Below are 72,089 nucleotides of genomic sequence, written 5' to 3' on the forward strand. Positions count from 1 at the left end.
GAAGGCTTTGATGGATAAAATATATGAAGTACTATGTAAATGTGTCAGCGCTATATAAATAACACATAAGAAATAAATACTATCCCTCAGAGTATCTGCTCCAGAAAACAAAAGTCATGCTGATTTGTAACAACAGGACTGAAACAAACAATCTGTACTATCCCCCCACACCCCTCTATCCCATTTGTTGAAATAAAACTAATTGTAGCCAAGTGATGTGTGAAACATAGGTAGAGATCACAGGTAGGTATCAAGCTGTAGGTGAGTTCTTTGGAACATGAATGGCTTTGGAATGGGTGCAAAAGTAGAAGAAATAGAAATGGGTTTTCACTGAACTCTTAGGTATGGGAGTAATAAAGGAAAGGGAAAGGAACAGGGGGGAAAGGGTAGCATTTTTCTTTGACAAGGCAACCAACAGAATATTCTCTACTGGATAACCGTTAATCATTATATATGAATATACAGTAATTAATCTCTTTATAGGAAGGATCAACGCCTCCTCAAAGCTTCACTTGTCTCTGCCTATAGAATAGAATAGAAAACAGTATAACTGAGGTATTCTTGAAATGAGAAAGGAATGGAATACAGTGTGGATAAAATTATAAAAAAAAAGGATTAGGTAATAAGCTTTTTGCAAAGATAAATTTGTTCTCCAACATTAAAACTTGAATTATTTTTTGTGAGTTTTAGAACATTTTTCTATGATCCTGTCCAGTGTATTCTTATAGTGATACACAAATGGACAGTTGAAATACTGCTATTATTCTGCCCTATCTCCAAAATATATGTGAACTAATGAATATCATTACAAATTTTTATAAATATTCTTATTTGTTCAGTTTAGCAATCAAAAGTAAATATGAATATTATTCCTGCTTTATACACTTTACTAATCAGTGTTTGATGCATAAACACAGTGAGAATTCTTTTATGAAAACTCCAGATCAAATTGATAAATACTTTGCATAAATAACTCCGCATGCACGTCAACATAAGTTTGATTCACTTAAAATGACAATTGTTCCTAGTAAATAGAAATACAGATACTTCAATAGATACATTTTTTTCACAAACAACAAGGAAGTCTATAAAACCTATTTTTCAAAAATGATTGAGAAAATATCCTAATATAAATACTGTGCTACTTTTGTATGGTTTTGCAAGGGAACATTAAAATAATATTAAAATAAACTAAAGGGGAAAAAAAGTTTAAATCATGGCCACAATTTGGGAACATTTTCGTTTTTGCCTTGAAGTATAATATATTACACAAGCTCCATTGTTGTCATTGAAGTCAATTTCTACAGCTATTTAAAGTTTGCTCCTCCCCGCTGCTCTTCTCCAGACAGTGTTAGGTGGCAGGCAGCATGCTGAGCATAGACATGGCTAGCAGCCTGACATACATTAGACAGCACCAGCCAGGAGCAGGTTTACTAATTGTTTTTAATGAAAACAAATGTAGTATCATGCTTTAGGGCAAAAACAAGAATGACACAGCTCATAGATGTTAGTTTCCCACTTTAATCCTCACAATCCTGGGACTTAGTATACAAACATATTAAAAATAAAATAAAATGAAAGTAAAAGTATATTTAGATCTGAATTTAAAAAAAGTGAGATATATTGATAAGTATATTTTTTGCATACCAGTTGTAACCACTGATGCTTTTTGGTAGGATCTAGAATAACTTGGTAGGATAACTTTATCAGCAATATAAGCTTTCTGTGTTTCTTTTAAGATTATAGTATCTGCCTGGCATATGCTAAAAATGATAAGCACCCAGACATTGCAATCAGAGGAAATATCAATGAGGTACTCTACTGGGGAAGAGTTACAGAGGTTTTTCTGCAGATGAGTTTGCCAGTGCAATGTCAATAAACACAGAACTAAGAGGAAATATTAAAGGATTCACCTACCGACACTGTTTTGTTTTACCCAATGCAACAAAACATAACAGTTCTTTAGATGCCCGAATGAAGCTGTATAAATATAGAATTGTATTATTTTTTTTACCGTACTTTAGAAATCAGAGCACATGGAAAATACAGCACAGTTTCTTTGAGATAACTAACTAAAGCTACAAAATGAGCACTGTATTTTCAAGGTACATGGTTCAAAAGTTGTAAGATTACTACTAAGGTTGTTTTATTCTTTACCACATTTGGAACAGGAAGTCTGTGTTGTTCTTGAAGAATTCTGAAAAGCAATGTCACACTCTGATGACCTCTTCTCCTCATTAAAACGTTCCCAAAGACAGCTCTCTGCATGATGTTTTGTATCTTCAGCAGCCATGAACTAATTTGTACCTCTTATTTTGATCATGCACTGGTGAAAGCACCAAACAATATTTCCCTTTAAACAGGGAGAGGTCTTTCAACAGCTCAGCATGTACTTCTACCCTCTTTTTAATCTTGGAGCACCTATTTATTTGCTCTTTTCACCACTAAATCTTCTTTGCTCTTTTTAGCCCCCCTGCAAAGCTGTTAGTTAAAATCCTCAGTGTTTTTTTTCTCCATAGGCTTGTATTCGAAAAGAGGCATTACCATAAAAAGGAAGATAAGAAAATAAAGAGAATGGTTTTAGGTTATATTTGAATTTGTAATTTTTAATCCAGCAGTGTTCAAATATTTGCTGTATTCCATTCAGATGAAATGTTTTTGAACCTTTCCTAGCATGATAGAACATGGACTACATGTGGCACTTAGAGAGTTTGTACACATAATATAATATAATGGGCTGAAGAATGCATTTGAATACCATAGACAGATTTTAGTGAGCTCTCAAAATTAAAAACCTGAAACGACACAAACATTTCTTTCCATCTTTTTGCATCTGAATATGTTTGGTGATATATTCATTAAAAAGAAGTAATTTTCCTGCTATGTCATCAGATCCGCAGCATACAATGTACAGACAGGTAGTGCAATATGGGCACGTGGTTTTACTGCTTAAGGCATTTACCTGTCAAATAGGAAGGGTAGAGCTACATTATTTGACATTTTGAGTCACAGAGGCAATTTTATATGGGATAACATAAGTTGCAGCAGAAATTGTGTTTTGATAGAATTTTAATGAATAGATATTAATATTGCAAAGGACTTTAATTGGCAAAATACTGAATAGCTCTTGCAATTTTGTGTCCTCATATTCTGAGTTATATCACTGTGCTGGATTCTTTTTATGCAAATAAATACAATGGATATACACAATTTAAACTCTTTTTAAAATACATTTTAGTATGCTGGAACACTTTATTAAATAAATCATTACTTATAGGTGTTGAGAAATTATATTTTGAATAAAATGCATCTTTTCAAAATATTATCTGAAAACTCAATTATTTTTTTCTGCCAGTGTGCACAAAATTTAAAATTGATATTTGGACAAAATGTAGCAGGGCTCATTTCTAACATTGGGGAATATGTTCTCAAGCTGCTCAAAATTACAGTTTATACATATACTTGTATCAGTATCTCTAAATGTAACCTTAAAGTTTGTTCACACCTGCTTCATAATTATAGCAGCTATTTTAAATATATATAGAGTGGCTCAGGTTTTGTACATATCAATTACACAGAGTGCCTATATATATATATATATATATATATATATATATATATATATATAGATATATATATATATTATTGTTTGATATATTACTTGGTTAAGTAAGGACCAGCACTCTCTTGCATTAGATTTAAATCAACAAAATATCCTCAGTGTGAGACTGAGGCATTGGGGGCCCACCAGGGTTACAACACCAAGGGCCCTCCTCCTGAGGTTGAAATACCCGCCCTGCTGCCCCCGCACACCGCTGAGCTCCCTCCTTCTCCTAAACAGAGGACAGCCAATTCAGGTAGGGGGCCTGGACCGACGGGGCACATGGGAGCCAGGGCCCACCGGGGTTTTTTTCCAGTGTTCCGCCAGCCAAGTCCAAACCTGGACTTGGCTTTCACATACCATTTGTGTCTAACATTTGGTACACATTATCAAGGATGATGATGTCTATATATATATATATATATATATATATATATATATATATATATATATATATATATATATATATATATATATATATAGTATTTTCTTAACTGCCTTTATTAATTTGAAAATATGATAATTCTCTTAATGATAATCCAATGCATAAAAGACATAGGCATACATTTTTCTCCTCTACGCATTGTATGGATATGTCTTTGAAAGTACTATAGTCACGAATCCTGACTTCCCGCCACAGTTCTAAAATTCTAAATTACACATAGAGCCTTCAGTTGGGTTTAAGAAGAAAGACTGACATATTTCCTGAAATTCTGTCATTCCCACACATTTTAGCAGCAGAATAAATCCTTGCCAGACAGAACGGAAAGTTCCAGAAAACATTTTTAGAGAATGGCTATAAAAGAAGTGCCTGTTTTAATTTTTCAAATATTTAAATGTATTTAAATATGGATCTTGGAAATCTTCCTTTGACTGATTGAAGCTAACTGCAATACAAATACTTATCAAATTTGTGATATCAAAAGAAGAACAATTATTATTGAAGATCTGTCTCAATCTTAAATTAAACTCTTCATCTTTCTTTAAACCGTTTATAAAGATTTTCTGCTTTTTCTACTTTTTATTGCATTTCTGTTATGGGGTAGTAAAGAATAATGTTGCCAAACGGGCCCTTTCTGCACCATTATTTGTAATGTATCTACATACTTAATGCCCAATGCACCCCAAGTGTGTTTGGAGCCCTCTAAAGAAAATCAGAAATTATATATTCCACTAGATCAGCATTTTAATATCTGTGCCACACTTCTGAAGTGGGGAAATCTTCTTCGTACAGAGAGAAAAAATCTAGTGCACCCGTAGCTGCTTAAAACCCATACTGGTTTCAGAGAATCATACTTACTTTCGAGTTTCTTGTAATTGCCATAGATACAGTACCTGTTGCTAATCTGTACTGAAACTTATATTAAGATGCTGCTATAGAATTATTTAAACCTACTCATACCATTTTGTAAGGTTTTCTTATCCCTGCCAAAGGGAGAAAGCTGCGAGGGAGATTTTGGAAACTGCAATGTGGCCACTGTAACAAAAAGATTTATATGATATATAAAATACTATTTCTAAATAACAGTAATTATTGCTGTAGTTATATTCAGTGCTGGAATTGGAGAGGGATGCACAAGGACAAGGGAGTAGTGAGAGAGAATGATATATAATAAATAATGTGGGTAATATAGAATATGCCAGGGTTGTGCTGTGTTGTGACACACAATACACAGGCAGGGTGCTGTGTTTGCGGAAGCTGAATTGGCAGCCATGAAAAGCATATGCACAATTTTCATTTTGGTGTTTCTACAAGCCACATGTAACGGCCCTGTCTGACACAGGTACATTACACCAGAATCTTGAACCAAAAATATTTATTAGTTAAAAGAACAGTAACATCAAAAATTAAAAGTGTTTTAAAGTAATACAAATATAATTCAATGTTGCCCTGCCCTGGTAAAATTGCTGTGTTTGCTTCAGAAACACTACTATAGTTCATATAAACAAGCTGCTGTGAAGCCATGGGGCAGTATACAGTACTCCATATGAACACAACTGGGTCAAATGTTCCCTCTTGCAGATTTTACTGATTTTCCTTTTGTGCCACCTCCTTCAGCCAACTTGACACCTCGCCAGTGCCCCCTCTGACCTTTCCGGTAGGAATTTCTTCACCTTGGCCTTGGTTGTCCACACAGTCCCTCATACTCATCAGTGGTAGAACCATGGTTTCTAAGCCATTATCTCCTTGTTGAGGTACCAGCTACCATTCTATCTGGCCCTTTTCTGGCTAAGGCACCTAGTGCCTGTACTTAGGAGACCTAAAATATATATAGAGCAGGAACCAAAGATCACACCCTGGGCAGAACACATCCTTTTATACCTTCCACCACCTGTCCCTCTATTTCCCTCTAGTGGTGAAGGGTCATAGTACACCTAAACCCTGTTCCTTTGCTGCCACCTAGTGGTGATTTCACCAAATGACATTTAACACATTAATTTACTCACATTTTCAAACTCTTTTCCAAATTTCCATACACACAACCAATTATCATGCAAACATTTTCAATCATTTTTACACACATCACGGTCCACTCCCTTACACACATAGGTAAATATATGCATACTGGTTATCAAACTGTTCTAAATACCAAAATGGAAATAGCAATGCTTTAATGTGGTTGAAACCATTAAGTGGTAGTGAGTGAGGCTTATTATAACAGTGGGTATGGCTTATTATTGTGATGGGGGCTTATTTTTTTTAGCACGCTACACTACAAGCTGCAGACATAACATCCTTCCGCTTTTTTCCCCCCAAAGCAATCACAGGATATATTCATTATTTCTCTCTGTGATTACCATTTATATCATTACGGATATACAATATCAATGAAAAAGTAGAAAAGCTTGTCTTGGAAGTAGGAGATTTCAGAAACGTTTCTTATGTGGGATCAGACACATTTCATTTTACCACTGCATTATGAATTTCCTATAACTTAAAACATTACCACGAATACCCAATGTAGGGCTGTCAGATCCTCTCTTTAAAACCAGATTTATATATAATCTGCATACAGCATGTAAAAGCTGCACTGCCCAAAAAAATGCAATGCAAATAAATATGGATGATGTTCCACTAAAACTCTAAATAAACCAATTGGCTCCAGAGGTTGTTGCACAACTTCAGATACTGTTCATTAAATTAGCTTGTAAATAATATATACATTGTATTTTTCAAATATATCTGTATTTGAATAGTGATCATATAAGCTTAATATACAAAGTACTGTGCTGATTCAGTATGCCTGAAGGGATGTAATAAACCTGCTCCTTTAATCTCAAGAACTGTGAGTGGAGTTTACTAAAAAAAAATGACCTTGCTTCTTAAATTTGTATGACACCTGGTACATTGTGGCTTTCATCTCTTACCTTATATACAATTAAAGTATTTGTATCTTTATTTGTTATTAGGTGTAGCTCATTCTCAGAGTCAGCAGAGACTACCAAGATATACCTTGACTTTGAATTGTAACTTTGCTAGCTCATATGTCTACCTGCTGTTCATCCTGCCCATGGTAGGCATTCTTGACCCTTGCCTGCCTTGAACCATTGTCCGTATTCTGGACTTTGTTTACTACCTGTGCTAAACCTTGGACTCTTCCCTCATTGCCAGTAAGCCCGCTAACCTTTTTATAAACCTGTCTATTACCAGTGCCTACCTTCTGACTTGCTCACCTTGTTTTATTAACCCTGCCTTTGCTTCAATAAAGTGTTCTTGTTTGCCAAGCATCTGTCATGCCTCTTTCTCAGTCAACTCTCTCCTTCTAAACGAGGAAGTGAAAGTGTAGTCCAGGGAAGGAGTGGGCTGGCGGGACACAGACCTGCTCCCCACCCACGGTGCTGCACCCTTACCTCCACCCTGGCTGCAACAAGATGAAATAAGATAACATGTGGGTGGATCATAGGGGGTTACGGCTGGGGCAGAGGGTGGTTTTGGTGGGGCATGGGGAGGTGTGCTGGCCTCTGAAGCAGCAGTCCCTGTGGGCCCCAGACCCCCCCCCCCAGTCCGAGACTTGAGCAGACACTGTTGCAGACACTTTAATTCTGGGACACCTGGGTCATTGCACCTCAATAACTGGTACCCAGTGTGACACACTACATAGTGTTCAAGGTGTCCTTAGCTCTTCCAATAAAGAAGCTCGGTCCTACAACAACCTAACTGCCCGTATTATTAAATATTTATGTTGCTGTTCACAATAGCTTAAAATTTTGACTGGCGTGTGTACTGTGTTGCACTTGACATAGCTAAACCCTTACTAGTTTTTATGTATGTGCTAACACACATATGCTGATAACTATAGCCTAATAGTAAGGTCTTTACTAACAGAATACATTTTTATCACAAAAATTGTATTGTTTTTGTATGGTTTGAACAGGGAAAACAGAAAAATCAAAGCTACTCCATGTTTGGTTTTTGTGAGGCTTATGATTAGATTAGACACTGCACAGATAATTATAAGTACATTATGTAGCATTATCTGTGCTCTGGTAATCTAATCCTCTGCCAAGAATCAAATATGAAGTAGCTTCAATTTCCCTGTTTGCATATTGGTATAATTGCTTCAAGACTGTTCCCCTTTTGTTTAATTTGTTTACAAATGTAATACGAATACTAACTAGAACAACTTTGGCATCAGATGCATGCTAGCACCATTCTATGTTAAGCTAGTTGGAGCTAGTCCTTAGAGTAAAAGTTAACAATAGTTATGTACCATTTCTAATACAGCTAGAGCTGATACCTATGTAACACTTTACAAGACAGCCCTATTCTTACCACCGGCACTACCTAACTCACTTCTGATGTGCCCCCCCCCACCATTCCATCTAAATCCAGTACTGCCATATGCAGAAAACACATGATTATGTGACTGTTTTTAAGTGCAAAGACCTGCTGCAGTTTTCCTTGTGCAGGGTAGGACACAATATGCAAAAATCATAGTGGATTGCTCACATAATAAGACTCGGAGGAAACATTAGCATGCATGTACTTAGCTTTCCTTATAATGTCCACTAGATGTCCCTAACACATCATTTTGAAATTTCAGGTTGCTGCACGTTTTCTGAGAAACATGGATGAATAAAATAATTTGATTCTGTTCTAAAAATATAGGAACGATTATCATTAATACATTTTAAAAAATGAGTATCTACTGTATACCTCTATGAGCCTTCATGGTTCATTTAACAAACACATTATTGATAAACAATAAGACACAACATTTTTAGAAATGATGTGCATATATAATGAATATTACAATCAAATTAATGTATACAAAGATGATGATAGATAGATAGATAGATAGATAGATAGATAGATAGATAGATAGATAGATAGATAGTAATCATGTACCTTCCATTTTTCCTAGAAAGAGCAGAAATCACACATCTGTCAGTCCTGAAGAAGAGAAAAAAACTTACAATATAAACTTACAATATAAAATCAGGCTATAAGGAATCTTAAAGGTGAACTATTGTGAAAATAAAAAATTAATATAAGCTCAGCATACTGAAATAAGAAACTTTCTAAATACAATCAATTAAAAGATCTGCTTTGTTTCTGAAATAATCATGTTAATCTTCGCTATCCCCTCTTTCAGCATTTGTTTCTCTTCATTATCTCTTCATGCATCAGTTGGGGGTCAGATATTCATTGACAGTTAATTCCAATATATCTTATAGGGGGGCCTAATTTGCCTAGAAGATGTATTAGAGCTCACTCTATTAAAATCACCAGATATCATGTCTCTCTACATGCAGAATTTGAGCAAAAGGCAGTTATATTGTTAGATGTTGTTTGTACTGGAATCAGTTATTTGAGTGAGTTCTAATACATCTGCTAGGAAAGGAAGCCCCCCTATAAGATATATTGGATCTAACTGTCAACGAATATCTGACACTGTCAACGAATATCTGACACCCAACTGCTGCATGAAGACAGAATCAAGAGAAACAAATGCTGACAGAGGTGTAGTGAAAATAAACTTGATTATTTCAGAAACAATGCAGAATTTTTTATTGATTGTATTTAGAAAGTTTCTTATTTTAGTATGAGGAAACTTATATCAAATTTTCAATTTCGGAATTGTTCCAGGTTTCAGAATACACACAGTAAGTCACATATGCCAGTCCACACCTTCAGAAAGCCCTGGAGCTATAAGTACAGGGGCTGCATGGCAAGGGATCCGAATGATCAGCAACCAGATTATACTGGTTTATGTTTAGAGAAGCAGAATCAGATGTAGCTGTGATTGAGTGAGAAGCAATGGGGCAAATTCGCTAAGAATCGAAGTTGCGCCAGGCGCAACTTCGCCGCTCTTCGCCGCTCTTCGCCGCACTTCGCCAGGCGAATTTTCGCCAGCGCTCCGCAAATTCACTAAAATGCAAAGTTGCGCACAGGGGTAGCGTAAGTTTGCGAAGTTGCGCTAGCGTTGTTTCGCTATATAAAGCGAAGTTGCGCTAGCGAAGGCTAATTTGCATACGGCGCGAAATTCAAATTTCAATGGAGGAACACGTATCTGCACTACAAATGCCTAGAAAACCTTCAAATCTGCAAATAAAAATTTTATTTTGCCCTACACATGTGCCCACTGTCTAGGTAAGTTGCCATGAGTCAGGAAAAGTAGGGGGGAGGAAGGGGAGCCCCAAAAAAATTTCGATCTTTTTCAGCCTATCAGCCATCATGTAGAAAACACGCCAGCGTTTTTTGGGACTTAGAAAAAATTTTGACTTTTTTTGAAACAATCCCTATCTACTCTATTGCGCTTCGCCAGGTCTGAGGTGGCGAAGGAAGTCTAGTGTAAAAGGTAGCGTTCGCTACACTGCGCAAGTTAGTGAATTTGCGTAGTTTCGTCGCTAGCGAAAATTCGCCTGGCATAAGGTTGCGAAGTAACACTAGCGAAACTACGCCAGCGTTCGTTAGTGAATTTGCGCAGTAGCGAAAATGCCGAACGCTAGCGAAAAAACGCTAGCGTTCGGCGCTTCGCGCTTAATAGTGAATTTGCCCCATAAAGTCTTCCTAGGCAAACTAGAAGTCCCTCCTCCCAAAGCAAAAGATCACTAAGAGAGATTAGAAAACTTCACTCACTTTCTATTCATATCTATAGTATTTTTAGAACCATATTTCTCAAGTGAACTCTTAACTTTCACCCATTAATAAATATGATTCTAAAAATCCCTTAGGAATAAATAAAAAATAAGTGAAGTTTTCTGTAGTAAACCCTGTTCTCACATTTTGCCAAATCTGCCCCTAAATGTCTCAAATCATCAGTTAACACAAATGACTACTACATTTGGCTAACAGTGAAAGGGTTAATTGTGAATTTTCAGCTCCATGTTTTGATGCTGCATGGGAATAATATCCATAAAAGTGCTTGATGTATCTAAATTAAACACTGGTCCCATACAAGAATTGCTACTCCTTCATATGATATTTTAAATCTCATTATTTAGCATCCATCATTCCAATATAAACACACAATACTTCCCAGCTAGCTGGGCCTGAGTTTCTAACCTTCATCTATCTCTTTCAATAGGAATACTGCTCGTTCTAAGCTTGGCATGTACAGATTACAGGCAGTCATAACATAAATATCATGTACACAAATATGAGTTTAGATAGCAAAGGGGAAGATCTGAACAACATCATCAGATAGGGATATTATTTTTGGCCCCAGATTGTTGCACATTTGAGCCAGGGCAAAATGAAACATGAAAACATTTTGGAGTAGTACAGAGTAATACCCACAACTTTTTCCTATGAGAGTTTGCAGTGAATTATAGTGTTTTTCACTATGCATCAGCCCCCCTGCCCCCCTGCCCCCCTTTTCATTGGCATGGCAAGTCCATTATAAAAACAGAACAGCCAGTACAAATACAGGAACAAACGAAGTCCGAATTCAGCATATTTATAATTGTATGTCAAATGTATAATGTATTCCAAGCTCATATATACTTTTATATGTAATTTGCTGCAATTTGAATCCAGTTTGTTGCCAATAGTTCTAGATCAAGTCAACATTTAAAAAGACTAATTTTTCCCGAGCCATTTGCATGTTCCAGAACTTCTAAAAAAATGCCTGTAAAGTGTTGCTGTGCCCTGAGCTGCTAGATAACTTTTAAGCATACCTCCCAACTGTCCATTTTTTTCTCTGGAAAGCCTGATTTTGACAGAGCAAGCCACAGTCCCAGATTGTTACTGAAATGTCCTGACTATCTCTTTGTTCTTGTGCACTGAAAAGCCAAAAAAAGATACAAAGTTTCCTTAAACTTAATTAAGTAAGAGGCTTTTTGCAGAGAGTGCAGAATATGCGTCAGCTGCACTTTGCAAGATAAGCAAAGATACAATGGTAACTATTTAAGATGAGTAGGTCTTTTGGGGAAACTGTGACTTGCAATTCACCTTCATTAGCAAAATTGTATTAACACTTAAAAACCTGACCCTAAAACCCCCAGAAATGTGTTCAAACTTTCCATAGCCTGCCAAATTGTGTAAAATGGATGTGATATTTAGCTAAGGGCTGCAAATCTTTTTGTCACTCATTCTCTTCTGGAATATCACAGCCAGGCTGCTGGGGATAGGGGCTCTGCGACCTATACTGTTTAACTATCTATGAGTGCCTTAAAGCAGTCGTTCACTTTTAAGCAAACTTTTAGGATGTTATAGAATAGCTAATTCTAACTTTTTCAGCTGGCCTTTTTTTTATAGTTTTTGAATTATTTACCTTCTTCTTCTGACTTTCCAGCTTTCAAATGGGGGTCACTGACAAATGCTCTGTAAGGCTACAAATGTATTGTTATTGCTACTTTCTATTACTTATCTCTCTATTTAGAGCCTCTCCTATTAATATTCCCGTCTCTTATTGAAATCATTGCATGGTTACTAGGGTAATTTGAACTGGAGAGTTGCTGAATAAAAAGTTAAATAACTCAAAAGCCACAAATAATAAAAAAATTAAAAACAAATGGCAAATTGTGCCTGAATTTCACTCTCTACAGTCTACATCTACATCATAAGTTGATGTAAAGGTGAGCAACACATTTAATTGTCTGCAGATCTTAAAAATTTGTACCCCTCCCTTTTTATCATACAGTTGGAGAGTGTGCAGGGATTGCTTTGATGGGGATGCATTCTCAGTTCTTCTTACAAGTCTTTGTAACACACTGGATGCAAAAGGCTGGATGAGTTGCTTCTCTTGCTCATTTACATGCATGAGGCAGGGTGAAATGTGCAAAAAACATAGGGCAAATCACAAGAATTTAAAATTATAATTTCATTTTGTGGTGTTTATACAAATGGCCTGTAGGTGTCACTGTGCACATGAGTTGTGCTGTGCATGCACAATACATTCTATACAGCTTGGGGTGTTAGAGTTGAAGCTTCTTTTTCAACAGTTGAATACGCTCTGTCTCTGTAAGTGTTCTGGATGCAAATGCAACAGTTTTCTATGTATGATCAGCATGGATTTGTGTGAGAACTGTGCCAACGCTATAGTCTGAAGCATCTGTAGTAACCATAGTGGGTAGTGCAGGTTCAAATAAAGCTAGTGCTGGACTGTTCACAATTAGCTGTTTCACTATTTCAAAGCTATGTTGAGCAGTCTCTGACCACACCAGACTTAAAGTTCCACGTATTAGTGCTCTCAGTGGCTCCACAACTGAAGCATAGTTGGGAATAAACTTAGAATACCATGAAGTAAGACCTAAGAAAAGCTTGTAAGGTCTGGAAATCAGATGGAGTAGGTGCTTGTGTAACAGGCATGGTCAGTAATACAGCTAAGCTACTTCTAACGGTTGGCCTAATGGACAGATGGGTGTGAAGTGTCATGCACCCTACACCCACCATTTTATTGTTACGTTCATTTTGATCCAATGATTTTCTTCTTCACTTCCTAATGTGTAGAGGCAGCATGCATTGGCTGACATGGTGCATTGGCAGATGATATTTTCATTATAACATGCCTAATAATTCAACATCCCTGGACCTATATACTATGGATATTAGTTGGCAATGGTGGCCTTCATAAATGTAAAAAATTATGTTAAACTCTGTTTTGTACTATTTGTACACATATGGGCAGATTGAGCACGGAATATTATTATTAGATCTGTCTAATAAGGCTTAATAGAAGAGACTAATCCATAAGCTCTCTTTCAGAGTGCTAACTAGTGAAGACCCCATAAAAGCTACCCAACACAAAGTTAGTAGGAAGATTAAAGTCAGTAGCTTCTCAAAAAACGACTGACTGTCGGATGCAGACTCAGCGTGCAGCATCTGCATCCAACAGTCGTGTAACCCTAACCCAACGCTGCAACACCATCCAACAATGCATTCACTTACCTTATTTCCGTTGCATCCGTCGGATCGCTCCAAAATCGTCCGTGAAGTCCTACCATAAATTGTTCATGTTTTCAACAGCAGATGTTTTTAATTTATAATAATAAAGTGTTTTTTAGATATATATGCATACAATATTGTAGGCTGTATAGATATGTTATCTATGAAGTGTCCAATAGAGGTCGCTATTGTACTGAAAGTTGTCATTTTAATTAATTATATGAGCTTATGATTAAGGGCACTACGCCCCAAACGCGTCTGGCCCAATAACAGCTTGTTGCAATAAATTATTGCTCTTTTAACAGAAATGCTGCCTGTTTTGTGCTTGAGAAGATTGTTAACCCACTGACGCCTACAGGAATATACCAATGCAGAAAAATATAGGATTTACCTTTTGGTGGATACAACCATTCAGTCCTCCACTGAAAGACTGGATCACTAGGGGTGGCAGCACTTTCTGTTCCAACACGACTTTTTAAAGGGAAATGTACAAAAAAAAATTACTATCAAAGGACACAAATTCCATATTTTATGAATCCATGGGGTAAATCACTTTAAACCGTAGATAAACAATATGCCAGATTTTTCAATAAGAAAAGAAATCTCATGATTTATTCTTTAAAAAATGTAATAGAAGCCTATAAGGAAATCTGCAGTTTAATTAGGAGATTTTTCTTTTTGAACTGAATCTGGGCTAGTTTTACAAATACCATTTGCCTTCAAGCATTGGGAAAAAAGAACTTGCAAAAGTAAAGTAATTCTGCATTTTTTTCAATAGTTTATTCCCCAGAGCTGTTGTATAAAATTTAATATATTTGTTAAAATCATTTTTATTTGCATTTCAGAGAGAACATAAGAAATGCTGCCCTTGTCTAAGATAAATTTTGGGGACTTACCTGATGGATATTTTTCATACGGATGATCAAATTTCACTTAATTCACCCTGCCTTTGTAGATTCTGTAGATTTCAGTCTTCAGTTTTGGACAGTCAGTTTTTGTAATATCCCACCAATAGTCTCCTGAGTCATCTAACACAGCTATGAAAAGATGTTTGTATTTTCCCACTCTGCTTGCATTGGTTTCCTCCTGTTTTCTCCTACACTCCAAAACCATACTAACTGGTTTGATTCCTGATAAAACTGTCCATAATATGTGTGTTTGTGATAGGGACCTTACATTGTAAACTTCATTGGGGCAGGGATTAATGTGAATAATGTATAATCCCAAAAAGCACTGCAGAATATGTTGGCACTATAAATAAAGTGTAACAATTATAGGACATTCTATTATGTTCTAAAAGTTAACTTGATGAACTACCACTTTAACCTGAAATATTGTTTCGGCCTATGGACAATACACAGGGGGTTATTTTTCTGGTTGGGCTTTTGGGGGCAAAAACTAAAATTTTTTGAGAAAAAAAAACACTCAAATCGATTATAACCCGATGTTGCAAAAAGCCAGAATCTGAAAATCTACCATCTCAAACCTGTCAAGGTCATGTATAAGTCAATGGAAGATGTCCCGATAAACTGAAATATTTGGGGTTTTAGGGTGATAACCCAAAAAAATCAAGCGATTCGGGACAAAAGTCCAAAAAATTTGTACAATTCGGGGTAATGCTCAGTTTTATTGCGTTTTCCCATATCTGATTTATTCCTGCTATTTTAATGATAAATAACGTAAAATCGTGGATGGGAGTTTGGTCGAGCTTCATTTAATTAAAGAATAGATAAATTTGGATTTTAGTAAATAACTACAGTTACTTTGCTTTATTATGCAAAAAAAAAACCCTCTGGTATTAGATTAACATTAGGCTTTGTATACATTCTCCTATTATCCTAATTTACCCTTCTGTTCTTACTGACCTGTGTCCATTCTAATTTACTGTATTTATATAACTGATTCCTGTATCTCCTTTCAGCTAGCAACCATTATTATTTCTGTTTCCTCTCTAACATAGTTATTGAAAAAAATGCTAACAAAAATTGAGAGTAAGTCCAATCTGAAAGAAAACAGAGGCCTGTATTTATATTATAGTACTTAAGAGAAATATTACAGAATAACACTACAGTAAACTGGAACATAAATCGCTAAGTGTAAAACACGAACTATCGCTCAGATCAGATATGTTTTATTTAACACAAATAATGACTATAATGATAGGTGTATTATAAAAGAATATTATATACAGTGAAACCAAAATGTTACATACCCTGATTTTAAGTTTTTCTGCATTTTAACTGTTTTTGTGTGGCCCCCATCAATTTATAATGCATTTTATTGGGTGTTTTTCCCTGATTTTACATCATGTCTTCCCAGATATTACACCGACATTTGTCCTAATGTTCCCAAAAAATTCCATTGTCCTCTGTATATGTTATTATTAGTGAAATTGAGAGGTTTAACATAATAACCAGATACATATTTTGCAATGGATCTATCTGTAAATAGTCAAGTTCAGTTAGTCTGAACCTCATATAGTGATGCACCAAACACTTTAAATTTTTCGGATTTTCCATTTTCCATGATTTTACACTATTTTTTCCTTGTCCCAAAAAAAAATAAAATGGGGGTTCTACTGTATATTTTTATTAAAAATTGAGTTAGCCATCCTTTATAAGAATTATCCTTCCTTCCAGGAACTGTACCGTTTAAGCCCAAAGGAAACCTAATTTGTAGCCAATACTTCCAGTCTTAAAGATGATACATTGGGGCAAATTTACTAAAGGGCGATATGGCTAACGCTAGAGAAAATTTGCCAGTGTGACGTCATTTTGCCACTTCGCCGATTTACTAATGCTCCCTGGTATAACTTCACTAGCGAAGTAAACAGCCTCTAGCGCTACTTCGCACCCTAACGCCTGGCAAAATTGTGCTCAGGCGAAGGGACGTAACCACGCTAATTCACTAATTTGCGTATTTTACTGAACGTTACCTCTTGCGCCAGACTTGCCTTTGCCACCTCAGACCAGGCGAAGTGCAATAGAGTAGATAGGACTTGCTTCAAAAAAATGTGAAATTATTTTTACTTTTTTAACAGTGATAGGCTGAAAAAGATTGTACAGTTTTTTGGGGGTACCCTCCTTCCCCCCTACATTTCCTAACATATGGCACCTAAACTATACAGTGGGCACATGTATAGGGCAAAATAACAACTCTATTTTATTTTATGAAGGTTTCCCGGGCTTTTGTAGTGTAATGTATTTGCTGCTACATATACGTCCATTGTACTTTAACTTAGTGTAACCTCACCTTTGCTTGACTAATTACAACTAGCGCAACTTCGCTACCTTTCACTTCCATGGGCACAACTTCGGCTTTTAGTGAATTTGAGCAGCCCTGGCGAAACTACGCCTGGCAAAGTGCGGCAAAGCCAAAAGTGGCCACCTTATAGTGGTCCTTATTGTCAGCAAGTACCAACATGTGTCTAAGGTTATTGCCTCTTTTATACTTAAACATTGGTAAAGTGGTACAGTATGATCCCAAAATGGCATCATCCTGCAAGGCATGCCAATGTTTCAGTATCACATGGTTATTAAATCTGCTAGCAGGAGTTTACCTAAATACAAAAAGAGGTCTCTCAAGATGTCCCTGTGTTTAGGGAACATATTTCCACCTTAGCTTTAGCTTCCTCCACCTTGTTACAGGGCAGTTTCATCTGAGGTAATTCTCTGTACCCTGAGTAATTGTGAGAAAAGCAAGGCTTTAAGTAGTGCTGGTGGGTGGAAGCTTTTTGCATGAAGCAGAGTATTGTGATCTTTGCTCTTTCTATAATCTATAAATCTTTGTACTTAATTGAACTTGTTGTTTTTGTACTAACACATTCAAACATGAAATCTCAGTACTAGCCTCCAATGTGAAGTGAAGTGAATCATGCTGTCTCTACTATTCAAATAATCAATTAACTCACAAATAGAAACCTCAACCCCCTGCCAGATGAGACAAGTATCATTGATACAACAAAAGTATACTTTTATTTTATCCGTGATAAAGAAGTTAACTTCAAATTTAAATTAATTTCTCTCCAACACAACACTTAATTAATTTATTCCAAAAAGGCCACTAAGTTGAGATCAGGAAAGTGGGTTTCTAGAACCTCCCCTAGTCTTGTGGGATATTGGTATATAGGCTAGTGGTGTCCATTGTTACCAGGACATCTCCTTCGGATATATCAATAGATTTTAATTTCTTTAAAAATCAAAAAGTGTCTTTGATATAAGATGATGTAAGAGAAACAAACAGGCGCAACATAAAATCTAAATATTGCTCAACAGGTTGAGTTATAGAAATTGTGGCAGAGATGATGGGTCTCCCTGGAGGCTGTACAAGGCTCTTATGGATCTTAGTCAAAAGATATGGGCATGGGTGTCTAGGTGCTTGCATGAATATTAACTCATACAAATTTACATTGTTTATCCCTGCTTCCCTAGCAACAGTAATGATGTCTTTAAGTTCTGTCTGATAACATCATTTAGGATCACTTGTGAGGGGCTCATAACATGTAGTATCTGAGAGTTGTCATAATGCTTCTGCTCTGTAACTCAGAATACGCCATAACTACAATCCCCCCTCCACACACACACACACACTTTTGTCTGCTAGTTTGATAATATGACTGGTGTCCTGGCTCAATTTTCATATTGTCCTTCTCCCTGCCACAGAAAAATATCTTTCATATTTATGTCTCTTTAATATTGTTAACGAAGGTACTCACAGGTTTGTCATTAAACAAACATAGATTTCAACTTTAGTTGATCGGTCATAGCTGTTTGCTGGTAGTCTGGAGTTGCAGTGGAATCACCTGCAAATATCTAATCATGCATAACTGGCTTACATAGGTAATAGTCAGTGATAGACAGAGCCATTGACTCAGTGCTAAAGGAGCTGATTTTTCAGTTGTTTAGGGATGCTCGGTGTAGTATTTTAACACAGAGAACAATTAGCCCGAAGGCTAGCCCAAAATAACAATGTAATATTTAATAAAATATGTACTGCATTATTGTGTCACAGCTATGTTAACTTGCTTGGAGTAAGCTATTTACATGTCTCTCTAAAACATGTCTCTTAATTTAACTGATTGCCCTCCCCCCACCTAGAAACTGATCCATAAGAGAGGATTACATTTTTATTAACGTCAAAAAAAAAAGGGTAAGGAGCAGCATACTAAGAGAGCTTAGTTCAGTTTTAGACCAGCCCTTATTTCTGATTTTCTCAGATTCACTGTCATCTGGTATGGTGCCTATGGATTGGAGAAAAGCTGATGTTATTCCAATATTTAAAAAGGGATTACGATCTCAGCCTGGCAATTATAGGCCAGTAAGCTTGACATCTGTGGTGGGCAAATTATTTGAAGGCTTGTTAAGGGATCACATACAAAATTTTGTCCTAATGAATGGCATTATGAGCAACAATCAGCATGGCTTTATGAAGGATAGGTCATGTCAGACGAATTTGATTGCATTTTATGATGTGGTAAGTAAGATTCTGGATAGTGGGGGGGCAGTAGATGTGATCTATTTGGATTTTGCCAAAGCGTTTGATACTGTGCCCCACAAACGACTGCTTTCTAAACTAAGGTCTGTTGGGCTTAATGAAGTCGTTTGCACATGGATAGGAAACTGGCTACAGGATCGGGTACAGAGGGTGGTTGTTAATGGGACATTCTCTACTTGGAGTAAGGTTCTTAGTGGGGTCCCCCAGGGCTCAGTATTGGGTCCACTTTTATTTAACTTGTTCATTAATGACTTAGGGGAGGGTGTTGTAAGTAATGTATCAGTGTTTGCAGATGACACAAAATTATCCAGCCCAATTAATTCCATCCAGGATGTGGCATCCTTGCAACAGGATCTTGACAAACTGGCAATCTGGGCAGCTAAGTGGCAAATGAGATTCAATGTTGATAAATGTAAAGTCATGCACCTGGGATGTAAAAATATCCAGGCCACTTATACCCTTAATGGGACTGCACTAGGCAAATCCATTATGGAAAAGGACCTTGGAGTCCTTGTAGATGATAAACTTGGCTGTAGCAAGCAATGCCAGTCAGCAGCATCAAGGGCAAATAAGGTCTTGAGCTGTATTAAAAGGGGCATAGAGTCACGGGAGGAGGGGGTCATTCTTCCACTGTATAGAGCACTTGTAAGGCCCCATCTAGAATATGCCGTACAGTTTTGGTCTCCATCACTCAAACAGGACATTATTGTATTAGAGAGGGTACAGAGAAGGGCAACTAAGCTGGTAAAAGGTATTGAAAATCTTAGCTATGAGGAAAGACTGGCCAAATTGGGGATGTTCACGCTGGAGAAGAGGCGCTTAAGGGGTGATATGATGACTATGTATAAATATATAAGGGGATCATATAACAATCTCTCTAATGCTTTATTTACCAGTAGGTCTTTCCAGCTGACACGAGGTCACCCATTCCGATTAGAAGAAAAGAGGTTCCGCCTAAATATTTGGAAGGGGTTTTTTACAGTGAGAGCTGTGAAGATGTGGAATTCTCTCCCTGAATCAGTTGTACAGGCTGATACATTAGATAGCTTTAAGAAGGGGTTGGATGGCTTTTTAGCAGGTAAGGGAATACAGGGTTATGGGAAATAGCTCATAGTCCAAGTTGATCCAGGGACTAGTCCGATTGCCATTTTGGAGTCAGGAAGGAATTTTTCCCCCTCTAAGGCAAATTGGAGAGGCTTCAGATGGGTTTTTTGCCTTCCTCTGGATCAACTGGCAGATAGGTAGTTAATAAACAAAAAAAAAAAAAAAAGGTTGAACTCGATGGACATGTGTCTTTTTTCAACCTTACTTACTATGTTACTATGTTACTATGTTACTAGAAGAGAAAGGACTGTGTTCACCTACCACAATAATAGTTTGATGTGCTTGTTTCAGCCAGTCATTTAACGGCATGGTCACTCGGGTATGTCACACAGGAAGTTTGCCAATCAGTGTTTCGGTGCGCTTACGAAAATTATTTCTGGGGGCCACAACTGCTTTCCATATGCTTATACATATGCTTATACGGTACATAGTGCAAAGTGTGGGGATAACAGTCCTTATGATGCAAGGACTTGAGATACAACATCTACTCCAGTTTGCAGTGCTACCTAGCTAATGTTGTGCTGCATTCATACACTCCGGAAACAAAATAAAACCCTAGTCCTACAGATTTTTCAGTGTGCCACAAGGGCCACACGCATTCCACAACAGCTACTAGAATGTATGTGTCTCTCCATCTCCCTCTCACCCTAACCCCCTTCTCTCTCGCACAGGACCCAGTTTCACATCCCCAGACCTCAAAGGAATAATTCTTCCCAGTACCATAGCCCTTTGTCTCTCAGCTCCAATACAGACAAATGCATTCAGCCAAGACTCAATGTATCTGCCTTTTCAGGGTTTCCTAGTTAACTTTATCAATCTCATAGTTTTTTCTTCCTAAGAACAGCTTGCAACTTTCTCACTCACAATTGTCCCTTTCAGAACTGAGGTAATGCCCTCCCTTCAACCACCTCTTTCTTAGTCCCTTAGATTTACAACTTACCAGTCACGTGGTTGCAATTTCCTATAGCAACTACTTAGTATTCTGTTCTTCTGGCTTCTCTGTCAGCTAATATGTGTTTCAGCCTGTGGTGACGTGTTTTTAATTTGTAACAACACACAATACAGCATCTTTGGTCTGAAACGCACCAGCACTAGGGCAGGCAGGTGTTTGCATTCAATTGAATGTGAGCAGACAGGTGGTTTGGGTAATTGTCAGTCCGTTGAAGTACATAGGAAATGCCCAGAATGCCATCAGCCTTTGCCTCTGAAATATGCTGGCAGAGGAATAACATTTCAAACAATTATTCAGTAAAACAGATTTGGCATATCCTTTCCTTGTGTGGAGCGCAGCTTTAGTGTAATCTATAAGTGTAAACAAAAGGATAATTTTCTCCAAATTAATCCACCCAAATGCACATATTACAGTCCAGCTTCTTCATGGAAATATTTGTACTAACGCCACAAGAGTAGCTTTCTTCGTATTCAGGTTTGGAGCAGGATGAATCCCAAACACTATTGTTTAGTATGACTCTGACATATGGTTCATTTATAAATTAAAATTTGTGTATATAAGTATTTATATTGATAATACTGCCTTCCTGGGAACTGTTTGCATTTTGACAATTGCAAATTGTATATGAAAGTAAATGATGATATTAAATACATGTGCAGCGGTTGTTTTTATACATTGATAGGGACTTCATCTGGCTAAGTGTGCTGTTGACTTTACCATTCCCTACATTTTTTTTTCTTTTGGAATGAATAAATAAACCTGTGTTTCTATTTACATTCTCAGTTGTGTTTAGCTCCTTAAAAGGGTTTTCTTGCTCTCTATCTCTTAGGAGGTCTATCCCTTTTTATAAACCTAGAAGTATCCTGGCTGTGCCTTCCAAATAAGAAGCCCTCCCCATGGCTTTACTATTTGAAGGCTAAGAAAAGTGCTAAAAAAAACAGTAATACAGTTAATATAATTTAAAAAACATCATATACAATATACAGTGAATAGTATAAAGACCGAACCAAATCCGGATCCTAATTTGCATATGCAAATTAAGGGTGGGAACGGGAAAACATTTTTTACTTCCTTGTTTTGTCACAAAATGTCAGACGATTTCCCTCTCGCCCCTAATTTGTATATGCAAATTATCATTCGGATTCAGTTCAGATGGGCAGAAGGATTCCTCTGAATCCGAATCCTGTTGAAAAAGGCAGAATCCCGAACCGAATCCTGGATTCGTGCATCCCTAATTATATACATATAGTTTTAACAACAGAACAAACAGCATTCACACAACAAACAAAATCACTTTTTTAAAAAAAATTGTTCAGGAGAGACCTTTAGTTTAAAACATAACCCAGTCATTTAAACCCTTCACAAGCATTTGGAACTATAAAACATCCCTCTCACTTCTCATATAAATCAAATGTATGCACTGCAACAATATAGTCATATTAAATCTGTAAGAGTAAACAAGTTATAGGTATAAAATAAATAGCTTTAAATTAGTGTAGTAAATAAGATCATGAGATCATTTTTAAATATTTAAACCACAGTCAACTTTACATCTCATTTGACAAGCCTGGAGGATACTTTGTGACCTCTCTCTCTCTGATGCCTGTAACTGATATAATTAGAAATAATGAGAAATGTCATCTGGATTATTAACAGTTTGCTACACATTCTTTCAGTGACTCTGTGCTAGTCAATGGAATCCTACCAAATATTATTATCTGCCAACCAGTCAATACATCCATTTGATGATACAAAATGCAGGTTGTTGCCCCTTTGCAGAGTGATTTGACTAGATCAGAAAACTGGGCAGCGGGGCGTGGTCTGGATGGAGACTGAGTAGGTCGCACACGAGCTGAGCTCCGCATCTGAGGGCCATAAAACTGCGCATATCCTGCCACACTGAGACTCAGGACCTTTCTCTGGAACCGGGTAGCTGTCGCAAGCCACTGCTGGTACTGCCGGGCCGGATGGGCCGGACCAGAACCGCCACAAAGAAAGGCAAGAAACACCAGGCCGCGATGTCCCAAGATGGCGCTGAGGCAAGTACAGCGCGCACTGCCATGGCGTCACCCGCGAGTGTCGGGGATTCGGCAGCTCGCAAACTTGAACAATATGCCAGGTCCCCCTTACCCCAGCGCTCACCTAGGGGGGGGTCTCCTGCGCCCACTGTCTCCCCAGCTCACCTAAATGGCCATGGGGCCCCAGCCATGCTGCCAGGCCCGCAGCACCAGGCCTCACCTCCTGAGCCTACCTTGTCTGAAGTGCTCAACGCCATTACCTCCAACCACGCAGCTCTCATCCACAGCATTGATGAGCTCAAGACGGACTTTGCAATCCTTAAGCAGGATGTTCACAAGATAAGGGAGAGGACTGGAGAGGCAGAACGCAGAATAGGTGAGCTGGAGGATACTGTCAATCCCTTGCCAGGCCGCTTGGGCGCGGCTGAGAGACAGATACAGGCCCTGGAAGCCAAAGCGGATGATATGGAAAACCGCCTACGCCGCAATAATATACGTATACTTGGCATCCCGGAAAGAGCTGAGGGTACTGCCACGGAGCACTTTGTGGAGCAATGGCTGGTGACTACTTTTGGCAAACCAGCGTTCTCTCCTGCATTCACTGTGGAACGGGCGCACAGGATTCCTGGCAAACCTCCTCCACCTGGGGCACCACCTAGGCCCTTGATTGCCCGTCTACTTAATTACAAGGATAGGGATGCGGCCCTTGCTGAAGCACGGAAAATGGGCGATATCAGATTTGAAAACCAGAGGATATCTGTCTACCCTGATTTTTCGACCGAAGTGCGTAAGCTGAGGGCGAGATTTACGGAGGCCAAGCAACAACTACGACAACGGAATCTTCCGTATGCCATGCTGTACCCAGCCCGCCTGAGAGTCACCGACGACGGGAAAGCACACTTCTTTACGTCCCCAGAGGACGCAATCTCCTGGCTTGAACGGAGACCTCGAAGGTCACCTGAACGGAGATAATGTTGTCACTTGATGGCCTCCGCTTCACCCTGAGGGGCTCCCATCTCATGTCACTGCCGCACCATTGTTGCACCCTTACAGTTTTATTCCCACTATGGACAGGCTGGCGACTTTCTGTTCTTCACACTGCGGGACTGGCAAGTATGACCCGGTTGTGACTATTTTTATGCCTTACTGGTGTGTATTTACCACTGTTGTCTTCGCCCTCAGAGCGGCAGCTCAAGGTCCTGGACTATCTAGGCTTGCACGTCAGGCTTTGAAGGACACTAACCCCCGAGTTATAATTAACGGTTACTGATATGGGAGTAAACCCACTCAAGGTTGATTGTTTATTGGAGTGGGTGGGGTGGGATGGAAGGGACAAATGTTTTGTGTTTGTTTTTAATGCAGTGTCTCTTATGTACATACTTGCCATGTGTCTACGACTAAGAGTGGTAATAGTTCCCAGCAGCCGCACTATTGTTCTGACTAGTCATGGCTATGGTTAAGGTGCTCTCCTGGAATGTGAGGGGCCTTGGGAATGCGATTAAGAGGAGACTAGTATTTGACTTTATAAAAACTGTTAAGCCACAGATAATTATGCTACAGGAGACCCATTTGATAGGTAGTAAGGTGCTTGCCCTTAAAAGACCCTGGATTGGCTCGATGTATCATTCCTTGCATACTAGCTACTCCAGAGGTGTATCAACTCTGATTTGCAAATCATGCCCCTTCACGGTCCACAAAACTATGTCTGATGACGACGGTAGATTTGTTATTGTTCATGGCACGCTGGGCGGGAAGCTACTCACTCTGGTCAATGTTTATCTCCCACCTCCATTCCATGATGACACTTTATATACGGTTATGGTTAAAGTCCTTTCTCTTCCCTTGGCGCCCATCCTACTTATGGGAGATTTTAATGCACTAATGGATGCAAGTCTGGATAAACACCGGGCACCAAAAGTCACCACTCACGCTTTTGTCAAATGGGTCTCCTCATATGGTTTGGTTGATTTGTGGAGAGTACGCAATCCGGGTCTGCAACAGTATACTTGTTACTCCGCAGGTCACAATGCCTTATCCAGAATTGATCTAGCGCTGGGCTGCGGAGGTATCAATAGGATGACACAGTCTGTTGAGATTTTGACTAGGGGTATATCGGACCATTCCCCCCGTGCTAATCACCCTGGTAACCTCACCCACACCCGCTGACAGAGTTTGGAGGCTGAGCCCGTATTGGGCCAAACACCAACATTTGGTGGAACATATTAAGAGCAGTATAGATGCATTTCTGTCCTCCAACCAAGGGGAAATACCATTAGAAGTCACCTGGGATGCGCTTAAGGCGTTTATTAGAGGGGAATTTATCAGTCATATCACGGCACACAACCGGTCCACGGTAACTGATATCGCCCACAAAACTCAGCAGGTGGTGGAGGCTGAAGCCAAATATGTGTCGGAGCCCATTGACGTACACCAGAGGGAATGGCACCGGTGCCAAGAGTTGCTTAATTTGACTCAACTGGAACTTACCAAAAAGCATTGGCTCTTTCAAAGAGCAAACATATTTGAACATGGAGATAAAATGGGTAAGCTTTTAGCGCTGCTCTCCAGGGACGATACGGCGAGTATCGCTATACCGGTTATCAAACTGCCTACTGGGGACCTCACCTCATCCCCTGTGGAAATTAACCAGGCATTTACTAGTTTTTATATTGATCTATATACCTCTAAACTTAGGGTCACCCCTGCTGCCATACAAACGTATTTAGATTCTATACCGATCCCGGCGCTCTCAGAACAAGCCTCTCATAAATTAGCACTAGACATTACGCCGGCTGAGGTAGAATTAGCTATTGGGGCTCTTCCTGCGGGGAAGACTCCGGGTTTGGATGGTCTGCCTGGGGAGTGGTACAAGCAGCATGCGGGGAGCTTGGCACCTTTGCTGGCCCATCTATATAATGGCATAATTCAGGGTAACCCGCTCCCGCAGTCCATGAGGGAAACGTTGATAATTCTTTTGCCGAAGGATGGGAAGGACCCGCTCATGTGTGCCTCGTACAGGCCGATTTCCCTTATTAATGTGGATGCAAAAATTTTAGCGAAGGTCCTCGCCACTAGGTTGGCTGAGTCAATTGAGGAAATTATCTCCCCTGATCAAACTGGGTTTATGCCTGGGAGATCTACAGACACGAATATACGGAGACTGTTTACGAACCTCTCCATTACTCACGACAACCCTGGCAGCAGGGGAGTTGTCTCTCTTGATAATGAAAAAGCTTTCGATTCCGTTGAGTGGGACTATTTGTGGGCCACGATGAAGAGAATGGGGATCCATCAAAAATACATTACCTGGGTTCGGGCTCTTTATTTCCTCCCACATGCCAAGGTTAGGACTAACTCTACACTCTCTCGGCTGTTCCCAATTGGCAGGGGCACACGGCAGGGGTGCCCGCTGTCGCCGCTGCTGTTTGCCCTGGCCATGGAGCCACTAGCCTGTCGCATAAAAGCAGCACAAGAAGTGCAGGGGCTCAGACTGGGTAACATGACGGAGCTTATCTCCTTGTATGCTGACGATACCCTCCTTTACTTGGCAGACCCAAATAGATCGTTGGCAGCTGCACTTAGTATTATCAATGACCACACTACCTTTCTGGCCTAAAAATCAATTGGTCGAAGTCTGTCCTCTTCCCAATAGACCCACTGCCCTCTAGCTCTCCGGCCCAGGTTCACGAACTACGATGGGTTACCACTTTTAAATACTTGGGAATATGGGTCCACTCGGATATCAATAAATTTACTGACCTGAATGTTAACCCTATCTTACACTACCTAGAAGGCAAGTCAGAGAAATGGAGACGACTGCCTTTGTCGTTAATTGGTAGGGTGAACCTATTTAAAATGATAGTCCTTCCCAAGCTCACCTATGCCTTCCGCCAATCCCCTATACCGATCCCTCTCTCAACTTTCCGTAGACTTAATGGCCTCATGTTGTCACTGTTCTGGAATGGGGAGCAGCCTAGGATCTCTCTTCGGACGCTACAGTTGCCAACTACGAGGGGGGGTCTGGCTGCTCCACATCCCTATATGTATTACCTGGCCTCCCAATTGGCAATAGCGTGGAGATGGACCTCCCCCACGTTGACCAATGCAGCTACTCTACTTGAAGCTCAAATACTGGGCTCCCTAGAGGACTTAAAAAACCTCCTATACAGGGGCACATCTTCCACTCAGCTAGCCACCCCATTGATGAAAACGGTTGTTAAAGCATGGCGGGTGGTTATGAAGTACTTCCCCAGGCCCTCGCCGCACTGCTCGCAGTACGCGCCTCTCTGGGGTAATCCTAACTTGAAACAATTCACCACTATTCCAGATCCTCATTTATGGGCACGGTATGAGGTCAGATACCTTTTTGACATAATGCCAGAGGGCACGCTACTCTCACTCCAGGAACTGATCCATACCTTCTCTCTGCCGCCTGCGATGTCTTTCAGGTATATGCAACTGCGCCATGCTGCTGAGGCTCAATTTGGTGGCCTAACAGTGGATGTTACCCCTGGGGCTATAGAAAGTCTAGTGCACACAGTGGGCCTGGGGAAGGTGCTGTCTCTATTTTATGCCCGACTGATGCTTGCTAGTAGCACGTACTTGCCTAAATTGCTTGAAAAATGGCAGCGCGATATCCCACAGCTTACCGGTGAACAGTGGGAAGATATTCTAGAAACAACAATGGAGGGGGTCATTAGCAGTCGGGATAGATTAACCCAACTTAAATACCTGCACCGTATTTATTTTACCCCACAACGACTGCACAAGATTAATCCTAGCATAAGTCAGGAATGTCCTAGGTGCCAATACTCCCCAGCAGATTTTCTGCACTTAGTGTGGACTTGCCCAAGGTCTCAACGATTTTGGGGAAAGGTGGCAGAATGTATACACGATCGAACGGGAATGTCTCTCCCGCTTGACCCCATGGTCATGTTACTTAATCAGGTGGAAGAGGTGTCACCCAAACGTGGTCAGAGAACATTGGTCACTTTACTGTGCATGTATGCAAAAAAGACGATAGCCATACATTGGAAATCGGACAGGGGCCCCAAAATTCTCCACTTGGGAGAACCTGATCGAAAAAGCGATTCCTTATTACAGATTAACGTACCTTCGGAGGGGCTGCCCCCAGAAAATTCGACAACATATGGGCGGTATGGTTGGACCTGGAAGGAGCCCAAGACTCCTGCTAAGGGGTATGTGTCTTATACTGCATGGTGTACCACTATTATTGGTCTAGAATATGTATGTAGTACTTGTAAATAACTGACACTGCAAAGGTTGATTTGTTTCTGTTTATTGCTGGCATTTCATATTACATTGTTCATTGTACAACGTATACTGATCAGTGATATGCTGTTAAAGTGTGTACATTTGAATCTGAATAAACACGTATTGTTAAAAAAAAAAAAAGAAAACTGGGCAGCAAACTGGAAAATAAGGTTCAATGTTGATAAATGCAAGGTTATGCACTTTGGCAGAAATTAAATAAATACAAGTTATACAATAAATAACAGTGTGTTAAAAGTTTCCTTAATTGAAAAGGGTCTAGGGGTTTTTGTAGGTCATAAGTTGTCAATTTCTAGGCAGTGTCATTCTGTTTTTAATAAAGCAAAAAGGGCATTAAAAAAGGGCATCAACTCAAGGGATGAAAACATAATTTTGCCTCTTTATAGGTCCCTGGTAAAGCCTTGCCTGGAGTATGCATTGCAGTTTTGGACTCCAGTCCTTAACAGGGATATAAATGACGTGGAGAGAGTGCAGAGATGTGCAACTAAACTGGTTAGAGGGATGGAAGACTTAAATTATGAGGGTATATTGTCACAGTTGGGGTTGTTTTCTCTGGAGAAAGACACTCTGCAAAGGGATATGGTTACTCTTACATAAGTACATTAGAGTAGGTTATAGACCGCTAGTGGGAGATCTGTTTTTCCATAAAATGGATCATTGGACCAGAGGCCACCCCTTTAGACTAGAGAAAAATAACTTCTATTTGAAGCAGTGTGGGTGGTTCTTCACATTGAGAACAGTGAGGTTGTGGAATGCACTGCCGGGTGATATTGTGATGGCTGATTCTGTTAACACATTTAAGAGGGGCTTGAATGATTTCTTGGACAAGCATAATATCCAAGGCTATAGTGATACTAAAATCTACAATACATATAGATATTGGTATATATAGTTTCAGTGGGTGTGTGTAGGTATGTGTGCTGGGATTCCTTTGGAGGGGTTGAACTTGATAGATTTTGGTCTTTTATTCAACCCAACTCTGCTATCTAACTATGTTGGCACTTTATAAATATGCGTTATTAATAATAACCTTGCTGCCCAAGTGACAGTTTTGGGACATTTTGCTGACTACACAGTTGGATGTTAAGTTTTATAACAAATCTAAAGGTTGACACAAAGTGCATTTTTATAAAGGTGTACATGTTTTATACGCCTAAAAAATGGTGTAAAATGTATGAGTGTTTATAAAGCTGCATTGTTGTCCTTATGTGTAAAATAACATGCATAATTCAATTACAAAGAGCTGATTGTGATACTTATAAAAGTGTGCATTTTTTATACTAAAGGTTGCCATACACAAGCTGCTGATACAGTAAATGTTGCTGACTTGGCCTGCCCGTTGAATATCTGCTACAAATATTCGTCATATAGCTTGCTTTACAGCTAAAATTATGCCATTATTTGGCATAACTCACTTAAGTCAATTATAAAAATATAAGCCACAAAGAAATTTTGCTGTGACTGTTGGGGGCAAATTTACTTTTGGTCGAATATCGAGGGTTAATTAACCCTCGATATTCGACTGCCGAATGGAAATCCTTCGAAGTCGAAGGATTTACCGCAAATAGTTTGATCGAGCGATGGAACGAAAAATCGAACGATGGAATTCGATTCGAAGGATTTTAATCCATCGTTCGAACGATCTTTCTTCGACTAAAAAATACCTAGAAAGCCTATGGGGACCTTCCCCTTAGGCTAACATTGACTTTGGTAGGTTTTAGGTGGCGAACTAGGGGTGTGAAAGGTTTTTTTTAAAGAGACAGTACTTCGACTATCGAATGGTCGAATAGTCGAACGATTTTTAGTTCGAATCGTTCGATTCGACGTCATAGTCGATGGTCGAAGTAGCCAATTCGATGGTCGAAGTAGCCAAAAAACCATTTGAAATTCGAAGTTTTTTTTATTCTATTCCTTCACTCGAACTAAGTAAATGTGTAGAAAGTGCTCAATACCAGTTTTAATGTAGATTTTGTAAACTCAAACTCCTCTTTCTAAAGCTATGTATACAACACAGCTTTAGAAATAGACATTTTTCTCCAGTTTTCATTGGTAACCACACTGGTGCATGTTAGTAAATTTTTAATTTTAAAAGACAACACTCAGTCCCAGAAATGTCAGTCCTCCTCCTTGTTCTTATTGATTCTGCTGTGAGAACAAGCTGTTTTATTATTAATACAAAGCAGAAAAAACATACATTTATTTTGATGCAAAATTATAGAATCTATATCACTAGAACTGTAGAGTGGCCCTACAGAGACAAGTCAGGTAAAGTGAAGTCTACATTGCTGGCAAGGAAAAGGTTTTTCCTTTTAAAGAATTAGCTACCTACTTCTTCATGTTGTCTACTAATACTACTGATTTAATTGCTTGGCCACCTACTGCTTCATGTCATCTACTATCACTGCTTCATCTAATTATAATAATGCCAAGAACTAATTATTCATCTAAATGATTAAACAATCTCGGATAGTAAATACTTAATTGGATTTGATTGCTCTGAAAAGAAAATCTTGTTGGCACACAACCCCACCAGCACATGAGGGAGGAAATTGGCTAGCATGAATTGACAGGGGTCTCACTTTTTGCATGCTGTTCAACTGTCAGCTTGCAGAAGAAAATATACTAAACTGCAGCAAATTACTTAATTATGTTTTTCTTATACTTTTTGCATTATAAGTGAGCTTCCTTGAAGTATCTCAGTAACTCACTCCTGCTGCAAATCTCATAAAGATCCAGGCCCACAAGTATCCACATTTAAATTACTAAAAACTAGCCAGCCCAAAAATGTGCAGTCCCATCATAAGAGCAATCGGGCATATATTTTTGCTATCCACGTGGGGCCCTAATGTACTTATACACAGCTAGTCATCCCACAGAAATATCAGCTACAACTAGACAGCAGGTTTCATGTTGAAGTTGTATTTTAAAATAAATGCTGCAGCTGCAAAATCAATATAATGCACATTTTCATTCTGCTTTCTCACTGAATTAACATTAAACAAAATATTTTCTGTACTCAGCAATATTACTGACAGTCTGGTCTGGACTGAAAATTAAAATAGGCCCTGGCATTTTAGGTACACAGCGGCCCAAACAGCCCCCACCAGCCCACTAAATAGTGACTTTCTCTAGCACCTAATAGCAGCCCCTCTGACATTTGCCAGTCTGGGCCTGCTGACAGTTAGCCTTCAATAGTTTATATCAGCTTGCTATATGACAGATATTGACATATATTTATATACAGGAGCATGAACAAACTAAATAAAGAATAGGAGTATAGGTATAAGTTTGTTCAGCGGATTTATTATTGTGTATGGAATTTATAGGAAGTACTACAGTAGAATTTGGAACGTAGACTCATTAAGGGTTAGTTCACACGAGGAGATTTTGTCGCCTGACGACTTATCTCTTCGACTTCTGGGCGAAAATCTCCCCGAATTGCCTTCTCGTGTTTTCCCATTTGCGATAATGAAAAGTCATCTGCGCTAAAGCACACGCTTTAGGCGACTTCTGAAAACGCAGGTGAATTCTGAAAATGCAGCGCCGTGTGTGCTTTAGCGCAATCGACTGTTTATTATAGCGGATGGGAAGAAACTAGGAGGCAGTTCGGGAGATTGTCGCCCAGAAGACAAGGCGATTAGTTGCCAGGCAACAAAATCTCCCCAAATCTCCTCGTGTGAACTAACCCTTAAAGGAACAGTTCAGTGTGAAAATAAAAACTGGGTAAATAGATAGGCTGTGCAAAATAAAAAATGTTTCTAATATAGTTAGTTAGCCAAAAATTTAATGTATAAAGGCTGGAGTGAACAGATGTCTAATAAAACAGCCAGAATCCAACTTCCTGCTTTTCAGCTCTATAACTCTGAGTTAGTCAGCGACTTGAAGGGGGGCCACATGGTACATTTCTGTTCAGTGAGTTTGTAATTGATCCTCAGCATTCAGCTCAGATTCAAAAGCAACAGATATGACCTATGTGGCCTCCCCTCAAATCTCTGATTGGTTACTGCCTGGTAACCACGGTTACCAGTCAGTGTAAACCAAGAGAGCTGAAAAGCAGGAAGTAGTGTCCTGACTGACTTGTTATACATCAAATTACTCCAGCCTTTATACATTACATTTTTGGCTAACTAACTATATTAGAAACATTTTTTATTTTGCACAGCCTATCTATTTACCCAGTTTTTATTTTTACACTGAACAATTCCTTTAATAAGTCTACGTTCCAAATTCTACTGTAGTACATCCTATAAATTCCCCAAATCTCCTCGTGTGAACTAACCCTCAAAAAACAGGAACCCACAAGTTGTAGTGACAGTTTCTCTTTAATTGCAATGGGCTGTTTTTCTGTCACAGCACTGATGTAAATAGGCGAGAGCAGATTTCTGACAGCACTCACGTAATAGCACAAATACCCCTATGAGTCACTGATACTGAGACAATGTGCCCTTGCAAGCAACTCATAACTTGTGTTATCAGCATCTCAGCGCACCTAAACACGCCTAGACCTTGCGCTGCAATCGCCTCAACTGCACCCCGCTCGCTCGGGCGGGATCAACAGCGGACGCCTACTATTGGCTGAAGAGCGTTCTCACCACAGCGCCGATTGGTTGATGTATTTCTTTTGTTCACTATCAGCCGCAGGACGGCGGAAGTTTGAGTGAAATGAGTCAATATAGTGTGAGAGTTCCCAGCTGTTACAGGCGCGTCCCATATCAGTGAGTCCGACTGAATCCTCAGTTTCCTGTCAAAGAAGCAGAAGAACGCTGTAGAATAAAGGATAAGGATGGAGCTAGAGAATAAATTCAAGAAGGTTTGTTACGGTATTATAATACTTCGTGACTGTCTGATTTGTCTTACCTTAAAAGTCACGCCCTTCTTATTGGGATACTATCTGCTTGGCTGTTGTATCTTTTCATTTTGTTAAGTTGATTGTCGGTGCTGCTTGGAGAGGAAGTGTCATTTTCATTCATTGGAGGGGGGGAGATATGTAAACTTTCTATAAAGTCAATGTCATAGTATTGGAAGACAATGCTACTTTTTGCTCTTTATGTAGCTTTCCTAAACTCTGCTGTCTTGCCTTATAAATAGAGCATTAAGGTTGGGACACAGCATTTCTTTTGCTCCTTCTGATATTAACAGTCACAGTTTTGTTGGCTTTCATGGATTGCTTCCCATTGACATAAATGACAGGCACCTCAGGCTGCCCTGCAGGAACAATATACAACTGAAAACCCAATCCATCATGTTTTCAGATTGTAATCACCTTAGCAGTGTGGGCCATGGCCTTTCAATTCACTGTGCTGTTGTTAATGCTGCCTGTATGCCACTGCTGTAATGATCTGGTATAAGACCAGCTAGAAATTCATTAAGTTATGGACTAATTTGATCAGATCATTTTGGGAGAAGTCAAATACATGCATGAAACCCATTGTCAATTACACGATATAAAGGGACTATCCCTTTTTAAAGAACTGATACTGCCTAGCTTACATTCATGCTCTTTATTACATTACAAGACACAGGTTCCCACATGCAGTATTCTAAAAACAAAAATAAGTCTGAGGAAGGACGCGCTGCCCCTGAAATGTGTTGCAATAGAAAATAAACATTTGGAGATTCTCAATTGCTTGTACTACACCGCTTGGCTCATTTACAAACAATGAGGCGAAATAGCACCAGTGCAGTTGCCCATAACAACTAGTCAGCAATTATTTTTGGTTCTTCTACTACCAGTTAGAAGGTAAATGCAAAGATCTGATTGTTTGATAGGTGTAACTGAAAATAGCAACCCTTGCATCTTATATATGAATATTTTTGAACTGTGAAAATGGGCCACAAAGAGTAAGGTCCTCTCCTTATGGACACTTGTAAGTGTGAGGTGTGCCTGGAATAAACTGAAATACTTTAAACTTAGACTATGCACCCACAAGTAGTTAAGCATGCACAATCTGTGGTGCAAGGTGGTGTATTTACTATATAGAAATGGGCATGCCAGGTGAGAGTGGGGGGGGGGGGTAAACCTGGCAAGGACTTTGTATTCTATTTACATACTCTTTTCCTCTGCCATTGCTGTAACCTGTAAGCAATAGCACATGATGGGGCTGGCCAGCTAAGGATGTAGGTAGTCAGTACCAGTAACATAATGTGGATAACGTTGATAACATTGTTAGCAGGGATGGTATGGATTAAGGAGCTACTGCTCAGCCACCACAGTGTTAAAATATCTAATTATACTTGTGGGTCTGTATCCACTTAAACAGATGCAAATTCCGAAAACAGAAAAAAAGGATCAAGGCATTCAACAATGCAACATTCAGCTTCCATGGGTGCACACCCACTGGGCAGAATGAAGTCCATTAACAAAACTGAAGAGTGGGTAAAGAGCGTAAAATATTACACTATTTACATAGTTGCATAGTCAGTAAAAATATACATCATAAAAAAAAGTGAATTAATAAATGAAAAAACACTGCACAAGGCTGAATGTAACTCTTGTGTATACCGTCATTCATAATAATCTACAACTTTGTTTTTATTCAGAGAGCTCTCTCCCTTCTTTCCAAGAAAGTAGTTGTTTTTCCCTGGTTTTGTTCCCTACCCAAAAGCACTTATTTTGATTATCTGTATTGTTTCTTCTTTAGACCTTTATTACACTGATTTTTGACACATTGCACTTAAGGCCTCTTTGTAGGGGTTTTTTTTTGTTTTTTTACACAAAAATAACTTTTTTTTTTTTTTTTAGTATTTTTTCATTACATTCATTTGCAGCCAGAATGATCCCTAAATTGTTTTATGGATTTTGAAAACCTATATTACAGCTGCAAATAATTGTTTCCATCACATATATTTTTCCACCTTGCAAAGGGCAAGCAAAGTCAAATTGGCTGGGGGCGGGATGCCAATTTGTTAGGCAGCCCCCAGTGAATACATTCAGAATGATTCTTGAATCACCATGAGCATTCATCTGTCCATGGCAGCACACAGAATCAGTGGGAAATTCTAGTCACAAGGATTTCTGGCCTGAGGTAAAGTAAGTTATGTTATTCATTGAGGGGTGTCCATCCCAATGTGAATATGACTCTCCTTTTCACTCAAGCTCAGATACATAGGACAACTTTCAATCAGTCAGTTGAATATTATACATACTGACCATGGTCAGAAGTTTGTCTGCCAAAGTCTCTTGATTTTAATAGCCAGTTTACGGCTGTACTTTAGTAAAAAGTAAAGCCAGCAATAAATTTGGGCTTGTACTGAAACATCTGCTCATAGAAGGCCACAGCTGAATCCGCCAAAACAAAGTCCAACCCGACCGTTAATGGCAGGGTGGGCATTGGGGCAGAGTGAATTAGTGCAAGCTGACTTCTCTCTGAACTGCGGGGTACATTTTGTGTCTCCAACAGAAGCTTTTTGGCAGCTCCAATGATCAAAGCAGAAGCTGTAAACATAAATATTACTCCATGACTAATCATTATCTTGACAGCCTGTGCAAGAAAATGTTCTATCTTCGGCAGATATGTATATGCATACTGTCTCTCTCTCTCTCTCTCTCTCTCTCTCTCATGTATATGTATATGCATACTGTCTCTCTCTCTCAGCCACATGTATAACGCATCCCTCCGTAAAGTTGTTGTGGCTTTGTCAGACTCAGATTTAACTTGGAAAGGTGAGCTGCTGAAGGAAGAGCACCAGTAAGAAAAATAAGCATACCTGCATAAAAGGCAATTAAGTTCTTCAAGGGTCTTGCAATGAATGCATAATAGAGCTGAATAATTTACATTGAACAGCAGTCATGCAATTTGTTACACATTCCAGCAAAAATATTTCTTGAGAAACAATATGACTTCCATCCATCTGAAGGTACAAGCGGTAGGAATTTCACAGTTTTTGATTCCAAGAAGCTTTGCTGATAATCTTGAGCTTAGTGCATGATGTAACAATACCTACAGATGCTTTGTGATGGAAGTAAAAAAAATGGCAGAACAGTGCCTGAATGTGTAGGATTCTACTTTTTGAACTGTTTGTTCTTAATGTTGTATACAGTTGTCTCGTTCCATCCTTCCTTCATTACTGCCTAATTTGTGGTCCATAACATTTATAAGCCACATAGCAACCCAGCATGCACCAAAGGGAGAAACCATCGCCAAACCTCTTGGGTGGTATGCTTTTTCTTCAATCCCCTGTAAAATCATCTGAAGAGTTTTGACATGTAAGATATGTCTTAACAGTTTTCTTAAACCTAAATGTTTATACAGTGATAGTCACTGAAAATATCTGAATGCAGTGTACTGGAGCAGAAGAGATTAGAAAGTAATTTTTTTTTTCTGTGTGATTAAACGGCTGCCTGTGTGTATTTACATTTAATTTGTAACCTGAGAAACCTGTCTGCATTTAGAAAAATATTATGGAACTTTTTTTTATTTACTTAGGTGGTGCGTACAGTAAAATGTTTTTATATCTGGCAGTCATCGCTGTATTGTTTTTATTAATGTATTTCCTTGGCCTGTTAAACAGAATTCTTGACCCCAAAAAAAAAAAAGATTGCCTTTTTGGACCTTTTTGCTAAAAACTGGAACTTTCTGTAATTTAAATAAATCATTAATTAAAAAGCATGCATGGTGGTGATAGCAAAAATACTACATTGCAGCTAAAAACAACCTCTGTAACCTGGCATCTTTATCTAGAAGCTAGATTTAAAAAAGCTTAAATCATAGAATGCTGTAACTGAAATCTGTGAATAACAGAGTATTTCTTTGGATCCCCAAATCACTGATCTTTTTAAACATTTCTAAACATTTTAATGGAAAGTAGCATATATTGGTACTTAGCTGATACCTACAGTATATAGTAATGTCTAGTATTTTCAGTTATGCTTTATTTTATGCTAAAAAGATTATTCTGACCAATTTCTGATTAATATTAATAAATAATATATTAATAAGTAAGCTGCAGTTTAAGTGTAACATTGATTTACATGTACAGGTATAGGACCTGTTATCCAGAATGCTCAGGACTTGGGGTTTTCCCAATAATAGATCTTTCAGCATTTTGGATCTTTGTACCTTAAGTCTGGATAAATGGTTTCCAGATAACGGATCCCATACCTGTACATACTTGTGCCCACTGTCAGTGAGGCAAAGGCCCGGAGCCTTGTTCATCAATTGATTGATTCCAACGTTACATTTTTTACACTCTGCACAGTGTTACCTAAAGTGATTTTCTCTTGTACTATGGCAATTCTTTGTTGTGCCATGTCATATATGACTTTTATTTGGTATCATCTTGGTATGCATAAAAACTGCTGTATTTCCTTCATTTAACAGGTGACACTTGGTCATGAGGAAGGATCTGGTGCTCCATGTTTAAAATGCAAAGAAAAATGTGAGGGATTTGAACTGCATTTTTGGAGGTCAGTATTCATTAAACTATTTAACAAAGCAAATTTAAGGTCAACAAGAGCCTTTCCATTTCTTTTTAAAAATAGAGCAGACTCTGTGCAACAGCTTCCACAAGTATTGTAAAGTATTGTAAAGCATAGGAATACCGTACTACAGATTCTGTAGTATTTCACATATTCACTTAAGTTTGATCTTAACTGAATTAGTTTGTCTCTTGTGTGTGTGTGTGTGTGTGTATATATATATATATATATATATATATATATATATATATATATATATATATATATATATATATATATATTATATATAATATATATATATATATATATATATACTGCTCATACCTTATGTATAAAAAAAAATGACTGGCTACATTGGCTACATTAGTTTCACTTTGATCACAGGAAGGTATGTCTTAAATGTGCTAGCTTGCTATAATACTATAAATACAACATACTACAGATAATTAAACCTTTTCTAGTCAAAGCATCTAGAAAATGGTAATGTTGTAGAATACTAATTACATATATTTACCTCCAAAAATGCTAGCTTACTAGTTAGCAGGCTTGTCCTCTGCAACATTCTTTTGAGTGGCTTGTCTTCAATGAAAGATAAATTGCTGATGAGCTCAGTCATTTGTATTTCTGTGGTTGAGTTTGTCAGAGTTTAAAAATGCTTTCTTTTTATGGAGCATTTTGGAGTGTATTCAAAAGACCATTTGCTGCCTCTTTGTCTGAGTTTTAAGTAAAGAAAGAGGCATATATTCTAGTTTAGACAGAATAAAGACTAAAGCATGCTACATTTTTGCAAGGCCCTGTGATGTTAGTGCTGATCTTGGTGATCCAAGTCAATGCAGTCATAATGTATATTCCCAAATACACATGTGGTGCTCAATTTGGATGCTCGGGAAACCAACCATATATAACAAAACAGAAATCAGATGGCATTTTAACAACAAGCAAATGTGCTACTTCGTCCAAGTTTATTGAGATTTCCAGATCTCCACACTAACAAATAAGGACAGTATTTGGTTATAAAACAATGCTAAAATGTAATAAAACTACAAAAGACAAATGTGATGTTGAAATTATAACAGTGCATCGGTGTATTTGGGGACACAAGTAGCATTTTTTTACTTTTATATCTTGTCACAAAAATGTAGGAAAATATGTAGAAACTGCAAATGTGGCCAAGAAGAACATAGCGTCCTTTCTAACAATGAAGATGATCGGAAAGTGGGGAAGCTATTTGAGGATACAAAATATACAGCTCTTATCGCAAAGCTGAAAACTGATGGCATACCCACCTATAAACGAAACGTGATGATACTCACAAGCCCAGTTGCAGCAAAAAAGGACGTGTCCATTAATACCGTGACCTATGAATGGGCACCTCCAGTGCAAAACCAGGCCCTGGTAAGAATGAAAATGAAGAGTTATAAAAAAACTATGCAGTGCTGTAGTATGTCAGTACTTTTGGACCAGTTGATTAGATCACTATTTATAACACCATACCATTATTTTGTCAATATTTTGTCAATTGTTAATCCAAGATTATTACATAGTTCTGTATTTCACAACCTTAGATCCATATTTGTTGCAAGAAATACTATGCCCACTATCCGTTCAACTCTTATTTATAGGTTGTAGTTGTATTCTGGCAACAGAGTGGATAAGCCAAACACGTCCCTACAACTTGGACTTGATTTCCTATTTACATAACGTACCATGAGCAGTTTTCTTCACTGTTGATTGGATAGACATTGCAATTATATTATGATGTAGATGCATAAAATCTACATTAAAATAATTATGCTTCGCATTGCAGTGGCCCTGAATTACTAGTTTGAGAAGCCCACCCTTTATGTGCTTCTGTGCACTACTGACACATTCACTGCAGAAACTAGAAAATACATTATGCTGTTTGGTTGCTAGGATAATTAAACCTATCACCCATGAAATGTTTTCCTTAGATCTGCAGAACAAAACGCACAAAAATGCAGACCCTTTTTTTTTTTTTTTTAAGAATCCTTCTGTCTATAACATATCAGAAGTGAACTCCTTTTTTAAGCGGAGTTTTCAACATTTTGGTTCTTTGGCTGCTAATAAGAAACGTTATCTGTTTCTGCTGAGACAGACTTCAAGTTTAATTTAAGCTATAGGAATATATTACTCTTGGGGGCACATTTACTATTGGTCGAATATCGAGGGTTAATTAACCCTCGATATTCGACGTCGAAGTAAAGTACTTCGACTTCGAATATCGAAGTCAAAGGATTTACCGCATTTCCGATGATCGAAAATCCTTGGAATCGAATGATTCAAAGGATTTTAATCCATTGATCGAACGATTTTCCTTCGATGCCAAATTGGCTAGAAAGCCTATGGGGACCTTCCCCATAGGCTAACATTGATGCTCGGTAGGTTTTAGGTTGTGAAGTAGGTGGTCGAAGTTTTTTTTAAAGAGGCAGTACTTTGACTATCGAAGGGTCGAATAGTTGAACGATTTTTATTTCGAATCATAGTCGAAGGTCGAAGTAGCCAAAAAAAACTTTTTATTCTATTCCTTCACTCGAGCTAAGTAAATGTGCCCCCTAGTGTTTGTAGCATTCATTGATTTGTTGACTTTTCAAAGACATTTTGTTTTAATGTTTTACTTTTTTTTCATCATCTGTTCTATCAGGCCAGACGTTATATGGAACTAATTCCAAAAGACAAACAGCCTGTCGCTGGTTCAGAAGGTGCTCAGTACAGAAAGAAGCAGTTGGCTAAGCAGCTGCCTGCTCATGATCAAGATCCTTCCAAGTGTCATGAATTGTCTCCAAATGAGGTGAAGCAAATGGAGCAGTTTGTGAAGAAATATAAAAATGAAGTCCTTGGTGTGGGAGATGTCAAACTTCCCAAAGAAGTGGAGGCACAAGCTAGTGGAGCAGGTAGATCAACTAATGGAAGTTTGAGCACGCTTACAACTGTTAAGAGCACAGACGACAAGGTGGCTGCTCAGAAGGGATCTACATATGTAAGTCACATTATAAAATTCTGTAATGCATCAACAATTTTATGGCATTATAGCGACTGTTACCATAAAATATATACAGATTTTTGATAAATAAAAGTAGTCTCCTTAAGTTAGTATCTGTAATAAAAATATTTACAGTAATTTATCTCATTCTGCTGATGTGCATTTTACTAACTTTTTTTCCTGCAAAAAACTTGAAAACAATATTCTGTCCCAAGCATATGTGTTTTATGCAATCTACCAAATTTGCTTAAGTCCATTATAGTTGAGGCCATTACATTCCATACCCATGTTGGGCACCAAACTATAATGTACTTTGTCCCAGCAACTGTAACAGAGCAAGGCTAACATTGACTCCTAAGTTCATGAAGATCTAGCTTGTTTAATTTATGTGCATATCTGCATACATTTTAGTTATTTCAAATAACTGTCTTTTACATTATAGTTATAATTCCAATACAGAGACAGTAGAAGAGTTATACTCTTTCAACAGTGTATATAAATATTACACACACAGGTACCCTCTTCCCTTGCCATCAGCCAAAGGTTGTCTGCTATTAGGCAAAATTTGAATCTCTTGATTTTTATATACGAAAAAACTAGCAGAACATTTTCATGAGCTGAAAATGTCTGACTACAAAATAACTATACCAGGAGTGCTGTCAGAATCCATGAAATATATACATCCACAAAAATAGTCGGAAGGGTTTTTTTTACGCTGAGAGCTGTGAAGATGTGGAAATCTCTCCCTGAATCGTTGTCGTAGAGGTTGATACATTAGATAGCTTTAAAAAGGGGTTGGATGGCTTTTTTAGCAAGCAAGGAAGGGTTATGGAAGATAGCTCATAGTACAAGTTGATCCAGGGACTAGGCCAATTGCAATTTGGTAGTCGTGAAGGAATGTTTTCCCCCTCTGGTGAGGGAAATTTGAGAGGCTTCAGATGAGGCTTTTTTTGCATTCCTCTGGATCAACTAGCAGTTAGGCAGGTTAAAATCGAGTTCAAAGGTTGAACTTAATGGACGTGTGTCTTTTTTTCAACCTAACTTACTATGTTACTTACACAAACTGTCTCCTCCTTCCTCAGCACTCTTCTGTCTGAATTATTTTGATCCTGTAACTGCCACCTGAGTATCCCATCTTGCTTTGTCATCTCACACACAAAGGGTTTTCTTGACCCGATTCCTTCTGCTGAGCTTATTACAGCTTTTACACTTCATTGACTTACACAAATATCTTATAACCTCATTTTCATGGCTTTCAAAGCCTTTCATTCCTCTCCACCCAACTACATCTCTTTCCTTGTGTCTTCATAAATTCCTCGTTAAATCCTCCATTACTCTCAGAGCAACATAATTGTGTCTGTAAGTTACCCAACAACTTGACTATAATGGTCATGACAGACAGGATGCTTTGATTCCCATGGGAAATCTCCTCTCTTGCAAAAATGTGGTGGAAGACATTACAGCATGATTACCTGGGAGCAGCGGGCAACAAAGCTCCATGTCTTGCTTTGCCCTAAGCTGTATGAGCAAGGTACCCCATTCCACTTGTATCTTTAAGACCTAGCAAGACGCTTGTTTTTTCCATTAATGTATTCTGCTCTACAGCGCTGCATACACAAGTAGCGCAATAGAAATGAAATATACATGTGTGCCGAATTGCAGGAGTTGTGCAGTGGGCATTCTGTAGTTTACAATAGCCATTTATTCTTTGCTGAGTTAGTTATATAAAATTTTTGTACCTGAAATCTGTACTATAATAGATTACTTTGCGGAAACCATACTATTATATTTTTTAATGTATTTATATGAAAGTTGTTTTGGTGCTTACATAAGCCAACTCTAATCGGATGTTAAAGGGATAATGTCGTTGGAAAACATGTTTTTTTTGTTTTTTTTTATTTAAATTCATCAGTTAATATTGCAGCTCCAGCAGAATGCTTCACTGAAATCTGTTTTTTAAAAGAGAAAACAGACTTTTTTTGTATTTAATTTTAAAATCTGACATGGGGCTAGACATATTGTCAGTTTCCCAGGTGCCCCAAACCACGTAAGTTGTGCTCTGATAAACTTCAGTCACTCTTAATTGCTACACTGCAAGTTGAAGTGATATCACCCCCTCTTTCCCCAGCAGCCCATCAGCAGCCTATCAACAGAACAATGGAATGGTAGCCAGATAGGAGTCATCTGCCTGAACTGAGGGTGAGAAGTAGTGGCACCCAAAATACATTGAATGTAATAAAAAGTAGTGGAAACTTTAGCCCCATATACAATAAATATAATGATTTTTGACACCCCAGACCCCTCCTTACCCTTCCAAAAATGGTTATCTGAATGCTGGATAAGATTTGAGCATTGCAGAGATCAAAATGAAGTCAGAAATTGTTTGCATTGCTAAAAGTTCTTCCTCACCCCACCTAGGTTTGCTATTACACAATCTGGGTCGTATTGAAGTACAATGAGAAGGGTAGAAGTAATAGCTGTCTCATTTAGACCACATCATCAATAATTGGCAAAAAAGTCTATTGGGGTACATGTTGGCTTCCATAGAGGCATTTCCAACCAGCAGGTACCACATAAGGGGCTACAGAACTATTTCCTGTTGTACTGGAAAACACTCATGAGGGTGCCAGCCAATACTGTCAGGGTTGTAGTGTCATTGCCCATTTAGTTTGTTAATAATTTGTAAGAGTTATCTCTGCTTCATTCTTATGCCTGTCTCCCAGACACTGCTGAATAGAATGTAGTTTGCCTTTTCTATAACAACTGCCAGAATATTGTCAAGAGTATGTAACAATAACTTAAAGCTTATGTCTCAAAGTTTGACTTGTCAACATGAACTAAATTTTTTTGTCAAAATTGTTTAAAGGGGAACTATCGCTAAACGAAAATTTAATATAAGCTTCAGCATACTGAAATAGGAAACTTTCTAATATCAATTAAATATTCTGCATCGTTTCTGAAATAATCAAGTTTATCTTCACTATTCCTCTCTCAGCATCTGTTTCTCCTCATTCACTCTTCATTCAGGGTGTCAGATGAATGAATATATGTTATAGGGGGGGCTCGTTTTGCCTAGAAGATGTATTAGATCTCACTCTATTAAAATCACCAGACATCATGTCTTTCTACATGCAGGATTTGTGCAAAAGGCAGCTATTTTGTTAGATTTTGTTTGTACTGGATTAAGTTATTTGAGTGAGCTCTAATACATCTGCTAAGAAAGGAGCCCCCCTATAAGATATCATTCATCTGACACCCAACTGTTGCTTGAAGGTAGAACAGATGCTGAGAGAGGAATAGTGAAGATAAACTTGATTATTTCAGAAACAGTACAGAATATTTAATTGATTGTATTTAGAAAGTTTCTTACTTCAGTATGATGAAGCTAATATTACGTTTTCATTTTCGCGATAGTTCCCCTGTACAAATGGGTCCCTAATGTTGCAAACAAGTGTTTCCCAAATGTTTGCTTTAAAGGGGTCATTTGCCTTAAAATTAACTTTTATATATACAGGTATATAGAACCTGACAACCATGTTGTTGGTGTGGGTATAGTTTCTGTAAGTGTCTAAATCAAAAACTTAACAATATAATTAAAGAAGCAGCCTATATTACTTGATTTGGATTGCAGTTCAAGAAGTAAGCATGTCCCATTTACTTTGCTAAACATCCTATTGCATGTGAAACTGATTTCAAGTTCTCCTAAAACATTCTTTCTGCTCTCAAAATTGAATCCGAACTGCACATTTCCAGTTATGGGAATATGCAGTGCTGTAAACATCGGCAGTGAATGAGGCTGTTTTTCCATGCAAGGCGTTCCTTTACTTAGACAATGAGATGTTTGTAACAGACGGGAAGGGTTAACAGCTTGAAAGGGCGAAATATGCTCCGTGACCCTGCGAACAATTGGACTGGTAAATAGCATATTATTGTTGCACAGGGAGAGGACAGAGAGGCATTGGAAGAGCCAAGGAACAAGACATGGTAGTCCTACTTTAATACCATTTCCTCATGTAAATGCATCTTTCTACATATATTTTGCCTTTAGCTATTTATACCTTATCATGTTACGTCGGTAACTTAATTGTGCAGCTAAATTTGACTGATATTAAAAGATGACTCAGAAACAGACATTAATTACAAATCTGGTAGATAGGGTTTTTGTTGCATTGAAATTTATGGACTAGGGTAAATGTAGAAGTGTTTCTTTTTTAAACTGCCTAATCTGTTTCTTTTAGTATTGTTTCCGGTGCAAAGAGAACATGAGAGAAGGAGACCCCGCTGTATATGCTGAGCGTGCTGGATATGACAAGTTGTGGCATCCTTCTTGCTTTGTCTGCTTCACTTGCAATGAACTTCTAGTTGATATGATCTATTTCTGGAAAAATGGAAAGCTGTACTGTGGAAGGCATTACTGTGACAGTGAAAAGCCACGTTGTGCTGGTTGTGATGAGGTATGCTTCACAGGGGCGTATTTATATAAGGCACCCGAGAGCCTGTGCCTAGGGTGGCTGGTCCTCGGGTGCCTATAAATCTATTTTTTTTAATTAAAAAAATCGCCCAGCCTCTTCCACAGATTTCCATAGGAAATCCGTTTAAAGAGCTGGGGGGGGGGGGTGAGAGGTAGGGGGCAGGCACCACGTAAGGGGCGTGTTTAGTTCAGGTGCCTAGGGCAGCATCGGAACTAGATACAGCCCTAATGCTTCATATCTGTGTCAACCCTGAATTTTCAATAACGATTACCCCTTGTGCTCCTAGTTTAGATATTGCACAGCAGCACATAAGAGAGGTATCATTTCTTTGTTTATTGGTTCAAGGGGAAGTTAATCTTAATTTTATTAATTAATTTTTAATTATTTATTTTTGTATTCTATATCTCTATTATGAAACATTTTGTCACAGTGCAGGATTTGTGTTCTATCATTCAAAACTCTGCCTGTCTGAAAGGGAGACTGGGAATTTTAACTTACATAACAATCATGCTATAACTGCAGCAATTTTAAAGGAAAAGCAAAGGTATAATGGTGGGACATGCCAAATGTTAGGCACCCCCCCCAATGATTACAATTTCTTTCCTGGGACCGAGTACTGGGAAACTTCAATAGAAGCACCACATTATATTCTGCTTCTTGGATCTTCGCTACGGCCCCAGACAAGGTGCCTATGTATATTAGTGTGAAAAGCCAATTTTTGGATACTAAGTTTCATTGTTAACTCTACTGCACACCCAGACTAGGCCATAGAGAAAATCCAAAAAGAAGATGGCAACATGGCGCTACTACAGTAGTACCCAGTGCTGATGCATTTTTTTGCACAATGCCCTGGGATTTTGTGTGAGCTATTATAATCAACAGGGGGTGCCTAACATAGGCCAGTGATTATACCTTTCCTATTCCTTTAAGGAAAAAAAAATTGAACGTAAAACTTTGCCATTACCCTTATTTATTATTGTGCAGAAATGTTATCAGATGATCACAAGCTGAATGACATTTTTTATGAAGTTATGGCAAAAACAGTGAATATTAAGTCAATTTTAAGAATGAATAGGTTGAATAATGAATAGTTTCTCCAAATGGTTAATGGTTTTTAAGATTGAACTGAGTTCAGTTGCAGAACATAAGGATCTTTCTGATTATAGACAGATGCTGTGTTTCTAGTAGCAACACCACAAACCGCAGTGTTGCGCTTCTCATCTGCACAGAGATCAGCAACTCTGCTTCCTGTTACAGCTGCAGCTTCTAAGCAAAATAATTGTATTAGTTCTTGCATGTATGTCAGTCATTAAGGTAAACATTTATCTTTTAAAGCCACTGTCATTTTTAATAAATTACATTTTAAAGAAATGACTCATTTCACACACACAAAACCTCATTTTTTCAAAACTGATTTGTTCCCCTTTAAAATTATATCTGTAATCGCTAGATGGAGCAGCTACATGGAAGGTAATGTTTTAGTGACCCCTGGTGTCTTGAAAAAATCACTTCAACCACTCCAGCTGACTGAAAATGTTTTGTTGCACAACCCTGCTTATATATACCTGGTTTGTGTCTTGTTAGCTGATCTTCAGTAATGAATACACTCAAGCAGAAGGTCTGAACTGGCATCTCAAGCATTTCTGTTGCTTCGATTGTGACATTGTCCTTGCTGGAGAGATCTACGTGATGGTGAATGATAAAGCAGTCTGTAAGCCATGCTATGTGAAAAACCATGCTGTGGTGAGTTTTTCCTCTCTTTACCATATACCTGTATATACACTTTTAAAGGAGTTGAGTTAACTTTTATTATAATGTAGAGCGTGATTATTCAGAAACAATTTGCATTAGTTTTCATTTTTTATTATTTGCGGTTTTTGAGTTATTTTGCTTTTTTGTTCAACAGTTCTCAATTTTGCAATTTCAGCAATCGGGTTGCTAGGGTCCTAATTACCTTAGCTACCATGCATTGATTTGAACAAAAAACTGGAATATGAATCGCAGAGGGCCTGAATACAAAGATGTAATATAAAGTAGCAATAACATTAAATGTGTAACCTTACAAGGCATTTGCTTGTGACCCCCATTTGAAAACTGGAAAGATTCGGAAGAAGAAGCCAAATAACTCGAAAAATATTCAAACGAAAAATTGAAGAATAAATGAAAAGTTGCTTAGAATTCACAATTCTATAACATACTAAAAGTTAACTTAAAGGTGAACCACCCCTTTAAGATACACTGATGCTCCTTAGTACATTAGTTTTAAAATGTGTTTATATATAGTTTTCTTGAACCAATGATAAAAAATGAGGAAGAATGCATTTTCATATGTGTATTTGTGGGTCAATCAATAACACTCAATTAATAAAAATTTAGATATACATTGATTTATTTATTGGATTTGATTATCCTGTTTGTCATAAAATGCCAGAGGAATCTGAATCTTGCTCAGATTTTCTGACATGGGTTGCAAAAAGGCTAGATGCAGACATTTTGAGATAGCTAGATAGAGTGGAATACTCAAATTTATCGAGTTATCTGCAAAAAAAATCCTGAATACCTCTACATGACTTCCACAGGTTTTAGCTTGAGTATTTTCAGATTCTGGCAGCTTCAGAGCCTAATAAATCCCAAAAAGTTTGTTTTTACTGAAATTACCATTCAAAAACTCAGATTTATAAATAACCCCCATAATGTGCTACTAATTTATTTGTTTTTTGACAGAAAATATATAGTAACCCAAATTACAGAAAAATCCCTTACCTGGAAAATACTAGGTCCCAAACATTCCATATAGTTCCATTTCAGAAGTGTGTTTGAATTTGATTTTTTTTCTTGGTTTGCTGCTGTTCACTGTTGAAACAGTATTTTATATGTAACTGAGATCTTTCACTAGCAGACACTTTTAAGCAATTAGGAACTCATGGGAATTGTTAACCCTGTACACACTGATCTTATGTGGTGCTAATTAATGTGTATGGCAGATTTAATTATTTATTTTGGTTCATTCAGAGTTCCACTAAATTACTGTGTGCAGTTCTAACCTTTCCACTGGGGGGCATCAATTCCTATTTTAATAGCCTTCAAGCTCCCAGTAATCACACTTATAACCAATGTATCACAACACAACTTCCTAACTAATCTTTAAAGATGTACTTAGATCTTGTAATATGACCTCTAATTTTCTATATTCTCTTTTAGGCAGGTGTACCTGTATAGAAAATAGTCCACCTTTGCACTTTTTTCAAATAATGCACCTGTCAGAAAATTCTTGAAAATAATATTTTGTCACTCACATTTGGATTCCTTTTGTTGGAAACAGCGGAACAGCACAAAAAAGCTGAAAACTATTACAAAATAATATCTTATTCTACATAGAGTTCCTAAAATTGACCAATATTGGCCAATATTATTGGCACAAGAAGTTATTAGAAGTATTTGGGTTTCAAGCTGGTGATTCTCTTTTTTTTTTTTTTTTTTTTTTTTAATTTACCTGGGATTAGTTTTAGATGCATCTAAGAAACAGGAAGTTTGAATTGAGAAAAATGGTTTCATATTCTTCTGTACTGTGTCTGTGTGCCACACTGATCACCGAGAAAAGAAAGAAAATCAAAGAACTGTATTAGGAGGTGAGGTAGAAAACTGACACAAAACATGGAGAATCTCTAGGCCAAGCCCATCTCCAGATACCTTAATGTTCCTCTGTACAACATACAGTACTTAATCGTATGTTTTGAGTTGAGCCCCATTTCAATGTAAGCACGTCTCCCTGGACATGGACATAAGAGTAAGATTCAGTGATGTAACTAAGACCCCGCAATATGGGGGGGGCCCCAGAGTCCTAAAGTCCCACTACTGCCAGGATCCAAGGGAACCTTTACCACCACCGCCAGCCCACCCGCCACTTCTGGTTCCCCGCTGCTGCAATTTCAGGGTCACGCTGTGCCTGCGCGAACCCGGAAGTGACATCACACCGAGTCAGGAAGAGGCACACGGAGGGTGGAGGGCTGGAGGCGGAACAAAGGGGTTGGGGCTGGGGGATCGGAAGCAAGCAACCGGGAGAGAGAGAGAGACACAGGAAAACTATCCGAAAACTACAGTTGGGGGAAGATATCCATAGATCTGGGAGAAACTACAGTTGGGGGAAGATATCCATAGATCTGGGAGAAACTACAGTTGGGGGAAGATATCCATAGATCTGGGAGAAACTGAGCAGTTTGTATCACTTATTTTTCAAACTGTTCTAAGTGTTTCAATTCATTTAGTCTTTCCAAAGGGTGTGCTACCAAATATTAGGCCTAGAGTGTCAATCATTTTGGCCATGTCATTCTTTCAGATCTGGAACAAATAAAAAGTTACACTTCTTCATGCAATAACACAATTCTGGAAACATTTTTTCAAAATCTTTCACAGTAATTTGTTAGTTATTTGAAAGTGCCACTACGTTTGTCCTATTGTGAAACCTCAGTATTTGCCTCTTATTAATATTCATACACCATCAGGGCTTTTGGAGTAGTGTATGTGTCTTATTGAGAAAGTGAAGTTGCTTTATAAATATTTCACGTGTAATTTCATCTTTTTGTTTTTTTGTAGTCATGCCAAGGCTGCCATAATGCCATCGACCCTGAGGTTCAGCGTGTGAGTTATAATGGCTTCCACTGGCATGCAGCACCAGAGTGCTTTATTTGCTCATGTTGCAGCAAGTGTCTGATTGGACAGAAGTTCATGCCCATTGAAGGAATGGTGTTCTGCTCAGTGGAGTGCAAGAAAAAAATGTCTTCATAATGAACAAATGGAAATATCCGTTTAAATGCTTATTTTCAAGTGATGATCTGCAAGCATTTTCATGCCTATGACATTTTCTACAAATTCACAACAAATCCATAAATAGAATATTACACTGCTGTAGTGAAGAAATATATAAAGCATTTGTATTTTTCATACTGTGGCATTCAGAAATTGCATATGTGTGTATATAAAGGTTCTGTAAAGTGGAAGATGGTAATGTCAAATTATGGTATTGTTATTATTCCAGGTGTGAACACAAAGTGCAACATCACAGAACAGTATAAATATATATATATATATATATATCTGGACGAGTAGGAACGCACAACCTTGAATGTTGCAAGGGCCGGGTGCCAGACTGTAAACGCATACAAACTCCCTCCAATGTCGGCACTCCAGAATCAGTCACGCTTGAGTCAGAAGATCAATATCATAAAGGTTTATTAGGATAGACCAACGTTTCGATACCTGTGTGGTATCGAAACGTTGGTCTATCCTAATAAACCTTTATGATATATATATATATATATATAATATATATATATATATATATATATATATATATATATATATATATATATATATATATATATATATATATATATATATATATATATATATATATATATATATATATATATATATATATATATATATATATATATATATATATATATATATATATATTTTTTTTTTTTTTTTTTTCCCTGGCCTTCAAAGTCACATTGGGATATTATGCAAACAACTTACAAATGTAATAGTCATTAAATCTTCTTAATTGTCCCTTAGTAGAATGAAAATATTTAAAAATCAAAGCATAATCTATTCCTGTTCCACTTTTTGTATTGACTTTGCTATTTCTTCTATTCCTTATAATCCTCCTTATCACTTTCAAAAGCCCTTCTTGTTCAGTGTAAAGATAAAAACTAGGTAAACAGATAGGCTGTGCAAAATAAAAAATGTTTATAATATAGTTAGTTAGCCAAAAGTGTAATGTATAAAGGCTGGAGTGATTGGATGTGTAACATAATAGCCAGAACACTACTTCCTGCATTTCAGCTCTCTTGGTTTCCACTGACTGGTTAACAGGCAGTAACCAATTCAGTGTCGGACTGGCCCGGCGGGATACCGGGAAAAACTTATAAAATATTCTTTACATACTTGTTTTGTAATAAAAAGTCACCTGATTTCCCTCCCTGCCCCTAATTTGCATATTAAAATTCAGATTTGGTTCAGCCCATGCTGTTTGGTTTCAAATATAGCCTGTGACACCATAAACCATTTATATTCTTCTGTAAGTCTTACTTGTCTAAGTCTACTAGTTTCTGTTTGCTAGTACCTCTAATACCTCTAAGGGTAAGCTTGCTTGCACCCTAAAACTCTGCACCACTAGTATGTAGTAGCAGTCATGAATATTATGGAGAAATAACTTGTGCAATTTAAAATTGTTAACTTTATTGGAGTTAACCAATCGTGAGACTGAACATGCAATGACCAAGCCAACATGTTGTGAGCGTTTACAATTTACGCGTGTCTTTGTATGTGCATAGATGTAAACTATACATATAGGTGTGTGTATATATAGGTATCTTTTAATTTGCTGACTTTTCTATGCATTAACTGTTTTTCTATATATGTTAAAGAAATCATTGGGCTGTTCTGCCTAGTTCCTTTTTGATTTTTAGAATGTATTTATTTGTTTATCTTGTCTTGTCCAAGAAACCAGTTAAAAAGCCATCCATAGACTAAAGAGACGGATTCCTTTTTCAGCTCATTTCTCACACATTAGATTACAAGAATTACGATTAAAAGAAAAAAAAGTTTAAGATTTCAAATGACATAACAGATCAGCATACATGTGAATATAGAATTGAGTACAGCGAGGTAGACTGTTCCTTTGCTTGTGATAGTATATATTTCTGTATATATATTTTGTAGTTTATTTTTCTTTAATAGTCAACTTAGAATAAAATATTTTGAATTCCTATTTCTTATACAACCCTGGCTGAAAGGAAAAAGTCTAGCCAGGGGTTATAAGATAAAGCTGCCAGAATTGCTAAAATTCTTCAGTGCCTCTCTATCCTTGTCTTCCAAGTCGTATTTCAAGGCTTTGTTTTCACTGACCAACAGGAATGTTCAAGCACTTTAATTTGTATTACCTTTCATTAAATCTATATACATTTCTCATGCTTTTCCATAGTTGTATGTTATGTGACATAGACTGGGTAATTGGCCCAAAGAGGCCAATGCAGTTCTCAGCTGTCCACACCAGCCCCCCAATAAGGTGCAATGTACACGAGTAATTAAGTACTTTCTTGGATTCAGCCATCACACAACTTTCCAAACACAAGTTTCCAAAAATGTACACAACAGCATTTTGCTATGTGTTTAAAATTCAAACCACAGTGGTTCCTGATGACCATCATATGGCTTTTTTTTCCCCCTAGTACGATAATCAGTGGGTTAAAATGGACTTTGAACTAGATGGCTTTCTGATTAAGAGGATATGACATGTTTCCTTCTTTTGTGCAAGTTCATTGTGTCACTTATTCCATTAAATGCTTTAAATGTTTTAGTGCGGTGTTTTTGCCAATTATATATTAATATGGTACCATAGTGTACATTTATGTGTTTATGTTTCTAGCACATAAATAAACAGATACTGAAGAACTGAGAGAATGATCTCTTGGTTTCCCTTCATTCTTCTTTCTATATTCCAGCAGAGGGAGTTAACTTCCTACAAATTAAAAGCCTAGTTTCGTAAATATTATTTCTTAAGCATATATTACATTTTCAAAGCCACTATTTCCATTTTAGCAGAAAAAATAGCCTGCTTTGAAATAGATACAAAATGGAAGCTAGAAGTAGAAGCCCCTAGCTTCAACTTTTACTGTTTTAGGCTGCCAGTTCAAGGGTCCAGTATGTGTTTTAATGTAAATCAATATTTCATTTGCTTAAATATAAGTACACACACATTTTAGATTGCCACAGTATCGTCTGCAGAAAAAGGTGGCTTGAAATACAAATTGAAATCACATTTTTCTCTTTACAAATAACCAATAACTATTGCATTTCTATTTCAACACAATGGGGCAAATTTAGTAAAGGGCGAAGTGGCAGTTGCTAGCAAAAATTCTCCAAAATGACACTTCGCAGGGACATCGCCAATTTACTATAAGGCGTAGAGGACAATTCGCTAGCAAAAGAGCTCATCGCCTTCCGAGGCGAAAATTCGTCCTTCAGTAAATTTCCCCCCGTGTAACCACTAGGGGGGGAGACTCTGCAAACTGTGCATGTAAAATAATAAAACAAGTTATGCACTTTTGCTGTACATGGTTCATTCTGAGCCTGTTCACTTGGAGACATGAAAGAGTAAAAACCCATAATGAAATCCAATGCCCATTATTTTCCATGGGGGTGTATACTTTTATAATCACTGTAGATTTTTCCTGCTAGGAATTATACCAGCGAATGTTCCCACTGTCTTTTACCATCCATCAAATAGCCACACAAAAATGGGTAAAATGTATGACTGTGTATCTGCATTAATATATAGGTCAGGTATCCCTATTCAACACATGGCCATGCAATGGACACCAAGGAATGTAGATACAAATCATGCACAGCATTCCCTTCCTCTCCATGACACCACCTGACCAACTCTTACTTCTACTCACATCTTAAACCTTTCTCTCTTGCTGTACCTTATATCTGAACTTACAAATCTGAATTCTTATGTCCAATACACCGTTCAATCTCTTCAAAACCAAATTCAAGGCTACCTCTTGGAGTACTGCAATAACATCTTACTCAGGTTTGGCACTTATGCCAAGTCAATGCCAATCACCATCACCAACCACCATATTGCAGTACTTATCCTCCTATTTTTGTCTTTTAGTTTCCCACTATGTTATATTATTTGCTGTACTGAGCAGGGGCATTCTTCCTGTTAACACTCTGCACTTAATCTTGCAATTGTTTTACTGGATGTCATTTTATAACTGTATAGACCCCCATCTTTTCTACTAATGTAATGTTTATGGGCATTGCTCCCTACACAAGTAATGCTATATAATTAAAAATAAAAAATATACACAATTTACTTATAAAATTGCTTCTAAATTGTAAATTGAGAACAAGTGCTAGGCTCCCTTGTCACGGCTCAAACTTCTGCCTTTAGCAGCCAACTTTGACGACTGCTAAAGGCAAAACTTGAGCCTTCTCTCCTTTGAATAGTTGCCTCCATGGCTATACAGCAGCTTATTTATATAACACAGCAGTTTTACTAGTGCAGGGCAACACTGCAATATATTTTTATTACTTTAAAACACTTAAATTTTTTGATGTTACTGGTCCTTTAAGCAAAGGATATTATATAAAATCCTTCTGCTAACATTCAGTGCCCACACTCCTATGATCCTCACTACATTTCTTCACTTGTTTCACTGTACAATCCTGGCCGTCTACTCCGCTCCTCTCAGAGCCAGCTTCTTTTCATACCATCAACATCCACTGCCACCTCTCTTCATAAACCATTCAATCTTGCTGCTCCTTACCTCTGGAATTCCATCCCTGAATTCCTTTGTAAAGAGTGCTCTCTCAATCATTTGAAGAAAAAAACTAAGAGTCTACCTTTTGGAGCACTAGAATATTAGTTTAATCCTGCTACCTATTGGACAATGCCTTTACTTTGTGCACTTTTACCCCTCCAATGTGTGCCTCTATGTTAGCCACCCACCCACTTAATGGAGAACTAAAGCCTAACTAAAGAAGTAGGCTAGAAAAGTTGTTATATTTTGTGCTTCTATACCAGCCCAAGGAAACCACAGCCCTTTAGCAATAAAGATCTGTGTCTCCAAAGATGCAATACTTTTGAATTTGCCGCACACCACTTACTTCATATTACCGGGTGCATCCATTTCCCAGGCCGCTTCCAAGCCCAACACTGCAACAATCCAAAGTAGGGAAGAAGCACACCAAATTTAGCTAGGCAATGCCTTTAGCACATTTATTTGCAGAAGTATTGAACACACAAGCTTTCGGGGTCTAACCCCTTCCTCAGGTGCCTTTCCTTCCTTTGCACCTGAGGAAGGGGTTGGACCCCGAAAGCTTGTGTGTTCAATACTTCTGCAAATAAATGTGCTAAGGGCATTGCCTAGCTGAATTTGTGTGCTTCTCCAAAGATGCCCCAGTAGCTCCCCATCTTATTTTCTGTTGATTCACTGCACATACTCTGTGCTGGTATCAATTACTGAGCTTAGGGATCCACTCACAATATACAGTACACATAGAATATATATGTCACAATATAAGGCTGATTAGTAATTAATACAGATAATTACTATATGGCAGCACAGAAACCAGTGAAACTAGCATCAGAATTTAATAATCAGCCTTGTAGCATCAGCTTAGATTACAGACAAACCTAATTTTCTGATTGATAATTTGGGACAACCCCTAAATTTAGCATCAGAACAGCTGCCCAGAGCCCACTGCGCATGTGATTGTCTCCGACACTTTCCAAGATGGTGACCCCCTGTGACAAGTTTGAAGTCTTGGATCATTGCTGCTATTGAGAGGTTGAAACTTTAGGCTGGTGCAATTAGTTCACTATATCAAATATGGCATTTTTAGCCATTTTAATTTTTAGGGTTTAGTTCTCCTTTAAGTGCTATGTGGTAAGAGACACAGAGAGCTGCCTCATGCAGCTTACAGTCTGTGTCCTTATATGAGCTCTGTGAACTGTGTATATTTATTCTATTTATTATGTGACTTGTCCTCCCTGTGTGTACTTTTATATATTTAACTTTTAAGCATTGTATGGCTCTGTGGCTCCCTATCAGAGCTTTACAAATAAAGATATACATATATACATACACATACACCTTGAGTGAGATATCAGGCTGCACCAATCTTGGGCCCTAGGGCCCAACAATTGGATAACTATAATGGGAATGCAGGTGGTGATATAGAGGACTACATCAACAAACAGATGCGGTCCTCGATATAACAAGCATTTTAAGTCTGCTCGGTCAACATCCAGCTGATTTTCTGCTAGATATCGATTGGAGAAGCCGTCAGTGGGCCCCATACACTGGGCAATAAGCTGCTGACTTTCTCTCTGCAGCATTTTTTGGCCCATGTATGGCCACCTTTAGCCCTATAAAAAGTAAAGAACCCGCACACACCCGTACCAACAGAGAAACAGGTAACGGTGCCCAGCGATAGAGGCAACGGAAACCTCTAGTGAATGTAGGAATAGAAGCACGCTGGCACACAAGAATCTTATTGCTGGTTAAACAATGCACAAATTTTTAATGCGTAAGTGTGGTGCAACGTTTTCCGTGGCCCCGAAAAAAATTTGTGGTTTGTTTGGATACCATAACTCTTGTGTTTTCAAAACATTCTGTAGGATACAATAAAACTTTGTTTGGTTGAACTATTGACAAATTTATTTTATACAACCTCGTTTCAGACCCTATTAAGGAGGAGATCATTTGTTCATGTCTTCTTAGACTAGTCTAGGCAATGTGTAATGCGTTCCTTTGTTTACCTGTAAAAGAGCTTCCACTTAGCCAGCTGCATATTTTGTAGGATGGTTTGCGTAGGCAGTAGCCAAAGGTTCTTTTAACTAGCAACTCTACATTCTCCTGCTATAGACTTACAGGTCCAATTGAAACACTTGCCAGCTTGAATGGGAAGAAGCATGGCTAAGCAGTTGCCATGATTATATCTCTAGAAAATGCACCGGGGCGTCTGGTTTTAGCTGCTGACGCACCGTTCTGTAAACACTGCCTTGTGAAGCAGGGTGAACGCATGTACTATGAACATATGGTCTTTACATGCATTTGTAATCAATGAGCACATTTACTTTGCAACTTTTAGTTGCAGATAGAGCAGGCCAAAAATAATGGCATGATTATACAGTATATCAGATCTAAACTCAATAGCTGCATGTTGATTTTATGACTTTGTGAAGCCAGCAAAGCTTGGCAGTACACTTGAGGGAAGAACACTTTAGCTGTCAATAGCCATATATGGTAACTGAGTATCTTTAGTTTGTACCAGGAAGCATTACTCTTTTGATGGGGTTCTCTGATAGCTACAAAATTGTGTATGCCTGGCTCTTAATAATAAACTGGCCCCTACTGTGAACTGTGGGCTTATTAACTGAGAATGTGTTTTCTTTTTCCCTTGCTTTTGACACCAACATTTTATGAACACAAAAGCAGAAAAACACTGGAACTGCATATATATTTTTATGTGCCCTTGATAACCTTTCATGAAATGCTCTCTGTGCTCTTGAATAGAATGGTACAGGTTCACACCAAGTTCAACGCTTCCGGGAAAACTTGCAACTTTGCTGAATTTTAGTGGTTTCCATAATAATGTTACCATAAGGATTTTTACGGGAGACGATAATCTCATCAAACTGTGTTTTCATAATAGCTACAATTAAATGTTTAAACTAAAATACATAGTACATAGCACCCTAATGATAAATCTGGTCAGTAAAATACACAATTGGGGGAATGTAATAAAAGTCGCAAACAGCAAAACAATTTGCACAAATAAGAATAAAAATTTGCATTTGGCAATATAATACTCTTCCGTAAACTGTTATTGCATTGCAAATTTTAATTGCACATTGCCCACTTTTAAGGAGTGCTTGAAGGTGGCGTAATGTTTTGGAGCAAACGTAACAACTTTTTACATAATAAGTTTTATTGCATTTACTGCGCACTGGTGCAAACTATAAAATTTGCAAACCTTCTTCCCCTGATGGAAGTGGTCACTAAACTGTTTCCGGGTTCGCAAAAGCTATATTAAATTCGCACAAAGGCATAACTTTTCATATCTTCTGATTTGGAGGAAAATTGGGATAGCTGCTTGTGCTCTATTTTGCACATAAAGAATGGAGGTTAGAATGAGTTATTTTCAGGCTTGTTTGTTGAAGGGTAAAAACAGAGCTCACTGCTATTCGCCAGAAAGTATATTTACAGCTCTCTGTTGACTTGACTATGGCTTTTAGGAGCATATTTATCAAAGGATGAACCATTTTAAACCTTAATAAACATGGCCTTGAAATGTCTATACAAGTAAATGGAGAGAGCTGTGTAGAACTTTGAGCTTTGATGAACTCTTGTTTCCCCCCCCCCGTGATGAAAAAAAATCCCCAATACCAGAAAAACTAGAAAATAGTGATAGGACATTATTAATTATTTGGATGTTAAATCCTAGCCTAGGTCTGAGGAACAAATTAAAACTGCCTTTTTTGAGAATATGAGCAAGAAACAATGTTTCAGACAAGACAAAGCTTTTTGCTGAGCTCAAAAATGCAAATGAATCAAGCACTCATACTGAATGTGCTTCAGTTTGGTGAGCATCAAATCTTTTTGCTTTTAGATGCTCCTTTGGCAAGGAGAGTTCCAAACCCTGGTCATATCAATATCTTTACTTATGGCTGGACAGGTGCCTGCCCAACATCTTATTGCAGAACAAGGCTTTTGATATGAAGTGGGTTCTCCCTTTGCTGCAAAAAAAGCTTTTACTCATCATCTGGGGAAGCTTTCCAATAGATCTTGGAAGAGTACTGGAGGGATTTGCTTCAACTTGGCCTCAATCGTAAAGCTGTCACTGATATTAGACCAGGCCTGACTCCTAGTCAGAATTCCAATTCTTCCCATGGGTATTCAAATCACTGGATACTTTTAGTCACATAATGTCTCCTGATGCATAAAAATATATCTTGTTTATGATGGAGTTACGTCAGTCTTAAAAATTCCAGTATGCGCTCATTTACAAGTACGATTTTCTTTGCAGATATAGCTATTTTTAATATATCTGCTTTCAATTTGTTTGCTTCAGGTTTCTTAAGAAATACTGCCAAATGTTCTCATATGTTGTGCATTCTTTTTTCAAAGCATTTATTTCTCAAAAGTTGTAAATATTTTTGGGGTGGCCTGTAGACAATCTGCATACATTTAGCTATTAACTTGGGGAGAATGATAACTAAGTATACTTTTCTGGTATACCGTAGCTTATTTCATAAAAATTGCCTACAAGTGAAGCCTGCATCAATAGCAGGGGGCTGCTCCAGTGTCCCTGTGCCTCTTCTACAGGAAAAGAGCTAAAAGTATATAGTCTATTCAAGACACAAACACACCACTAGCTCTACCATGACCTTATTATACAGCTTTTTATGTCTGGGTGACAGGTCCACTTTAAAGGTCAATCACCCCTTTAAATATAGGTCTAGATTATTTTAGAAATATATCTACCCCATAAGAGTATTCCTGCTGTTATAGTAGAGTTTTAGTAGACACACACACTAACACTGCATGAGGTCTAACCCAACTCAAGCTGCAGTAAGAAGGGTCATTATTTCGCAAGCATTTTTGTTTTCCTCTGCTGGCGGTAAATATCCCAAAGTGAAGGAGTATTATTTTTGCACTCAGAAATGGATTGTGAGAAGGACAACACAGTGTTTTAAAAAGAATTGGGCCTATCCCTAAACAAAACTTTTTGATCCTACCTCTGACTGTACTGGGCTTTGTATCACATTCCAGACAAGTGATTCATTGATAGGAAAGTGTGATAGTATTAACTGCAGAATTGGAATCATGTACAAGCGCAGAAACTGCTGCTATTCTGAAGGCCAGAAAACGAAAAGCAAAACATTTAATTGTTAATGAGTAACCCTTCGGCAGCAATGGATATAGGTATAGATCTAACCCTTTATGTGATGAAAGGCATTAAGTTTGCTGAAGAGTTGTAACCAATAGCAACCAATAAGGGATACATACTGTATATACTGTGTATATAAAAATAAATTTATCAATGATGGCTTGCCTCTTTTTGTGGATTTCGTGTTCTGACAATTCTTCAGGTGATAGACTGCCTGGCAGGAAGAAATTGTGAAAGCAAAAAATGAATAATTAAATAGATAATAAATACTGTATACAGATATTTCAAACTCCCATAGACTCCATTTTATCCAAATAATCCGTTAACTGGCCCCTGCATTGTTTACACCTCAGATCCAAACAGAAAGGTTCACACATGTAATCCAAATTCATTGCTCACATTTACACCTCTGCTGTTCACACCCCTAAAGCCCTGTACTGTTTACATCTCAGACCTAGACTGATAGTGCCCACATTGTTCATCTGTTCATACCTTGCACCAACTGCTGAACGAGCACCAGCATTGTGGCACTGAATATAGCACAGTATAAACGGTTCATCTTAGACTCCTGATAGGTTTCTCTTTTTCCTGCTGCTTTACCTATTATCCCTGTGTGTGCCATACTCTGCCTGTCCTATACTCCTTGTGTGTGCCATACTCTACCTGCCCTATGCTCCCTGTGTGTGCCATACTCTACCTGACCTATGCTCCCTGTGTGTGCCATACTCTGCTTGCCCTATGATTCTTGTGTGTACTGTACTCTGCCTGCCTTATGCTCCCCTTGTGTACCATATTCAGCCTTTCCTTTGCTCCTTGTGTGTGTGCCATACTCTCCCTTCCCTATGATCCTTGTGTGTGTGCCATACTCCGCCTGTGGGAAGTGAACCTGATGGAGGTTTGTTAGCATTTAGAAAGTGTTGTTAGGGGTCCCCAAGGTGTTTAATCATGTGCTGGGGATGCTGTGTTATCCTCATGGGAGGAGGAGGCATATGGATTTAAGTGTCTTAATATGTAATAAACTTGCTTCACATATGAGTGATGAGTGATATCCCTTTAGTGAGCACCAGTCATTTGTTTTTTTGGCGTGTTACCACCATTTATGTGGACATGGTCTTAAAAGTTCTTGTGTTCTCATGGGTGTGGTTTAAAAACAGGGAGCGGTCCAATTATGACTTCCATTATTGGCCCTCCACCACATAGGTCAGGAAAATTCCTCCACAGAAATCAGAGGGCTACCCAGCCAAGTTGTGTTTATTAAACCTAGCCCAGTTTTGTTTGCTGAAATTTGTAGTGCCTTGCAATAGTATGAACACTCCAATAGTATTAACTACCTTGGATTTCTATTTTAATATTTTGTTGTTTTACAACCTGGTGTTAAAATTGGATTTTATATAACTAATCTACACAAAACAGTCTATAGTTCCACAGCAAAAAAAAAGTGAAAAGTCTTTATTCCATAAGTATCTACACCCTTCACTATGACCCCTGCCAGGTGCAACTAGTTGCCTTCAGAATTCACATAATTAGCTGAATGGAATATACCTGTGTGCAATTAAACTGTCACATTATCTCAAAATAAATACTCTGCACCTGTATGTGGAAGGTTCAGAGTTTATTAGAAAACATATATAAATAATCAAAATCAAGAAGACCAAGTTGCTATCAAAACAAGTTTGAGCTAAAGTTCTGGAGAAGTAGCAATTATAATAGGATTACAGAAAATATATCCCAAACCTTCACCATCCCTTGAGCTCTGAGGAATCCATTACTAAAAAAAAGCATAAAAATTGTGCTATGCCTAAAAAAACTGTGAGTTAAATCTTAGTGACTTGGTGAAGAGGGTGTTTCAGAGAATCAACCAAGAGGTCAATGAGAAATGTGAAGGAGCTGGAGCTATCCCCAGATTAAATGAGATAAACCACCACCATCCCCAACTATAACCAAGATGTTCTACAAAGCTGGGCTTTATTGAGTTTCAAGAAGAAAGATATTGTTGAAAAGAAAAACAGGAGACAACCCAAAACTGCTCATCTACCTGAGAACACCATTCCAAGCATGGTGGTTGTGGTGGTGGTAGCATCATAATATGATTTGTTCATTGGCAGGGAATTGTCAGCATACAGGATAGCATTTTTTTCAGGTGCACAGAGTCAAAATGACATCTGTACATTATTCTTCTTCACTCAATGGGTACACAAGTAGCAACAGGAGGAAGGGCGGACACCAGCGCTGAATGCGGAAGTACAAGCAGCAGCTTTAGACACAAGTACCTTTAATGAATGCTGTTGATTCACAACCCACTGCATCCTTTGTGGTTTGAACAAAACTGTCTGGACTGGTCATTGGGCAGTTCCGGCAAATGCCCGGTGGGCTGCTCCATTTATTGGGCAGGGACATGGAGCTGAATGTGAGCCGAAAGCTTAGCGGTAGCTGAAAGCTGAGCGGGGAGCCAATGCCAAATGGGATCCGATGCAGGTGTCACCGTAAATAAACAAAGCCGCTGAGACCAAAGAAGCTTGTGTATCATAGGAAAAAGAAGATCGCCTGTCAAATTTTAAAGGTAAGTTTCCACTGAGCACAATTTTTTTTAAATTCTTGGCCATAGTTTTTTGTTTTTTAACTATTATAGGGTTTGCCACCAATGTTTTCTTTTACTTTAATGGGGGACCCTAGCCACCAATGGTTTTTCAACTTGGGGGGGGCTGGCCACAAATGTTTTTTTTACTTTAATTGGGGATCCTCACCACTAATGTCTATTTTTTTTGTTTTATTTGGGGCCCTATCCACCAATGCTTTTTCTTTACCTTGTGGGGGGAGACTAACAGCCAATGTTGCACATTTATATTTGGGATGCTTTGATTTTTTTTGCCAGGCCTGTTTTTAAATCCCAGCCCTGCTTCATAATGCCATATCTTCTGATTGGGTCATCAAGATGTTTAATGCCATGTTCATGATTGACTGAGTCTATCCAGCTTCTTCCTCTTTATCCTTCAGCTTTCTAAGCAGAGTTATCAGTGAACTAAGTCCTCTCTTATATAAAACAACAAAGCTTCAGATGTTATTTGTCAGACTTGATTTTGTCAAGGATCCAGTTGTTGACATTCTCAAAAGTCTTTGCCAGTGCGAAAGTTCAAAGGCATCCATGCTTTACATCAGTGGTGTAACTACTGTACAGCGGACCCCATGACTGGGGAGTATGCTGCAAGTAAGCAAGCAAATGAGCAGCAGAGGGGCTGCTCACTTGCTTGCTATAAAGAAACATATTTGTTTCTTGCAAGTGTTTCTTCTACAAAGAACATTTGAAAGTGTTTCCTCACAAAGAAGATTGCAACGCACCTACAACATACATAAAAACTTGACTTTTTATATGTTGAAGCAAGTTGTGTCTAAGGATCAGGAACTGGGGTAGTCAAAAATAACAGACAAGGTGTAGAACAAAATAATCAATCCAAGTTTAGATGTGCTCTTCTGCCTGTAACAGCCACCTTTGGCTGTAGTCCTGCTCCTCAGCTACTCAGGTGCCTCCAGGCCTTAAAAAGACAGCATACACCCATTTATATCATGAGCTCAGTGAATAGTGCTTGCACTGAACATACTGTTTGCCTTTTGTTTTAAATAAAAAATATCTGTGTTTTTGTATTACTGGCACTAAACAATATAATAAACCAGATTCATTTTAGCGCTTCCTTTCACTTTCTTGTTCTTAAGAGCACAGAAAGAGCTCAGAAAACCGAGAAGCCCAGTTATAATGAACTTTACAAAGGCTGCTACTTAGTTTGTTTAAAGGCAGATAAGGAGCTCTAAACAACTTGCCCTGTTTATAAAGAGGGGCAAATGTTTAGTGAAAAAAAAACAACTTTCAAATGCTTTGGAAATATGGATTTATATAAATTAAAAGAATAAGCAGAATGCATTTTCTCAAGTCATATTTATTGTGTTCATATTTAAAGTGTTTTTATGTGTATACTGTTCCTTTAACACATGAGAATCCAGAGGCTGCCACAGGGGCAAGCAAAGGAGCCAAATGAAAACTGCAGAGGAAGAGCCAATAAGGATAGAACTGAATGTAGTCAGGCGGCTGGATCAGAACCAGATGACAACATTCGAATGATTAGGCAAACATGCAAACAGGAACAAGTGGGTTCAATGCTAGGAATCAAAACAAGGGAAGGGGACAGGGGAGAAGGAATTAGGATCCAGGAGGAAGCAGCAGCATGAATCAAAGCACCCCAGAACCCTTATAACAAGCAGTGAGTGAGTTTAGAGCTGGGGGTTATAGAACAATTGCTGAACAAGCTGTGCCAACCTTGAAACTACAGCGTTGAACAAGGTGCCTAGCTGTCTGCTCAACAGATGTATTTCAGCGTGCATAGCAAAATGTAGGTCACTGGTTCGAATCCAGGCAGAATATTACACCTTCAGAACATACTCAAGTTGCACACACAGCGTGTAAAAATCAGCACACATCTGTGTTGAAGTGTGAGAGGATCTGTGCACAAGTGCTGCACAACCCTTATTATTTGGCTCACAATAAACACAAAATATAACATGCTTATCAGCTGGCCATACAAGTAAAGATCTGCTCATTAGGTCAAGAGGTGAACAGATATTTGCAGTCATCAAGGGAGGTCAACAGATCATTGACCAATTTAGCTGATTAGATGGTAGCCCAAATTTGGATGATCCATGAGGGGCCTATAAAGACCTGATAACCATCTGGCCAGTTCTGACCTTCGAAAAAAAATTCACAGGCTGAAAAGCAGCAGCTTATTCTGGTCTAAGCATTGCCACCTTAAATTGAATTCAATTTTTTTATCATCACAACACAAATTTAACTAAATAGCACTTGGCCCTGTTTCCATAGTACTCGATTTCATAAAAATCTAGGCACCTGATTCAGTGCTTGAAATAAGGTTTGCAAAGGTCTTTTCTTCTGAAGGCAAACTTTCTCTCCAAATGCAAGGTTTGTACTAACATTTTCATGCCTTAGGCATTTGACATGAGCCAGCACTAGCATGGTCCTTATCACAGCAATTTCTAAGGAATGTAGTTTTAAATGCAGAATTTCCCTTAGCAGAAAAATTGGCAAAAAAACATTTTACAACATAAAGGGGCAAATTAACTAAGATTCGTAGTTGCGCCAGGCGTAACTTCGCCGCACTTCGCCACACTTCACCAGGCATAGTTTCGCCAGAGCTTCGCAAATTCACTAAAATCCGAAGTTGCGCTCATGGGTAGCGTAAGGTTGCGAAGTTGCGCTAGCGTTGATTCGCTAAGCGAAGCGAAGTTACGCTAGCGATGGTTAATTTGCATATGGCGCCAAATTCAAATTTCAATGGAGGAATACGTACAATCACTACAAATGGCTGGGAAATCTTCAAATCAGCAAATAAAAATTTTTTTTTGCCCTACACATGTGCCCACTGTATAGTTAAGTTGCCATGAGTCAGGAAATGTAGGGGGGAAGGAGACGAGCCCCAAAAAATTTTCGATCTTTTTCAGCCTATCACCCATAATATAGAAAAAACGCCAGCGTTTTTTGGGACGTAGAAAAAATTTGAACTTTTTTTGAAGCAATCCCTATCTACTCTATTGCGCTTCGCCTGGTCAGAGGTGGCGAAGGAAGTCTAGCGTAAAAGGTAGCGTTCAGTACAATGCGCGCGATAGTGAATTTGCGTAGTTACGTCCGTTGCGCAAATTCGCCAGGCGTAAGGGTGCGAAGTAACACTAGCGAAGTTACACCAGCGTTCGTTAGTGAATTTGCGAAGTAACGAAAATGACCAACGCTAGCGAATTGACGCTAGCGTTAGGTGCTTCAGCGCATAGTGAATTTGCCCCAAAGGGTCTGTTTACTGACATAGGTGCTAAACTAATGTTGAAGACAAATGGGAGTTCTGTTGTATTTGTAATCATTACTATGAAATCTCACTTCTCTCTATTCATTTTTATGTGATTACCCAGCAGTCAGTTTCACCTAACACCACTTGCACTAAAATAGGCTGAGTTCAGAGCTGCTTAGTCGTTCCTTCAGTTCTGAATTGATTGCTGCGCCCATTGATGCAGGGGAATCCGGGAACTACTGCCACTTCTAGACCAGGTAGTATCTCCAGGGTCCCTCACAGTCCTTCGTCAATTGCCATAGGGTGCACACGGCACTGCAAACACTGGAAATGACACCAGGCACAGAAATATTTGACACAACTTCCAGCAAAGTGCATGTGCATTTGCACAGTCGATACAATGGTGGTAGAAGCAACACAATTGAATCAAAAGCATCTCCCCTTTTTAAACACAACGCCAAAAAAACTCTACATTGTGGGGGGAAAAACATGGTGATTGCTCTTGAAATTAAACTTTGCTCACTGCTCTTACAAGTGCCCTTATATATCTAATACCTATTGATAAATGTGCCCATATAAATCCCATAGAAGTGTCAGAATTACACTGGTGGCAAAAAAAATCCAATTGAATGTATTTAATGTTTAAATGATTATTAGCAGAATTAAGGTTTGGTGATTGAAATTATGAATAATACTTTATCTGGAAAACCTTAGGTCCCAAGCATTCTGGATAATAGATGCTATACTGTACCTGTACATTTATATAGTATGGTCTAAATGTTCAACTCCTGTTCTGTCTGTGATTTTCAAAGTGTAATATAATTTCCAAAATTTAAAGTAAATAAACATACAAACACTTCTAACTGTTACATCTAATCACTTGGTGACACGTGGACTGATTAAACAATTAGTGATTCATTTAATCATTGATTCATTTAATTTATCCCACATGTATTCATTGTATTTATAATACATTGGTTTATTATTACATTTATTCATATAGTGTCAATTTACAAAGCTCTTTACAGAAACCATACATACAGTTCTCTCCCCAGTGTAGCATCAAATCTTAAGATAGCCAGACATGGGCAGAGTTAAATTGTCAATTCTGCCCCTTCACACCAATTAAGCATCTTATTTGGGCCCTCAGACAGGCCCTGACCGAAAATCATCCAAATGTCCATCGGGCAGGTTTGATTCTTCTGTCAGATTGAGGAGCATATCTGCGTGTTGATGAGGTCCTTGATCCATTGATCGATATTTCCCAACTCTATTGGCTAATGATCAGCTTGTTTGGCGACCTCACCAAACAAGCAGAACTTATACTGTATGGCCAGTTTTACTTTCTATTACATACACACTACAGACAATTTTATCTAGAACTCATAAACCTGCCAGTATGTTTTTGGAGAAAACCCATGGGAGCACAGGGAAACTCCTTCCAGACAGTGCTTGAATGCTGTCTGTTATTTTTGATCACTTAACTATCAGAGACAAATAAGCAGGCCCGGACTGGCAATCTGTGGATTCTGGCAAATGCCAGAGGGGCTGCTATAAGGTGCCATAGAAAGTCAGTATTTAGTGGGCTGGTGGGTCTGTTTGAGCCTCTATGTGGGCTGATTGGACCTCTGTGTACCTGAAATGGCAGGGCCTATTTTAATTCTCAGTCCGGACCTGCAAATAAGCATAAGGTTCCTGTATGCTTTGATATAAGAAACAAAAACATTCAGATAAATAAGGGGAAACAGTTATGTAAACCCTATATAGAAACAGGGTATATTAAACCTAAAACCACATACCATTATACTGGCTGCATGTATTTTTTTTAAGCATTTATGCTAATTTTGAGGTCTTACAGTCTTCACTAATCCAAGTCCCAGGTTTCACAGTTGTGTTTTTCGGAAACAACCTGCTATTTTGATCATGAATTTGTTTGCTAAACAATAGATGGAGAAGAGCTGTGCTCTATACCTTGTGTGGTTCTCAGGAATTTCCTTATGTTTTATAGTGTCTTGATTACAACTAAATTGCAGGAAATACTCCAATTTTTTTTAAAAAGATAAACTATTGTGTGCAGTTAAAAGCACAGGAAGAAGCTCACAATACTCGGTAACGAGCACCAACAAAAGCACACTTTTTTTAAATTACTTTCAGAACCATGTGTGACAACACATGATTCATATTTTTAGATAAACAATTTAAGCAACACTAATTTAGTTTTTAGCAACTGATATTAAAATGATGGTTGAATAATTTATATTCATCAAAGTTTTATGTATTTATGGGCACACATGAAAAGTGTAATGCTATTAAAAGAATGCTACCAGTGCAGCCCAAACATGTGCAGTAACAGCAAAACAATAATATAACAGATGCTAACATCTTAGTGGTCTCTTGCATGTAGTCACCCAGAGCCCTCAATCTTCTCTTCCTCTTGAAAATCCAAAGGGAACTGCAAATAAAAAGTCAAACGATTGTTGCTGTTAAGAAGAAACATTCTGCTATGGATTTCTTTGAGGTGTGTACAATATAGGTACAATATATACAATATAGGATGGAAAAGTCTGAATCTGGAAATACGGCATCTCAGACCTGTCGCATATAAGTCAAAGGGAGAAGTCCCAATGATTTTTTGATGTGCGCTGGGTTTTGTGCAATACATCTACGTTTTCAAAATTTTTGGGTGAAAATTCTGAAAAATAATTGGAAAAAGGTGAAAATCTGATTAAAAAATAGTGAAAATCTGATTTTTACCCGCAAAGCAAATTTGCTGGAAAAATAATGTAAAAAACCCGAGCGGATTTGATTGGCGTTTGTAGCAGAAAATATTGAGATAAATTTGGATTTTGATAAATCACCCCCTAATGGTAAAAGGGCATTTTACATTTAAAAGGTCATTACACAGAATGGTAAAAGGCAATACCTACATAACTTTTGTATTACTGAAGACAAATGCAACAGTCTAAGACATCCACTGCTGCTCCTATGAGGATTCTGTGAGCCCCTGGGCCACCACCTGCACACAGTATCTTTCAGCATTTTTGTTGCTTTCTGCTTGTGATTTATTTTCAGTCTGATCCATCACTAGTCTGTCTATCCATGGCACATATTCTTTACATGTTCATATGCACTTTCTTGACTTTAGTGCTTTAATTGGAAACATGTAACAAGTGTAAATAACAGGACTTCAGTTTCCAGTGACTTATCATGTCAGGTTATCAATAACAGACAGAGTGCATGAGTTCTGAAGTGCCTTTTGCTTGATGGGAGGATTACAGGGAAATATTCCATATAGGCAGTTCCAACACTTCCATATTTTTCATGCAGAAGGGAATGCCTCTAGCTATTAATCATTGTCTAAAAGACAATAATTCTCCACCTTCCCTGAAGGGCTCTTCATTCCTTCATACTTTATTTTGATCTGTTCGGTTACATTCTTGTGCAGCACAGAGGCCTTGTACTAGCACCTCTGTCTTCTGCAGACATTTCTTTACTGCCATAGAAGTCATATTCACACATTAAATTAAAATAACAATTACCTTAATAATGCCATTAAAGAGTATATATACCCCATTTTCAAGGCACAATCCAAAGATTATGTTTGGCCTGAATGAGTTCAAACAGTGGATAGACATATTTCATCTGACACAGCATGGTGACATCTGGGTCACTTGGACTATCGTCATCACTGTTAATGCCATTAAAATCAGTTTAACTATACAGATATTTTCAGTTTACCCAAGTGCAACAACATATTCAATAAATATTCAATAGCAAAAATAGTTGGGAACAGTACAGGAGACAAAAGACAAAACACATTATTGATGGAACTATGTACTTTACTTCTGCACAAGAAAACATTAAAAAATTATGAATCACCGCAATATACCATTTAACTTTTTGAAGTCTGTAGTGCGCTTGTACTGACATCGAATTGTCAGATATGCAGGTCGAAACAATTCAGCATTAAATTTTGTCAATGCTTGAGTGCCTTCAAAGGCTTCGATAGAAATTTTCCACCCTGTTTTGCGAGATGACCGATATGCAAATCTTTTGCCGATATCAGTCGCCTTATCTCCGACTCCCACCATAAACGCACTGAATATAGTACAAACCTTGTTTTGTAAGATAATATATGTGCATGCATTGCCACCTTAAAATGTATATTTGGTCAGCCAGCTGCTTAAGCAGATCAGTGCAATTTGTCTACCTACGTGTGTGGCCAAATTGCAAATGATAGTCTAGTACCACCCTTAACCCTTAAATCAATCAAATTAAATGCACTGTCCTGCTACACTACACTAAGCTGTACATTTTGTTAAAGAAATGGAAAATGCCCCAGATTTTGCTGAATATTGTACAATAGAATAATAATTCAGAAGTCATTTGGGGAAATTGTTAATGCCAAATATTCTGTTATCACACCTGCAGGGCTCCGCATTACAATGAAGGAAAATGTTAAGGAAAGAACATGCAATATTTCATTTAACTGTTATGATTCACTCTCACAACAACCCTTTCACCTCTTCACATCCACTAATCTTTCGTGATCATACACTTCATTCCTCAAAGCCTACACCCATATTAGTTCCTTTATGCCCTAGTTTTTTTTTGAGACACAAATTCATAAGAAAACTTTTTATTTAACACTAAAAACACAAGTGATGTTATTCAGGCAGCCTCATACCATATGTATACCACATTTTCTTTTGTGGCTTTACAAAATGCTGCATTTATAAAAGCAGAAAATTAAGGAGCAGCTTTATGCAAATGTATACTGGGGATTCAGGTCCTTTTTTCAATTTCTTACCACTGACCTGACAGTCAGACATCTATATAATGAGATGAATATGTCAGAATGTTCTATGGGTGGCACCCAGTTCTCAGCAGTAGCTTTGACTACAAACACCCATTTAAATCTTTACACCTCGACCCAAATCACACTCTGGAATTAACAATTTAGACAATTCTTTTCTGGACTGGAATAAATCATTTCAAATCAGAATTCAGAACTCTAAAAAGATTAGGAATGTTTTAAAATGTACCAGTCTTTAATCAATCAGGCTCACATGTGCTGAGTTCTTAATGGTTAAAAGTTTTAGGATTCCCCTTCTTGTTGAGATAAAAAAAAAAGAGGCAGGCTGTGCTCTTGGTGAATCATTGCCCTACACTGCACTGTTTGTATATGTTTCAGTGTATCCAGGCAAAGTCTTTTAACTTTCCATCCTCCAGTTCGGGCTGTAGTTTCCTGAATGCCAGCCAGGAAAATCTGTGCAGATTTGGCAGGGATGCTGTGGGAAGGCTAGTTCAAGAGCAGCTTGAGTGCTTAAACAGAGCCTTTTTATATAGAATGAAAACTAAAACACCTTCCTTTGTTTCACTGTTAAAATGAAAATAAATGGCCCCAAAGATAAATATCAAAGCCTATTGTACAGACTTTTTTTTTTAAAGGGTTTCCATTACTCTAACACTCTACTTACAACTGACGCCTTCTTTTTTGTCAGCTGTAAAACCTATTAGAAGCATTTTATTATTTTAACTACATACTAATGCTTCAAGTATTTTGTATTTTACGTCTTGACTGAAAGCCAGTGATTTGCAGTCTCTTGTGTAGGTTCTGACAAATTAAGATACATTTATTACATGTTTCATTGAATATGAAAACAAGGCTAGTTTCCTTCATGTGTTAACTGACTCATGGTCATTTCCATATTGTATTAGTTTGGGGAATGCCAAACCCTTATCTTCCTACATGCGGGTTACTTGTAGGGAGAACTCAGATGCCAAACATTTTATTCCTTTAGGGTAAAAAAGATTTCACTGTATTTAGAGACATTTATCAAGTTCTTTAGGATTATAGCAGCATGGGTTAGTTACCACTTATGAACAGACTTAACTTAAATATTTTCCTACAGATGCTTTATATACTTCTACTCACCTTGCAAGTTGATAGGAGAAACAGAACACTTTAAAAAATGAATGTTTTTCATCATAAGGAATTGAAGGAAACAAGTAAACTGCTCAGTGTTTTGCCAAAAACTTGTGTTATTAAGATAAACATTTAATTTATTTTCTTGTTATAACTCTGTT

The 72,089-nt window shown here is 38.1% G+C and overlaps 1 protein-coding gene across 1 annotated transcript; it reads left to right on the forward strand.

The window, feature by feature from the left end:
• The first annotated feature begins 33,436 nt into the window (after positions 1–33,436).
• Positions 33,437–50,696, forward strand: tes.L (testin LIM domain protein L homeolog). The gene is made up of 7 exons (XM_041586399.1): positions 33,437–33,603; positions 38,114–38,199; positions 39,354–39,606; positions 40,874–41,209; positions 45,451–45,666; positions 47,269–47,427; positions 50,278–50,696. Exons 1-7 carry the CDS (start codon positions 33,577–33,579, stop codon positions 50,467–50,469), a joined length of 1,269 nt encoding a protein of 422 aa, XP_041442333.1. The 5' UTR covers positions 33,437–33,576; the 3' UTR covers positions 50,470–50,696.
• The last annotated feature ends 21,393 nt before the right edge of the window (positions 50,697–72,089 follow it).

This window comes from Xenopus laevis, chromosome 3L (assembly GCF_017654675.1).
Source record: "Xenopus laevis strain J_2021 chromosome 3L, Xenopus_laevis_v10.1, whole genome shotgun sequence".
NCBI lineage: Eukaryota > Metazoa > Chordata > Amphibia > Anura > Pipidae > Xenopus > Xenopus laevis.

Coding starts and splice junctions, on each gene's coding strand:
- tes.L (XM_041586399.1), top strand. CDS start 33,577: ATGGAGCTAGAGAATAAATTCAAGAAG. Junction 33,604..38,113: donor TAGAGAATAAATTCAAGAAG/GTTTGTTACGGT, acceptor TTCATTTAACAG/GTGACACTTGGTCATGAGGA. Junction 41,210..45,450: donor CTCAGAAGGGATCTACATAT/GTAAGTCACATT, acceptor TGTTTCTTTTAG/TATTGTTTCCGGTGCAAAGA.